Source organism: Labrus bergylta, chromosome 1 (genome assembly GCF_963930695.1).
Source record: "Labrus bergylta chromosome 1, fLabBer1.1, whole genome shotgun sequence".
Lineage (NCBI taxonomy): Eukaryota > Metazoa > Chordata > Actinopteri > Labriformes > Labridae > Labrus > Labrus bergylta.
Window position 1 is genome coordinate 35,364,640 of NC_089195.1, and position 65,879 is coordinate 35,430,518.

At 39.6% G+C, this 65,879-nt stretch overlaps 3 protein-coding genes across 4 annotated transcripts; all 3 read left to right on the top strand.

Moving 5' to 3' along the window:
- Positions 1-8,119: 8,119 nt before the first annotated feature.
- Positions 8,120-21,987, top strand: LOC114918275 (B-cell receptor CD22-like). 2 transcript variants are annotated; one of them, XM_065959995.1, is made up of 10 exons: positions 8,120-9,746; positions 9,827-9,906; positions 13,142-13,489; positions 13,601-13,813; positions 14,085-14,348; positions 18,179-18,448; positions 19,315-19,399; positions 19,486-19,546; positions 20,489-20,658; positions 20,815-21,987. In XM_065959995.1, the coding sequence occupies exons 2-10, from the start codon at positions 9,837-9,839 to the stop codon at positions 20,879-20,881; spliced, it is 1,548 nt and encodes a 515-aa protein (XP_065816067.1). In that variant the 5' UTR covers positions 8,120-9,746; positions 9,827-9,836; the 3' UTR covers positions 20,882-21,987. The 2 variants fall into 2 exon arrangements, with proteins under 2 accessions (XP_065816067.1, XP_065816071.1); XM_065959999.1 differs by lacking the exon at positions 8,120-9,746 and having other exon boundaries at positions 9,760-9,906.
- Positions 21,988-25,738: 3,751 nt separating this feature from the next.
- Positions 25,739-32,518, top strand: LOC109979158 (B-cell receptor CD22-like). The gene is made up of 10 exons (XM_065955158.1): positions 25,739-25,821; positions 27,364-27,650; positions 27,782-28,000; positions 28,123-28,437; positions 29,297-29,524; positions 30,512-30,772; positions 31,379-31,466; positions 31,597-31,654; positions 32,162-32,253; positions 32,346-32,518. The coding sequence occupies exons 1-9, from the start codon at positions 25,739-25,741 to the stop codon at positions 32,240-32,242; spliced, it is 1,620 nt and encodes a 539-aa protein (XP_065811230.1). The 3' UTR covers positions 32,243-32,253; positions 32,346-32,518.
- A 6,478-nt stretch (positions 32,519-38,996) lies between these two features.
- Positions 38,997-51,958, top strand: LOC109976239 (B-cell receptor CD22-like). The gene is made up of 10 exons (XM_065960032.1): positions 38,997-39,242; positions 39,323-39,402; positions 42,649-42,996; positions 43,108-43,320; positions 44,057-44,320; positions 48,151-48,420; positions 49,287-49,371; positions 49,458-49,518; positions 50,461-50,630; positions 50,787-51,958. The coding sequence occupies exons 2-10, from the start codon at positions 39,333-39,335 to the stop codon at positions 50,884-50,886; spliced, it is 1,581 nt and encodes a 526-aa protein (XP_065816104.1). The 5' UTR covers positions 38,997-39,242; positions 39,323-39,332; the 3' UTR covers positions 50,887-51,958.
- Positions 51,959-65,879: the final 13,921 nt, after the last annotated feature.

The window sequence follows — 65,879 nt, forward strand, 5'->3', positions numbered from 1 at the left end:
CACAGGAAAGGCCAAAATCAGGTGTGGCAGACCACTATCCTCTCCAGAAGAGACTCCAACACCACCCCGTAAAAGACTAAGCTGCAGTGTGCCTCTTGATGTGAGAAGGGATGGCATTGATCATTTTCCAATATGGGAAACCAGACAGAGATGCAAGCACTGCACTGGCAATCACTTCTCACATGTCTACTGTGAGAAGTGTAAGGGGCATCTTTGCCTGAACAAGGACAGAAACTGTTTTTGTGCCTACCACAAAATGAAATAAAAAGGCTGTAAAAAGTGTTATGTTAAAAAAAACAACGAGAAAAGCTTCCTGAAATGTGTGCAAAAAATTGCCAAAAACGCCTGATGTATCAAATGTGCTACAAAAAAAATATCATAAACAACATGATATGACAAAAAATTTTGGGTTTAAAAGGGTTTAATAAACATCTCAATTCCAAAAGAATAGAATTTTCTGGTTATTTTTTCATGTGTCAGGCTTTACAGGGTTAAGCACCTTATTGAGGATAAAACCAATAGCAGCCAGGATAGGCTCTATTTTCTTGAGCAATACACCGCAGGCCAGCCTAAAAGTCTTGTCCGAAGCTGTCTACATATGGATGCAAAAAGAGGTTTTATAAAAGCCAAACAACTATTAAAGGAGCACTATGGGGATGAAATCAAAATATCCTGTGCTTATTTGGAAAAGGCATTGAAATGGACGCTTATTAAAGCTGATGATGGAGGAGCGCTGAATGCATATCCAATGTACTTGAGAGGATGCTGTAATGCTATGCAGGATTTGCAGCACATGGAGGAGCTTGATATTCCCTCAACTTTAAGGTCAATCGCATCCAAACTTCCTTATAAACTGGAGCTAGAGCTAGATTCCAACACCTTGTGGAATTCATGGAATAACAAGCAAATATACTTCTGGATCCATTGTTTGGAGATATTCAAGACCACCACCTGTCAAACAAAAGGATGGTACCAAGAAACCAAACAGTGAACCTAAAAGCACATAAGAGCCAAGGTAGCAGCTTTGCTACTATATTAACAACAGACTTTCAAGGCAGTGCTTCACACCCAGGTATGGGACAGCACTGCACAATCAAACATCTGCCAACAGGTGGCAGTCCTGCTTCTCAATGCACTTTCTGTAAAGACAAGCAAAATTTAAAGTCCTTCCACACAAGAAAAAGGTTGATTTCCTAAAAACAAATGGTCACTGCTTTGGATGTTTAATAAAAGGACATATAAGCAAAAAACTGCAAACGAAGGCTGACATGTCAAAAGTGTAACAGGAATCACCCAACAATTTTACACAGAAGGCATAGGAACGACATATCAAGAACTCAAACCCAATGCTAGCCCTACCAAAACAAAAGAAACATCCGTCAGCAGTGCTCTTGTTTCAGCGGAAGTAACTGGGGCCGGTAGGGACTGCGCATTAGCCATTGTGCCAGTCAGAGTAAAAGTTGATAAAGGGAATAAATTCATCTCAACTTATGCATTCCTCGATCCTGGCAGCTCTGCATCATTTTGCACAGAGCATCTGATGAAGCAGCTGAACCCTAAAGCAAGGAGAACTACGGTTGTCTTAAAAACCATGGGGCAGGAAAGGCCTATAAAGAGTTATGAACTCACTGGATTGGAGATAGGTAACTTGGAGGGCAGCACCTACCTTAACCTACCCAAAGTGTTTACACAAAGTAAGATACCTGTCTCAAAGGAGAATATACCTACCTCTAAGGATCTCGAAAGATGGCCATATCTAAACAGAATACAACTGAATGAAATTGATGCTGATATTGATCTTCTAATAGGAGTTGATGTGCCTAAAGCAATGGAACCATGGGACATAATAAATAGTCAAGGAAATGGACCATATGCAGTCAAGACAGTGTTTGGATGGGTGGTAAATGGGCCACTTTATTCTTGTTCTGCTGTGGAATCTGGACCCGTGGTAGCAATGGCCAATCGAATATCAGTTGGTCAACTAAAGGATCTCCTGATAAGACAATATAATCAGGACTTCCCTGAAAAGGCCTATGAAGAGAAAAATGAAATGTCAGATGAGGACAGAAGATTCATGAAGATCGCATCAACCTCAGTTGTACAAAAGGATGGACACTATCACTTACCTTTGCCTTTTCGCAACAAAGAGACTGTAATGCCTGACAACTATGAAATGGCAGAACAGTGCACCTTAAATCTTCTCAGGAGATTCAAAAGGGATGAAGGTTATGCAATGGAGTACAAAAGTTTCATGGATGATGTGTTCAAAGGATTTGCAGAGAAAGTGCCAACTGAACAGCTAGATCGGCGAGACGGACAGATATAGTACATACCTCATTACGGTGTTTGCCATCGTCAGAAAGGAAAACTAAGAGTTGTGTTTGACTGTGCTTCATCCTACAAAGGCACATCTTGGAACAAAGAACTCCTCCAAGGTCCTGACCTGGCAAATACTCTCATTGGAGTTCTACTCAGGTTTCAGGTAGAGTGAAGGTTCACCTCTTTGGCACTGTTTCTTCGCCTAGCATTGTCAATTTTGCTCTAAAACAAACAGCAGAAGACAACAACTACAAGTACGAAAAAGAGGTAACTGAATCAATCCAACACAATTTCTATGTTGACGACTGCTTCAAATCAGTGGCCACAGTAGATCAAGCCATCAGGCTTATCAGAGACCTCAAAGAAGCTTGCTCTCAGGGAGGCTTCTCATTGACCAAATGGGTCTGTAATAGCCGCCAAGTTCTGATCAGTATTCCTGAAAATCAGAGAGCAAAGAATCTCAAGGAACTAAATCTGGACAGAGAGAAACTGCCAGTTGAAAGGGCTCTCGGGATCCAATGGAATACTGAAAGTGATTCCTTTACCTTCAAAATCGCCATCAAGAACAAAGCCCTCACAAGAAGGGGTATTCTTTCCATGGTTAGCTCAATCTATGATCCGTTGGGATTCCTTGCCCCTTTCATTCTCAAGGCCAGGCAAATACTCCAAGAACTCTGCAAATTAAAATGTGGATGGGATGAAATCATCCCAGGAAAACTGACTAAGCAATGGCAGATCTGGGTTACAGGTTTGGATCAGCTCAGCAGATTTCAAGTGGACAGGTGTATAAAACCTGAGAATTTTGGCCCAATCAGGACTACAGAACTCCATCACTTCTGTGATGCGAGCGAAATGGGTTATGGCACTGTGAGTTACCTCAGGTTTACAAATGTTGCTGGACAAGTCCATGTCGTATTCATTATGAGGAAATCCAGGGTCACTCCTCTCAAACAGATTACGATCCCCAGGTTGGAGCTGACAGCGGCAACGCTTGCTGTAAAGGTGGACAGGATGTTGAAAAGAGAACTCCAAGTAGAAATCAAAGACTCTATATTCTGGACAGACAGCACCTCTGTGCTAGGATATATTCATAATCATACAAAGAGATTCCACACTTTTGTTGCCAACAGACTTTCAGTAATCCATGACCTATCTCAAGAAAAGCAATGGAGACATGTGAGCTCTAAAGACAACCCAGCAGACGTGGCATCACGTGGGCTGCATGTTGAACCCTTCCTAGAGTCAAGATGGCTCAAGGGTCCCAAGTATCTGGAACTGCAAGAAACAGCTTGGCCAGAGACCCCTAAGAAATTGAGACAAATTCCTCCCGATGATCCAAAGATAAAAAAAAAAAAAAAAACGAGGCATCTGTTAATAGTCCATGGTGGAGAAAAATCCAACCAGCAAGCTGATTGAGTATTACTCATCACGGAACAGACTACAAAAAGGTGTTGCTTGGATCTTAAAGTTCAGAGAACTTCTTCTTTTATTAAATCAAAGAACAAAATCTGCAAAAACTGACCTAAACTCGAGCTGGACATCTGCAAAAACCCTGAAAGACAAAATTAACCTTCTAAAGATAATCTGTGAAGTACAACATCTGTCTGTAGGAGACATGAAAAATGTTGAAAGGTCAATCATTCTCTATGAGCAAAGACGCTTTTTCTCACAGGAACTCACACGCTTGGAAAACGGAAGGAAAGTGAAAATGAGCAACGCAATCTGTAAACTGGATCCAATGGTGGATGAAGGCATGCTGAGAGTTGGAGGGAGAATAGGCAAGTTAGCAATGCCTATAGACTTAAAGAATCCAATTATACTACCCAAAAACTCTCACATATCCAAACTACTAATGCAAAATATCCATCTGCAGACTGGGCACTCAGGGAGAAGCCACATGCTCTCCAGACTACAGCAAAGATTCTGGTTGCCTCATGCAAACTCATCTGCAAGACGAATCATTAAGAACTGTGTCCTCTGCCGCTGCATGCAAGCGAAGGTTGGCGAGCAGAAAATGGCTGATCTTCCGGAGGACAGAGTGTCTCCAGATCTACCACCCTTTACACATGTGGGTATTGATTATTTTGGACCAATAGAGGTGAAGCGGGCCGGTCAAATGTTAAATGCTGGGGTGTTATCTTTACTTGCCTGGTGAGTCGAGCTGTACACTTAGAAGTGGCAAACTCATTGGACACTGATTCCTGCATTGATGCTCTGCGCAGATTCATGTGTCGCAGAGGAACAGTGACAAGCATCCGCACAGACAATGGGACAAATTTCGTGGGGGCACAGAAGGAGCTTAAAGACACTCTCAAAAAATTTGATCATCACAAAGTGGAAAATGCATTACTGAAGGATGACGTAAAATGGATATTCAACCCACCATTTGGAGCCCATCACGGTGGAGTATGGGAAAGGCTAATCAGACCTGTGAAAAAGATTCTTTACTCTGTCTTAAAGGAGCAAATATTGGATGATGAAATTTTACAAACAGCACTATTTGAGGTCGAAGCAATAATGAACGATAGGCCGATAACAACAGTGTCAAGTGATCCTAACGACCTTGAACCCCTTACACCAAACCACCTCCTTCAACTCAAAACGAAACCAATCATGCTGCCTGGACTCTTTCAGAAGGAAGACCTGTACTCCCAGAGAAGATGGAGACAGGTACAATACCTAGCAGATCTCTTCTGGCGGAGATGGATTAGAGAATATCTTCCACTCTTACAACAGCGAAACAAGTGGCACCACCCCAAAAGGAACCTTTGCCTGAACGACCTTGTCATCATAGTGGACAACACAGCACCGAGGAGCTCTTGGCTCCTGGGCCGTGTTGTAAAGACATTCCAGGGGTCCAAAGGGCTCGTCCGGAGCGTCTTGGTGAAAACCAAGAGCAGCATCTGACAGAGACCTATTGATAAACTCTGCCTGCTCTTGGAGGCAGTTAATTAATTAAAAGGGGGCTATGTGCTGGTAACCTCTGGCCCCCCGAGAAATGTATACAAACACAGTGAAAAAATCGTAAAGAGCCAAACATTAATGACTTTAGAATTATTTGTTTATATTATTGTTTATTCTGGCTTAATTTGGTTTTACATTTTGTTAATTGATTTGGGGATATCTGTGCATTATTTCTCCCCCTATGGGGCGGAGCCGCGGCATATCGGCAGTGGAATTTAAGTTGATTAAGGACACCTGGGGGGAGGTGGATATACATTATATAGCGATCTGTTTGTTTATTTTAGTTAAGTTTTCTATTAATAAATATAGTTTATAAGTTGACTTTGGATCCGCGGCTGCCTTTTGTTTTTATTTGATAGCGTGTTAAACCCGCTCAGCAACGGCTTACCTAATTGATTTTGTTTGAAGCCATCACAACAGGCCTATTTCAAATCTGTCTCCTTTAGCCAAGATTTTAGAAAGCCTGGTTAGTGATCAGTTGAAGGATTTCTTGAGTCTTAATGAAATTTTATCTTGTTATCAAACTGGTTTTAGAAAATCACACAGTACAGTCACAGCAGCTACTAAAATAGTAAATGATATTTTTATGGCCCTGGATAGCAAACAACACTGTGCTTGTCTTTTTTAGTGATTTTTCCAAGGCCTTCGATACGGTGGACCATGATGTATTATTGCATAGACTGGCTAATATAGGATTGTCTAATTCTGCTGTTGGTTGGTTTTCTAACTATCTTTCAGACAGGACTCAATGTGTTAAAATTGATGGCTGCTCCTCTGATACTTTGGCTGTCCACAAGGGGGTGCAACAAGGCTCTATATTAGGTCCCTTGTTGTTTACTATTTATATTAATGATTTGGGGAAATATGTCCAAAATGCAAATGCCCATTTTTATGCTGACGATACTATTACTTATTGTTTTGGAGAGACTGTGTTAAAGGCTGTTGATTGCTTGCAAGCTGCTTTTAAAGAAATAGAAGCCCAACTCGTACTTAATGCAGATAAAACTAAAATGATGATCTTCACTAAATCCAGGGACAAAAGTAACTGTCAGCCCACTCTATTTACATTTCAAGGTACTCTTATTGAGACCGTTTCCACTTTTAAATACCTTGGTATCATCCTTGATGACAATTTGTCTTTTAAACCCCATATCGAGAACCTGGCAAAGAAACTAAAGGTGAGATTGGGCTTTTATTTCAGGCATAAATCTTGTTTTTCTTTTGTTTCTAAAAAGAGGCTTATTGCTGCTACTTTCATTCCATTATTAGATTATGGTGATGTACTGTACAGGAATGCCTGCTCTACCTCACTGCACATGCTGGATGCTACTTATCATTGTGCGTTAAGATTCATTACCGGCTGTAAATCACTCACCCATCATTGCACCCTGTACTCTAAAGTAGGCTGGCTGTCCCTGTCAGCTCGTAGGCTTCTTCACTGGTACACCTTCATTTATAAAGCTATTACTGGACTACTCCCTTCATACCTCTGCACCTACCTCACTTTTAAATCAAATCCATCATACAGTTTGCGCTCTCTGGACTTTCTATCTACGTCAGTCCCCAGAACTCGTACTGAGTTTGGGAAGAGGGCCTTGATGTACTCTGCTCCCTCTGCATGGAACAGTCTTCAAAAAACACTCAAATTGCAGGAACTCATCACTATTAATGATTTTAAAACTCGGCTCACAAGTTTTTTAATGGCTAATTTTGGAGTGTGTAAATGTTTCACTGCATAGTATTTTATCATCATCACATAATTGTTCTTTTAGTGTGTATTGTGGTGCACTGTTGTGTTTTGTTTTTGTTTAACATAATCTTATCCCCCTCCTCCTCCTCCTTCTTCTTCTTCACCTTCTGGACTGTATTTGTTTCTTTTTCCTCATGTCTGTGCTTTCTTTTTAAGTTTGTCTTATATTCTGTTTTTTACTGCTGCCATTTTGGCCAGGCCTTGCTCGAAAAAGAGATCATTTGATCTCAAGCAATTCTTTCCTGGTAAAATAAATAAATAAATACAATTAATAACTATAATAATAACAGTGACAATAATATTAATAATAATAATAATAATAATAATAATAATAATACAGCTCACTGCAGCAGGTGCATGAGGAAGACAAATTATATAGGCAGCAAATCAAGACGATCAAAACAGCATGGTCTGTACAAGTATTTAAAAAACAATCTTTTTGAGCCACTGTGCATCACGTCAAGTCATTAAGTTACATTTTTAATTTCTGCTAGACTAGCTAGTGGCAACTTAACCACGGCCTCCTTCTGAGATCCTGAGATGTCAGAGTGGTGGTTCTTTGCTCACACTTGGCCTGTTTGCACCCATAGACACACCAAGTAACTTATTAGTGCCATAAATTCTTTAAAAATAATAACGTCAGTATTGGACGCCAGTCTGTAACTTCCTGCACATTAATCATGCGAAGAGGAAGTAAGACAAACTTTAACAGCTTGACTTCTGCTGCCTGATGACCACAGAGGAACATTTGCTGTAGAGACGACATCTCCTCCCTGTTGTAAGTAGAACTATTCAATGATATGACTGATATTTATTGAATTTATTGGTGATTGAACTTTGTTGTCTATTTTGACATTAAGATGTATAAATCATATAAATCATATAAAAAATAAAAAAGAGTACACTTTCAATCAGTGATTGTTAAACTCTGTTTAAGGTGCACTGGCTGACTTCAGAGTTCCTAAATTTACTCAGCAGAAAGAGTCTCTGTTGTGTTTTTGTTTGTAAAAACGACCAGTTCTGTGGTCCATGTTTGACCTGATTGTGTTTCCTGATGTGCTCTGTGTTTCAGTAGTGAAGGGAGAGGATACCTGGAGAGTGACTCACTCTTCTGCTCAGATCTGTGCCGTCAAAGGATCAACAGTGGAGATACCCTGCACCTACACATACCCATCAACAATAAGACAACAAACTACTGTAGTTCAGAGCAGATTCTGGTTTACTAAAGACAAGTATGAACCTGTAGATGTGAGAACAGACCCAGACTACTCAGGTCGTGTTGAGTATCTTTTTCATGAGAACGTCTGCACTCTGAGAATCAAAAACCTGACAGAGAGAGACTCAGCTGTTTACAAGTTCATGTTCACAACAAACCAAACAGGAGGAAGTTTAACTGGTGATGAAGGAGTCACTTTGTCCATCACAGGTAACATTCTCATTTTAAGTATTTTTCACACATTTTCAGCATTAAGTGTATGGAGAACTTTGCAGCTTATTTTTCTGCACATTGCCTTAAACGTCAATTTAATACTGCTCTCTATACTGGTGTCTTTAAGAGAAACTTTGGGGAGATTTATGCAGAAGTTTTGCTGAACTCCCTGATAAATAACTCATCAAAGACAAATCGTCAACACCTTTTCCAGCCAGAGAATGGGACACAGACTGACAACCTGATTTTGATGCTCTTTTGACCACACTGCAGCTGTCCTCCACTCATTGCTAGCCTTCACTCCTGTGTGAAGGGACCATCTACAAAGTGCAATACTGACTACAAGAGACAAAACTATTCCCAAAACTGCAGGTGCATCAAAAAAATAAAAATAAAAATCAGAAGGAAAAGTTAATTTTTTCAGTAATTTCATTAAGAAAACTTTCAAATATTCTTTATGTATGACAAATAGACTGAAATATATCAACCATTTGTTTTATTCTTGATGAAAAAAAAATCCAACACCTCAAAATATGAGACTATTACATACGACCAATCAAAACAAAGGATTTATAAAACAGGAATGATGATTTTCTGAGAAGTATGTTCATTCAATACTTGTTTGGTGCTCCTTTTGCATGAACTACTGTATCAAACAGCATGACATGAAGACAATCGGTCTGTAGCATTGCTGAGGTGTTATGGAAGCCCAGGTTGCTTTGATAGCGGCCTTCACGATGGGTCTGGTGTCTCTCATCTTCCTCTTGACGATTCCAATGATTCTGAGATCCTACCAGAGTAAATGCACATTCAACACACAACTTTTTGTCAGAGTGGTGGTTCTTCTCTCAAGCTCCGCCTGTTTGCACACACACACACACACACACACACACACACACACACACACACACACACACACACACACACACACACACACACACACACACACACACACACACACACCAAGTAACTTCTCCTCTGCTGCAGCGGCTGATCGAACACGTTTCATTGGCTGCATTCTCACACATTTTATCTGAACTGCTGTCTGATGGTGTCTTTACATGGAGTTACATTAAAGATTCTTGATATTCTTATCCTTAGAAAGCCAACCTCGTTAGTGCCTTAGATTCTTTTTTAAAATAACATCAGTACTGGACGCCAGTCTGTAACTTCATGCATATTCATAATGTGAAGAGGAAGTAAGACAAACTTCAACAGCTTGACTTCTGCCGCCTGATGACCACAGAGGAACATTTGCTGTAGAGACGACATCTCCTCCCTGTTGTAAGTAGAACTATTCAATGATATGCCATTTATTGAAACATGTACAGACCTTCTGTTAATGTGTTTTATTTACTCTGAAGTCACACAGGGATGAGAGGAGCAGCTATGAGTTTGAAAGCAGCAGTGAGTGGATTGGTTATCTTCCTTCTCTCTGTGTCAGGTACTGTATATCCTCACTAAAACTTTCATCACTGAACGTATTTGGATAAGGCTTAAATTGCTTTTAAAATGATAAAAGAGTAGACTCTTTAATGTTCAGGTTTTTTAGATTGAGTGTTAGATATGATGCAAACTGTTAAAGACATGTTTGCTTCTGTTTCTTTCTATAATTAGATTGTTTTGTCTCACTAAGTTTTTAAGTCTTACGATGTGTTTTTTAACGTTTTCACACATTCAACATCCGTCTGCATAATTTTTCACAAACAGTGAAGATTTTTGGAGTATTTTACAGTAAGAGAAGTTCTGAATAACTAAAGCTGCAGAATTCAGTAACTTCCAGCTGTAAGAGTCTTTATTTCCTTCATGAGAGAACAAGATAACATCTCCAGAAAAAGGGAACCAGAGTTTGCAGATGCATTAAGTTTTGTATGATGTATGTGTGATGTTTCCGTTCTCTTTCTGCTTAACAGTTAAGTGTCCTGATAAAACAGACTCACACGTGATCTTCAGTTTTCTTCTTTTCACAATAACCTGACCACAGATTGAACAGAGAGGAAACAAAGACAAGAACACTTCAGACACAGCCACTAAACTGCATTTACATTCAGGTCCAACGATTTCCTTGTCTGTAAGCCAACAGTTTGTCTTTGAAAAGAACATTTTTACAACAACCAAGTTTGTTAAATGTATTTAAGTTATCTTGTAAGATGCACAGAGTTACATTTCTTCTAAAATCAGAAATCATTTTTTTAGTTTCTCGTGTGTTTAAAATCAACGAGTTATCAGAACAGCAGTTGTAAAAGTGATCTCCCTCAGCTCTGTAATTGGTCTCATTGTCATTTAAAAAACCTTTCCAAGTGACATCATCTGCAAAAAGTTGCTCTAGAACACACTGCAAAGACTTCAGCCATCGGCCAACCACCCCGTACGTTCTGCACATGCGTGAGGGGCGGCGGTAGCTCGTTGTTATGATACTAGAAGACCATTTTCACACTGCTGTCACTCAACACTCGTATTATAGGTCTCTCTCTCTCTCTCTCTCTCTCTCTCTCTCACTCTCTCTCTTTAGTTATAGTGTTTCTCAGAAACACTATAAACACAGTTTTAATGTATATCATTGTATATCTGTTTTAATGTCTAACAGGAAGATCTTTAGTTGGATCGCCTCTTTTTCATATTATTTCTTAAGCAGTTTGTTTTCAGAATCTTTCATACAGTTTCTATCGACATGTATTTTTTATCCTTTTTAACATTTTTTGGATGGAAACTTGTTTCCATGATGCGTTGACAGATTTTAAGATCGTATTTTTAAGTATGAGTGTCTGCTCTGTTTCTCACACCTCATAGTTCTGCTTTTTTTTAAAGTCTTCACACTTACTTCAACAGCAAACTTACCACAGACCATCCAAGTATGGCAAAAAGTCTTTAATAATCAATTCATAGTTTTCACATGACATCACACGCTTATGGAACCGCCCACCTGGCGGGCGATAAAGACTCTGTAGCTGAACGCTACTGAGAAGTTATTGGTCTCAGTGTTTTTTTATCAGTTTAATTTTTCCATGTTCCAAATGAGAGACAGTTGTTGTTGAATGTGATGCACTAACCGACGAGGAGACGAGCCCGGGTTGTTCTTCTACAGAATGTTTGAAAGAAAACCCAGAGAGGAGGAGATTGTGGATTAATGCTGTTAGACGCTCTGCTGTCCCTGTGAGGGAACAAAAGAACAGACTTCTCCTCATCATGACATTAAAGATTGTGTTAACTTGATCTAAATATTCCTGCCTTTAACGAACATTACTGCCCCAGAACACTGACTGACAGAGACCCAGATACTATCGTCAGCTAACCTTAACTTATGTTAGCTTGTTAGCACTCACCGATGTTTGGATGATGAAGAATTTCTTGCCCTTCACTTCCTAAACGAGCATTATTGACCCAGCCACATCAAAAATACATAAAACTGTCTTTTCATCCTACAATGGTGAAGGAGAGGGATTACCCTCTAAATATAACATCTCTAAAGTGACGTTCTTCTCTCTGATAATCAATACTTCCTCTTACAACCGTAAAGTTCACAGGTCTAAATAACACATTTAACGTTCTCTACACCTTCAGACTGGATGATGTCTGGTCTCAACGACTTGCAGATTAACTGTAGAAACAAGTGAACATCTTCTACTCTTCCTTTAACTGTATATACAAATGGACAACATCCCTCAGGCTCCTTCTGTTGAACAAGATGAAGCCAAATTATCCTCATGATGGGCGCTTACATATTGCATATTTGCAACCAGAGTCTGCGTAGTAGGGATCCACTGGAAGACGTCACGCTACTTCCTCTAACGAAAACATTTAACGTACAGAGAAACATAAAAATCCCTCAGGTGTGTTCAGTCAACAGAAGAACAGATGCATGCATTTAGATTTCATTGTTGACCCCCATGGCCTTTCTGTTATCATGGAGGAGGTTGGAGTTTGACCTATACTGCAGCCAGTCAGCAGGGGGCGCTCTAAATCTTTCGGCTTTGACTGCAGCCATTGCACCGTCAATTTTAACATACAGTCTATTTTTACACTAGAGCAGGGGTCTCCAACCTTTCTTCATCTGAGAGCTTCTTTGAAAAAAATGAAAGTGGCCAATCAAATCTCTTGCATTCATTTACATCAGCTGAATGAAGCTACTGTTTGTACACGTGTAAAATTGCAAAAAGCCAATGCTCATCAAGAATCTTAAATTCACATCAAGGTCCAAGAAAAAAACATGAATATTTTACACTTCTTATTGTAAGCTATGTTGCTGAGAATTCACATCAATGTCCAAGAAAACATTACTTCTTTACACTTGTTTTAATGGGCCAAATATATGAATAGTGGGAAGAGGTACATTCACTGATTTATTTTTATCTTTATTCTTTTAACACAGTCGGTCAACCTATAGGTGAGCTACTTTAAACCTGCCTGCTCCGAGCTACCTGTTGGAGACCCCTGCACTAGGGCTTTCAAACAATTACACATTTATGATTAAACATATCTTTAATCACATGTTTGAAGTTCCATTATTTTACATTTTAAATATGTTATGCTTTTATTGTAGATATTATACTGTTTTATGTTAAGGGTGCTTTACTTCCTGTTTGGATACAAACGTTTTTTTTTATATGTTGAGACTTTTCCTTTTTCTTTTTAAAGTTATGGATGTTGATGGTTGTTTCCTGATGTGCTCTGTGTTACAGTGGTTCAGGGTCAGGACAGCTGGAGAGTGACTTACTCTTCTCTTCAGATCTGTGCTTATAAAGGATCAACTGTGGAGATGAACTGCACCTTCACATACCCAGAGAGGACAAAAGGAGAAGTTAACTCACTTCAGAAAACATTCTGGTTGAGAAAAGATGGTTTTTATTACAAAGATGTAGAAACAGTTTCAGAGTATTCAGGTCGTGTGAAGAATATCTGTGATGAGAACAAATGCACTCTGAGAATCACAAACCTGAGAGAGACAGACTCGACTGTGTACAGGTTTGGATTCATAACAAACAAAGACAGTTATCATGGTCGACCTGGGGTCACTCTGTCAGTCACAGGTAATCTTTCACCTCAATATTTCTGAGCTCACTGTTTCTAATACATTATAAATACATGTTTTAATATGTGCATGTTTTGTGAAAACAGTTGACGTTTCTTCACATGTTCAGATCTCCAGGTGAAGGTGAGCAGACCACATGAGGCTCTGCTCTTTCAGTGTCTCAGTGGACTTTCCAGTCAAACCTCCTACATCTGGTTCAGGAACGGACATCAAATCGAACATCAAACATTATATTATTATTATCCACCAGAGCAGCTTCTTCAGACAGACAGTTACTCCTGTGCTCTATCAGGACATGAGAAGTGCCCGTCTCCTCCAGTGTGTGAGTTTATTTACAGTCTTCACTGATTCACACCATCAGATGGAATCTTTAAACTATTAAATGGTGCCTCATAGCAGCATGTACCTCAGTGTTATTTGTTATCTATTTAGATTTTTCATAGTGTCCTGTTTATCTGTTTCAATGTAAAAAAAAAAACCTTTATTCAGCTGTCATGAGCCTCAATTTCAAAACCAAAAGCTAAGTTAGAATGTAATATGTTCATCATCATCATCTGATGTGGATGACAAAGGTCTCTCTGATTCTCCTCCAGATGCTCCAAAGCTTCCCTCTGTGTCAGTGAGTCCCTCTGCTGAGATAGTGGAGGGCAGTTCAGTGACTCTGACCTGTAGCAGTGATGCTAACCCAGCAGCTACTTTTAAATGGTACAAGAGAAATCAGACCTCTAAATACCTTGGTGAAGGAGCTCAGCTCGTCTTCAGCTCCATCAAGTCCTCTGACTCTGGAGAGTTTTCATGTAAAGCTGAGAACGATCTGGGAAAGCCGACCTATAAATGGATCTCTATTGATGTGAAATGTGAGTGAAACACTTCAAACAGCAACATTCAACATTTGGAGACTTTCCTTACTGACCTGATTTCTCTGTAGTTTCATAGTTTCATTTTAATTTAATTTAATCGTTTATTTGAATCAGGGACAGCGTACAAAAAAAACATTAGTCTCAGAAGAGAAGAGACGCTTTGTACCAGATTTATCTTGCTAGCTAATTTCTGTCTGTTGTCCCTGGGCAGATGATGGCAACAGCAAAATACAAATCAACCAGGCAGTCACACACACACACACACACACACACACACACACACACACACACACACACACACACACACACACACACACACACACACACACACACACACACACACACACACACACACATTTCATAAGAGAGAAGAAAGACATAGATCAATTTACAGATATTAAAACATTATGTCCAAGTTTCCCTGAGAGCTCTAAAAGGTTGTCGAGATGACACATTAATGCTGACAAGACTGGTTCCTTAAAATAAATTTTTTGACTTTCCGGTTGAAAGTGCAGAAGTTTGTGCAAAGTTCAAGAGTAGTTGGGAGACTATTCCATTCTTTAATGGCTTTAAAAGAAAAAACAGATTGTGCTAAAGCAGAGCCACGTTTAGTAATACTGCGATCTCCGTTAGAGGCAGACCTTGAAGATCTGCGTATGAACTCAGAGCGAAGTTTCACAAAGCTTTTCAAAGGTGGGGGAGCAGCATCATGGATTATTTCATACACTAAGCGGACATCGGTATAAAAAAATAAATTGTCAAAGCTAAGAATTTTATGTTCATCAAGAATATCACAATGATGATACTGTTGTGGTTTCCTGTCCAGAGTTTTAAGGGCTGGGTTTTAAGGGTTTGCTCACACCTTGATTATCCTGTCTGTTAATGACTTTCAAATCTTCAGAAACCTTTTCACTAAATGCTGTTTTCATTTAAAGGTCAGTTATTAAACTACGTCTCTTTTTGAAGCATGAAAGCTTCCCTCTGTGTCAGTGAGTCTCTCTGCTGACACCGTGGATGGTTAGAGATCAGGGGTCTCATTTCTAACCGTTGCGTACGCCCAAAACGGGGTCTGAAACTGGCGTACGCCTTTTCCCACGCAGTTTGTGATCTATAAAAACAAACCTGACGGTAAAATGTGCGCACTGGTAAGCAAACTCTGACCCAGGCGTATGTTCATTTTGGAGGCATGGGAATTTGGTGACACAGACGGCGAAGTGGTAAACTGAAACCTGCAGATACAAATTGTTGTTTCTTCCACATTTTATTTCACTAAATATCAAACTTTACTGACAGATCCACGTCATCAGAATCATTCAAACTGACGATTTTATTTATGCTATAATCGCGACAATATATAAACATAAAATAAAAATAAAAAATATAAGTCTGCCTCATACATATTGCATCAGCGCCGTCTCGCCTTCATTATCCCGGACTGACCTCAGAGGACCGGACTTGTACACTAATGTAATCACTGATGTAGAGTTAAAAATTAGACTAATACAAAAACCACAGAGCCTCCAGTTTTCATTAATATCTTTCAATATCGAGCATTTATCATCAAGTGTTGTTTTTAGTTTTAATAAAGATGACTGCGTTAAGACGCACAGAGACACAGCGGTGGCTTCACACATTTCGCCTTCTCGTTACTCAGCATGTCTTCATCAGCTGCATGTATTTATTCTGTAAATAATTCAAGTGTGGACATTAAGTCGGGTCATCTCTGACACGATCATTAGGTCTATATATCCTCATAATTAGTCACAGAGCAGACCGAGTTTCCCATGAAAATATGTGGCCAACAATCAAACGTTTTTGTTCGTTGATCAAACTTTTGATTACTAATATGACAGAGTGAGGCAGACTGCTGACTGACGTGACCTCTCTGACAATATGAAGAAATCAGTGTGGGTCCTGTAAACATGTAAACATTGCAGATATACTTGTGCGTAATGATGAAAGGTGGATGTTTTGGCACATAGGACAGCGTGAATGCAGCAGCGACGTGGTGTCACTCTCTGATTTTTCTTCAGTTTGTGATCCTCCTGCTGCAGTAAACTATCCATATGTCCATTTTATCCTTCACTTCATTCACAAACTCCTCCGTTTCTGGGTCAGAAAGTTTCTTTTCTTTGTCTAAACTTCCGGGTTTCGCCGCGATCCAGCGCTGGAAACCTTTACTCCGCCCCCTCGTTTGTATGCATTTTCATTCACCGTTTATGGTTGATTGTGGGCGTGTAGAGGGCGGAACATGGGACTAATCTATGTGCGCACATTTCCAGGTGAATCGTGATTTATAAAGGGAACATTGCGTGTAAGTGTGCGTACGAACGGTTTTATGAATCTGAATAATTTCGTGCGCACGCCATTTCCGGGTTTTTGGCGCACGTACATTTTTAGTATGGATTCTACGCATTCTTTTATAAATGAGACCCCAGGGCTGTAGCAGGAGGATCATCAGTATTTATCACTTTCAAAGATATGTTGTTTCAAAAGGATTTTAACTCATAGAGTTCACATCTGATTCTAACAGGACATGAGGACTAATGCTTCACAGCTGGAATAATAAACTTAAAAATGCTATATTTCTAGTATTTTAAGTTTTAGACCACTGAAATAAACTCTGAAAGATTGAAATGTTCACGAGGCCGGTTCTAGACATGGCAATGCCCCCCCCCCCAAATGGTTAGCCTGCCCCACTAAAAAAAAGCCAAATATCCTCCTTTCACCACAAGTTTCAGATATAAAAGTTTTATTTTTTTTCCTTGTCGATTCAACAAATCTGAAAATGCCACTCCCAAATAATATGTTTTACTAATACTTGATTGGTTGGTTTGGCCAAATAAAATATGAAGACCAGCGAGAGAGGTTGTCAATTTCCGGATCGATTGAGACTGTCACTTAACTGTACACAGCCTCCTTGTAGCCGTGTAATCATATCTTGTTGAGCTGAAGACCCAGTCGGTCTGGGAGATTGGAATTTTATATAGGCTACTGTTGATTGATATTTTATATCATAGTTGCGTTCAGTTTGGTTGTTTGATAGCTACTATAACCACGTGGTCTAGCTGGATGTGTTGGTGTTAGCGTCAGTAGCTAGCGTTAGCGTTAGTTGCTTAGTTGATGAAATTTGTTTTTATTTCTATTTTATTTATTTTTTTAGCACTTTGAGATTTTTTTGCAAAAATGTAAAGTGTGTTACAAATTAAATGTATTATTAGCTAATGAGCTACTCAGCAATAGCTAAGGTTAGCGTTAAGGTTAGCGTTAATGTTAGCGTCAGCTCCACTTTTTCCCATGTCCTATTTCCCTTCCGGCGCACAATGTTACATGAGAGAAAGAGAAACTTGGTGATTCTGGCTCATGAAAAGGCTATCACACTGGACTGGATATGGATGGATTGATTAGCATTGTTGCACAAAGAAACATAAGCCTGATCATGTAAAGAACATATTTTGAGTCACAGAAATATATTTAAAAAAAAGGCACAAAACACAAAAACCGACAGATAAAAACACAAAAACACAAAAAATGAATTAAAAAAACCTATTAAAAATATATTGTGAAGACTGTAATATAAGATAGGTGTGGTGACAAGTAAAGGTGTCAGGGAATATAAAATCATAAACATGTCATTCGACATTGAGCAAAACAAATTGTACGATTCCATGAAAGATAAGTTAATAATGAAATATTATTGGGCATTTGTAATGAGCAAATTACCGTATAGTTTTACATGAAAATGTAAAACTATACCATTCAAAGTAGTCTAGAACTTGGCCTGAATGTTCATACTGTTTTTTAAAGAGACTTTTATTTTCCTCCAGATGCTCCACAGTTTCCCTCTGTGTCAGTGAGTCCCTCTGCTGAGATAGTGGAGGGCAGTTCAGTGACTCTGAACTGCAGCAGTGATGCTAACCCAGCAGCTAATTACACCTGGTTCAAGAAGAATGGACCTCTAAACCTTAATCCCTCAAATGCAGGAGCACAGCTTGTCCTTAGTTCAGTCAACTCCTCGGCCTCTGGAAAGTATTACTGCGAAGCTGAGAACACGCTGGGGAGAAGGACATCCAAACACATCTCTATAAATGTCAAATGTGAGTAAAACACCTATTATTTAAAAAGTGTATCTACCTACCTAAAAACCCAACATTCCCACTTTTTCCATTTTTTAGCCACTCAAATGTTTCGCTGAACTTTCCACATTCCTACTCTGCATTTATGTGGTGTCGGACACATCGGAAGAATTAGCTTCCAATTGGAAAATACAGATGAACGTCTGCTCAAGTCGGAACAACAATTCAGAAACCCAACTTGCTGACTTAACGTCACATTTGTCATCATTCAGACTCAACCTACCTAAACTGACCGTTTCAACCTGTTAATCACGCACTTGGTTTGATCAACCCACCAAAACTACTTGGATAGGTTCAGGACACATTCAGTATGTTCACATGCTGTTAGAGATAGTCGATAAATTGTGTTAGTACGACTAAAACTGTAATAAGTCAGTTCCTGTGGGGGCGCTGGAGTCCTATCGATGGCGGTCTCCATGCTGGAAATGCTGTCTCACCCTAACTTTCAGTCAACATAACAGGCTGAGAGCTGGAGCTGAGGTTTTAAACCTCTTGAGAAACCCTTATATGGCGCCTGCTTGTCAATCAGGTCAGCTATGCCTTCACCCCCCGTACAGTGTGTGCTGATTGAGACATGAGCTAAAAAGACATATTTGTTTTTTTGAACCAGGCTGTAAACATGTTCATCTCTGCTGTAAAAATGTCTTCTTTGAATGGGTGTGTATGTGACTTCCTGTGCTTCTGCAGCCAGCCTCTAGTGGACACTCGAAGAACTTCAGGATTTTACCCTTCAACATCTGCTTCATTTTTCAAGAGTGGAGGTTTCTGCTTAGGACAGACTGATAATAAATATATCTGAACGCTTTGTTTTGGTCACCATTTCCCAGGGGGAGGGAAATCAGTGGCTGTTGCTGGAACAATCACGGTTGTTCTCCTGGTTATCGTGTTCCTCTCTGTCCTCGTGTGGATCAGGTGAGCTGCTTCGTTTCACTGAATCATTAAAAGTCAGTCATATCTAAAAAACATAATTCATCATACTTTTAAATTCTTCTCACAAGACAAAAGAGGGCTTCCAATGAACCGTCTGAGGCTGAAGAGAGACAAGAACACACGGAGCAGGTGAGAATAGTTCTGATTAATATCTTAGTACTAAATAAACGCTGATTCATTCAGACTGCTGTGTTACTCAGAGGTCGTTCATCCAGAAGAGTAAATGTGCTCGATATGGTCCGTCCAATAATCTGACCAAGCAAATATTTCACTCAGCCGACTGCTCAGAGCTGATCATCCTACAAGTACACAATCATTGCGTTAGTTTCTGCAGACATCATGAACAGTAGCTGCTGGTCATTAGAGAGCGCTAACACAGCCCACCCACTGCCTGGAAGGGGAATTTGTTAAAAATAAATACAATGCATACCATACATGAATTATTTAAAAGGGCAAAGTAAATATTATGTAGTTATTTAGATTTAAAATGTTGTACATGTCCAAAGTTACTGATTGGTGACATGTCTTTTATCTTGCTGTCTTTGAGTAAATTTATTATTTATACTTGCTGACGAGAAAGAACATTTCATATTTGTCCGATAGAAACAAATTCCTGAGGCTGTCTTTGAATTTTCTTCCTGTACTAAAACATGGACGTCGTCTCAGTGATGTCACCCATTGGTTTCTGAAGTGAAATGTTGAAGCTCACTGATGGTGGTTGCCATATTGGAAATGCTGTCTTTGAGTAAACCTAGTAACAAGCAAAAATCTGGAGCTGAGGCGGGTCTTATGCCTCCTGACAAACGGCTACAACACGCCCACCTGGGAGTCAACTCAGCCACGCCCCTAATTATGTTTAACTGTTAGCGTTCATAAAATAAAAATGGTTAAATCCCCCCCTTCTACACTGTGTGCCAACACTCAAAGTATTTTAATAACATCATCACCATAAGTGCTGTTGCTGTGGCCTTTCCTATCTTGGTTGCGGTCCTCTGCTAGAATTCACTTTTTAAATGAAAAACCTCCACATGGTAAATATGCAGCTCAAAGTGATTTTGTTCACCTAATCAGGGACAACCAGAGGAGCAGGAAGACCTTCAGTATGCCAGCATACACTTCTCTAAAACCCAGGAGCCTCTGTACAGCAATACCAGACCAGCTCGGCCCCCCAGAAGAACGGAGCAGCAGGACGTCACTGAGTACGCTGCCGTCAAATTTACCAGGAACAGCACCGCCATGAGGTGAGCAGCTGAGAAAACATTAAACTCTCACTATAAGATAAAAGCTGTTTTCGCTCTTATCTTCCTCTGATGTGTTTGTACTTTAATCCTCTAATGGACGTGTTGGTAACTCAATTCTTTTAGTTAAACTTCATGTTGATCAATTTTCCCCTTCAGAACCAGAAGTAAAGAACCTGAAGAGGATCCAGCTGCTCTGTACAGCACCGTCAACAAAAGCCGATGACCTCGACAGGCACTGTGTTCACACTCTGTTTTAGATTTCATATATTTGAATGTATGCAGGTCGCTTCTGATTTTACAACACATGTCTTATGAACTGCTACTTAAAGATTATACCTTTGTAATGATTTTAACGGCCTGATAAATGTAACATAAAGCAGCCTCGTTTTTTTTACCTCCAATCTGTCAAATCTACCACACATGGGAAGTATTTCATGACTTAGGCTGGGTGGTATGTAGGGATGTGCGCCATTAGCATGCTAATGCTAGGTACCAGATCTGCTCGGGTGGTCACATCTGCTCGGGGTCTTGCGTCTGCTTGTTTACATTACACAATATGATCGACTGTACGCCTGTATGATGATGTAGCACATGCTCAGAGGGGGTTCACTTGGTCCCCCCATTATGTCTCTGCCTCATTCAGGTTGAAGACAAAACGTCACAGGGACGTAAATATCGCAGCTTGAAACGGCAGTCTGAACAGGGCTACAGAGAAGCAGACCAGACCTCTGGTTTCAGAGAAACTACGTCTTTTTGTTCTGTTGAAGGTCAGAGCAGGAACGTGGAAAAACATTGACCTCCGTTTTCTATAGAATACCATCAGTGGCGAATCTAGAGTCTGTTGGGGCCCTAGGAAAAAGTTAATTGGGGGCCCCTCCAACCCGTTTCAATCATCATGTCCCGACGCTTCCTGTCTTTTTTTTAACTCACATTTTTCCTGTTCTGACAAATGTTGGTTTGCAAAGGAGAGGGAGTGCTGTCAGATGGGGCCCCCTTTAGGGAGGTATCCTACTGTCGTTGCAAAATTTGTACATTTTGAGCCACTGCTGTGGTTTAAAGTTTGTCAGCCCTTGGAGGCCCCCTACTGGCCTGGGGGCCCAATCAGCTGCCTGCCTTACCTGTTGACAAACAGCTCCTCTGAATACCATCGACAGAGACGCTCTTAGACTGATGAATAAAAGTCTTTGAATGTATTCTTGTAGCTTTTTATGTTATTTTTGTATACGGCTGCTCTTTGTTTGTCTGAAACTTTGTTGACTCTGCTGCTGCCTGATTGGCCAGGATGCTCCTCCTGGTTAAATACAATAAAATAAAATAATGAAAGATGGATCAGAGACTTGTGAGTGAAATCTTCTGAGAAATGTGACTATTTATTTATGTTATGTCTTTCTTAAAACCCTGATAGGAAGATGTTAATCATGACCTTCATCTGATACATACGTCTGAACTTTTGAACTTTAATCGGAGGGAAACTCGTCTCACTGTGAAGTACAAAGACCCTTCACTTTTATCATCAAACATCTGAGGTAAACCCTTCTTCTTCCTGTGAGAGATATCTTCATGCTGAGTGGGCAGATTTTTAAGTTCTTATCTCATCTTTAAGTAAGCGTTTCCTTTAAACTGTGTTTCCACTCATGTAGACTCCTTCTCATCAGAAAGTATCTAAAACAAGAGGCCAAGTTGGAAGAAGACTTTAATAAAAACGGGTCGTCGCTCTCTGCACCTCCCTCTAATCTACCTAACAAGAAATAAAACTAACCTACAGACAACAAGAGAGCTGAAAATAAGACTGCTGGATTTCATTCAGGAGAGATAAGTACAAGACTCAAAGCCTTATTGTACTTCATTATGTGTTTTATTCTGATTTTAGGTTTGGCATTGTAAACATATGTTTCCCACTTTACAAAACTCCTTAATTTCTTAGTATGATGATGTATGTCTCACTAAAACAAACTAATGTGCTGGTGGCGCAGTGGTTGGTGCGCATGCCCCATGTATGGAGGCTATGGTCCTCCAAACGGGCGGCCCAGGTTCAAATCCCACCAATCAATTCCCGCATGTCATATCCCACTCTCTCTCTTCCTGATTTCCAACTCTTTCCACTGTCCTATCTCTCCAATTAAAGGCACAAAAACTCATTATTTTAGTTTCCTTTTATGATCTCTTTTAACTGATGAACATTGAAGACCCTTAAGTCCGGTTCTTCCCTCAGCTGTAGCCTTCACATCAGGTCCAATCTTTTCAACTTGTTTCCTTCCCAGTTCGTCCCAACAGGTTGGTCCATGCAGGCTGAATGTCTGGTTGTGGGTTAAAAAGCTCTGTTTCACAATAAGGAGTAAGTTGATTAATGTAACTTTAAAACTGATATATCACTCTATTACTGACAAGGATTACACAGGCCCATAACTGTCCAATGTTTCAAAACAATCACATTGATAACCAGGAATCTACCCTCAAGATAAGACGACTTTGTGCACGTCAAAATACCTGTCATGTAGGGTCACATGGTGCATTCATGTGGTGTCGGACACATCGGAAAAACAAGTTTTCGAGTTGTAAAATGCACATGAACGCCTGCTCAAGTCGCAACAACAACTCGGAAACTCAGAAAAGAATTAGGTGCCCGACTTTCCGACTTCCACGTCAGAATCTCTATGACATGGGGGGCAAAATATATCATATATACCAGCTCAAATATAACTCATAACAGTAAATGCCCAGGGACAACAGATGGAAATAAGCTAGCTAAATCTGATACAAAGCATCTCTTCTCTTCTGAGACTAATGTTGTTGTTTTTTTTACGCTGTCCCTGTTTCTAAACTAAACTAAACTAACTAGCATTTCTCTGATCTTCTTCTTTGTAGCATCAACGCTGTTTTGTGCTGTTGTCACAACATTCAGACTTTCTGAACTGAAATCACACGAACACACTGAAGTCGGAAGAACGACTTCCCAACTCATAAACTTGGATCACCGAGCAGCACCTGAATGCAGCAACAGAGGTATTGTCCCCAAATCAGACATCACACACCTGTTCTATTTTTACTTATAAAACACAGCACAGTCTACTTGATGAAACATTTGTAAACAGCACACATTTTAAAATCATTATACGTACATATCATTGAAATACCAGGTCCTGAAAATATTTTTAGCTGTCAGGGCTTGCTCTTATTCTGACTTATGCATAAAAAGAGGAAGGGCGAGTGTGGTCTTTTTTCTGTTTAACACAAGTTAACTATAACATTTTTTTTAAGTGTCTTAAAAGACCACATCCTCATTTTAAGAAGAAGAAAGTTTAATGTGACGACCTCACACCAGTGTGTCTCATGGATGTGATGAACCTGTTGATTTAACAGAGAGGAGCAGCTATGAGTTTAACAGCAGCAGCGAGTGGATTTGTCGTCTTCCTTCTCTCTGTGCCAGGTAACTTACTTCCACATTTATACTTCAAGGCAAAGAGCAGACTTTAGAAAGTCAGAGGAGATGTCATTTTAAATTCAATACAAAATATTGAAGTTTCTGTCACGACTGTTACTGTTTATAGGAAGTCCAGCAGACTCCTTTAACCTAAAATTATAAACTTTAAGGATCATGCACCATTTGAGCTGGAAGAGTTGTGTTGAGATGTTTTCTTTAAAATAATTGATCTGCATTCCTCCAAACTGACCGTTAGCATGTTTTTGGTCCCTGGTGGAGGGTGGTGCCCCATAGTTATTCATTCTGGTTGATGATTTATGTTTTTCAGTAGATATTAGAATGAAAGGTGTTGTTGGTGTGCATGTGTGGAGGCCAGAGCAGGCCCTAACCATTTTGGTGCCCTAGGAAAGATTTCAGCGGTTGCCCCTTAAATTGTAGACAGTTTGACCACTAATATATTATATTCATCCACTTAAAGAAAACTGGCATACAGTTTTATATTTAACATTAATTATTTATTTAAAAATAAAAAATACTTTAAATAAACATGAATAAAATGGTAATAACTCTAATAATTTTTATAATTAAATACAAATAACTAGTGTAATAGAACAAACAATATCAAACAGTGCAGGGAGCAGAAGTGGACACAGACGGCCCAGGGATGGATTTAAATATTTTGATTGCATCTGGAGAGAGAAGATGAGCATTTGTGAAACGGTGGGCATTTTATAATATAGTGTGAACACAAAATATTATTTCCTCTTCAGAGCAGAACAGAAACCTCAGCATAGTTTTTCATGTGAGCCTAAATATTTTCCTAACCAGACCTACAGCATGCACACAGATCTATTCAGAGAGAGGCTTCATGCACAAAATGCATTTATGCTCTTAGACATCAATACTCTAAAGGCAAGAGCTTAAAACTATTAATGACAACAAGAGGTGGAAAATAAACATTTTAATCGACTAGGGTGAAAGTTAACGAAGTACACAAAGATGTCAATAAATATAAAAGTAGGTTTTGTGTCCCAAACAACATTAGAACAAAAGAAGAAGTGTATTTCTTAAAGTGGTTATTTTCTTAACATGAATAATCTTAACCTAATAAAGTGGAAATAACTGATGTTAACTGGAGCTAGGAAACACAGACGTTACTATCATCCATCCATAACAAGCTAGCTTAAATACAACAGATAATTGATCCGTGCAGCACGTTACCTCTGTGTCTTTTTCACATTTTTTCTCCTCTTCTTCTTTTTCGTCCCTGGGCTCCTGAGGGCTTTGTTGTTGTTTACATTACGGTCATTTATAAACGTGATATTAATTGTTAATTGTTAATTCATTGATATTAAGTATGGTCAGTGTCACTCAATTCTAATAAGTCACCTGCCCTCCTCCTCCACAACGAGCAGGTAACGAGCAGCTTTGTTGTGATGAGCCGCGTCAAGCAGGAGACAAGAAAATAGAGCCTTTTTAAAAATGTGATAGTTGTGTTTTCATGGCTTCTTTTCTATCATTATTAAAGGATAGCATGGAAATTATATTAGATAAATAATATTTAATGATATGTAAACACATTTTTCCTTCTATTTCTTTTTCTTATCTTCAAGTTTTCTGCCGCACTCATATGGGCGCCAGCGGCGCCCCCTATGGATGATGGCGCCCCTAGCATTTGCCTATACTGCCTATGCCATGGGCCGGCCCTGGTGGAGGCTGTGGTTCTCCGGGCGGGCGGGCGGGTGGGTTTGAGTCTGTGGCCTGTGGTTCCTCTCCTGCATGTCGTTTCCTGCTCTCTCTCCCTCCAGATTCTGACTCTGTCCACTGTCCTGTCTCTGGATAGGGGCGTAAAATACCCTAAAATAAGCCTTAATATATATTAATATCAATACTTATAAATATTATTATTAGTAGTAGTATCTTGTTAATAACTGAATTGCTAAACATCTAATCCCAAAAGTTTGAAAATGCTGTCTCTCTTTATTATCTACCCATCACAGTTTTTGCTCACACCTCATTTCTCAGCAGATTCCATTCACACTCTGCTGTCGCCGCATCACGGACAGGAAACAACTCAACAGAGCAGAGTTTAGTTCTCATGTACTCCACTCTTCTAATATTTATTTATTTTACCTCCTGGTCACACAAAACAGTTTTAAACACAAATGTTCTCGACACTGAGACCCCTGGCTGCACCCTCTATATCATGTCTTTATCATCTTTAATAGAGATCAGGTGTACGTCTTCAACTGTTGCTCCGCCTCTTTTCCCTTTTGCAGTAACCTCTATTAATAACAGATATCTGTATATTAATGCAGAGTCTGTACATGCATGACCATTTGGGTATATGAAGTGTTCTGCTGTCTGGTTGGTGGTTGAGTAGTATTGACAAATGATGTTTGAACAGTCTAAGATTGTGTTCACACCTTGCATTGTCATCCCTGGGTGATCTTATAACAAGTGGACAATACCTTAGTCCAGGCGTTCAAACTTTGCATGGACAGAATCTGTTGATCTCCCAGGTTTTAAGTTGAGTGGGCGGTCCTAAATGCTGCAGTGGACGCATGAGTGTTTACACTATCAATCCAATGTGAACAAATGCATGCCACACCACGTCTGTATGTGGTCCGAGCTGTCAGAACTCAGCCCATCCTCAGGAGGCATTGGGGCGCGTTCACACCGAGCATTAAGGCTATCCACTTGTCATCAGATCAACAAAGACGGATGTTAATGAAATGTGTGAAGAGCCTCTTTGGGCGTTTTCACATCTAGCCTGTTTGGTTCAGTTAAAAATATCTTGAGTCTGTAGCAAGTTTGTGCTGGTGTGAAAGCTGTCAATCAAACCCTGGTGCAGACCAAACAATCATATCTGGATCACTTGAAAAGGGGGGTCTGGGTTCACTTGTTTTTTGTGCAGCTTATAGAAAAACAGGAAGCAGTCTTATTTGTAATTAAACCAGCTAAATTAGCCAGTATCTCAGAGAATTATGGGTAGGTTTGTTCACCTTTCACGACCACCACAGCAGCATGAAGAATCATGTTAGGCAGACTGTAAATAGTAACTTCTGCACAAAGAGACTTGACCTTTTCTACTTTATTAGGATAGCTGCTAGCTTTGTCTCACTCTGACATCAGGTGTAGTCGTACTAGTTGAAGCACCTCCACTATGAATGAAGGTTTGACTCATGGTGCTGCTCTTACTGTAACTGTGGTTCTTGATGTGCTCTATTTTACAGTGATTCAGGGTCAGGCTGGCTGGAGAGTGACTTACTCCTCTACTGAAGTCTGTGCCTTAAGAGGATCAACTGTAGGTGCACCTACAGCTACCCATCTACTACTACAGTTCAGAAGTCCTTCTGGTTTACTAAAGTCCAGGATGGAGAACCTGTAGATCTGCAAACAGACTCACAGTACACAGGTCGTGTGACCTACAGCTCTACCTGGAAGGACTCCACTCTGACAATCACAAATGTGGGAAATAGTGACTCAGCTGTTTACAAGTTCAGGTTCATAACAAACCATCAAGGTGGAAGTTATACTGGTGATCCCGGAGTCACTTTGTCCCTCACAGGTAATGTTTTCATTCATTTGTTGATTATTTTAAAAACAATAAAACAACAATATCAATGTCTTCTTTTATATTTGTGCATATGAATATAGACAATGTGAAATTTCCTCTCTGTTCTCTCTCCACACATCCAGATCTTCAGGTGAAGGTGGGCACATCTAGATATTCTTTTTGGGCAGATCTGACGTGTGTCAGCATTTGTACTCTCCCTCCTCATTCCTCCTACATTTGGTTCAAGAATGGAGAGAAAATCCCCAGAAAAACATCCTCGACTTACTCAGCCTACTTTAATAATGCAGACAGCTATTCCTGTGCTTTACAGGAACACCAGGATTTCCCCTCTCCTCCAGTGTGTGAGTTAACTTCACAATCTGCTTCGAACAAAACAACATCTGGTGGTGGAGACGTGTAACTACTTGTTTTTTTTCTCTTGTGAGTTTTTACTCTGTTTTAAATGATTTGTTTAATTTTCCAGGTGTTCGTGGTGAAACCTGTAACAGAGTGAAGTACGATGTCAGAACCATCTGTGCACCCAAAGGCTCATCAGTGGACATTTATTGTACTTACAACGGTCATGAAGCGGTCACTTCAAAGTTCTGGTTCAGTCCTGAACATAGTCAGCATTGGTATCAGTCAAATCGTGTTCAGGTCTCTGAAAGAGAGAGAGGACGCTCCACTCTGAGAATCTCTGACCTGAGAGAGAGCGATTCAGCCCAGCATCGTTTCAAATTTACAACAAGAAGCTTTGAATGGAGGAGCAGTTTACCTGGAACAACTCTGACTGTCACAGGTACTAATGAACGCAGAGCCATGGAGACACACAAACACAGAACCTGAACTCATCACTATCAGTTTGTACTCACTGTTTTATATGAACAAACAGGTCATGCTTGTGTGTTAATGACAAGAGAGCCTTTGTGATGAATGTCACCACTCAGCGTCTTTTACTTTAGAGCAGTGGTTCTCAACTGGTGGGTCGGGACCACAAAGTGGGTCGCAGAGCCGTTTTCAGTGGGTTGTGAATTTGTGTTTGGAAACATAAAGTGTGCTTTAAACATGTTTTGTACCATCTGAGGTCCAAACTGCACAACATTTAAATACATCTCATTGGTTGACAATTATCAGATCATTTGGTTTACACTTCCTCATAGTTGATAGTCGGTCCTGAGGTGAGACCAGTTGAGAACCAACGATTTAGAGCAATCCAACTTTTTAGCAGCTTCTGAGTTTTTTAGTTTTAAATCTTTGAACTCTTCAGGTAGAAGCTTTTGTCCTTTACTTTTCTTTGGAAACCAATTTTTATTTGAAGAGCCCTAATTCTTAACAAACGTTACCTAAAGACAATCTGAAGAGGGGAAGCTTGTTTAGGCTCGGTTTTACACCAAGCTGTAAAGTATGTCAGACAGAAATGATCATAATAGAAAAGACGCCTAATTTGTGTGCGCTGACTGAGTCAGACCAAAAAAAGGCATTTTAATCCAAGTTCTCTGTTGGAGCTTTTCTGTCAGAATAAAGGCTGTGTGGTCACAGACTCTTAGTTTTCTTGCTTTGACTTCTAGATATTGTGGAAGTTCAAATGATGTGCATCTAAATCTAATCTCTCTCTTTTTAGAACAGAGACAATTCATTTTTTTTTCCTCCATATCCAGCGTTACAGGTTCAGGTTAAAAGGATAAGAGCCGGTCAGCATTCCATTGAGGTGGAGATGACGTGTCACAGCAGCTGCAGTGAAGTCGGTCGTCTCTCATACGTCTGGTTCAGGAACAAACAGAAAATAACCAGAGCTGTGACTTCTACCTATAAAGGCTGGTTTTATCTTGAGGATGAAATCTCCTGTGCCTTAAACGGACATGATCGATTCCCCTCTCCTTCAGTGTGTGAGTAAACTTGACTAAATCACAAAACACACTTAAAGACTAACGCCACAGCACACTTACACTTTAAGTTCCCTTAAAACCCTGCTGGAATCTTATAGATTTAAAAGTCCAATGTGTAAAATATTTCCTGAATTCAATTATAAACTGACCTTAGTATATCATCAGACATTGAGGAAACAAGCGATGTTGAAGTGGTGTGGAACGGCAAACCAACAGGTGTTGCAGCGATGGAAGCGGGTCAAGAGAGGTGGTTCAGATAGAAGTGATTGTACCCGACCTAAAAAGCCTCTGCATGTTTCTAATAAGCTCCACGAGCAGAAACGTGCTCAAACTAGGATCAATATTGGAGATGCTTTTGAAAAATGGAGAGAGGTTAGAACACAGAAAGGTTTACAGACCCATGCAGAGCTGGATAAACACTGAAGCTTCAGAGTCCACCACATGGTGACCTGAGTGAGCATCCACTCTAGAGAGGAGGGGGGGGACAGCTCTCTACAATGTTTAGAATTTGGACTGCAGTACCCATTTTAAACACTAGGGGTCAGAGTTACATACTGCTCCTTTAACTCTGTTTACAAATGAGTAATATTAAACTGCTTGGTAACAATTTTCAAATGATCACAACAGAGTTAAAACAGAATCTGAGTACAAAAGCAACCAAAGATTAAGCTTCAGTCTCGTGAAGATATCAGTGATGAAGCAAAAGCTAAAACGATTAACACATATTCAATGTTTTAGAAAAAGACTCCTCAAGATAAAGTGGAATTGCATGGCCTTTGTTTAACAGTTTGTTACATAGACTGCACAGAATTGATGTCAAGACAAAATAAAAAAGAAGTAAAATCAGGCTCCATGGTCAGCACTTTACAGTCACTGTGACAGAAAGATGAATCAAAAAGGAACATAAAGACATCTAGATAAAAATGAACATGTATCTATGATCAAATGTTCTTATCTTTGAGTAATGTCTCCTGACGTCTTCCTCAGATGCTCCAAAGCTTCCCTCTGTGTCAGTGAGTCCCTCTGCTGAGATAGTGGAGGGCAGTTCAGTGACTCTGACCTGTAGCAGTGATGCTAACCCAGCAGCTAATTACACCTGGTTCAAGGAGGATGAAGACTCACCAACAGCTTCAGGACAGATCTTTACCATAAACAACACAAGTCCTGAACACAGTGGGATTTATCTTTGTATCGTCCAAAGCACAAGAGGACGTCATAACTCCACTGTACATCTGACTGTTTTGTCAGGTAAGCTTCACACACAGCTTCGGTCTGATTAAACAATTCTTGTTAGACTCTGTTGTTGTTGAGTTGAAAGCTGCTCAGTAGGTAAAAGAGAAGGCCAAGAGTCGTCCCATTACAAGACTCAAGATTCATTGTTACATGTCATCATCTTCCATCTTCTTGTCTTCAGATGTATAAGTTTGTTATTAACATGAACTCCAGTTTAAGTTACAGCAGGTTCTTTTTGTGGTTAAAATAAGGTCATTGTTGGTTGTATTTTCTTACCTTCAAGTACCAAACAGCACTTCAATAAATCTCTGAAGTTTAGAGCCCAACTCTAACCCTGTAATGATTTAGAGAGGGTGATACATGCATTCATCACGACTCGACTCGACCACTGTAATTCTCTTAATGTGGGTTTGAACCAGTCGACCATTCAATGCCTGCAGCTGGTGCAGAAAACAGATTCACATTTTAATAAACAGAAAATCATAACGATGTTCAGAGAGGAACCTCCATCCTGTTAGAGTGTGACTGAATGATGAACAGAGGGTATCACAAAGTAGAAATGAAATGTTTCAATCTAATCCTACCAGTAAAGAGTCTCACATATCTATCTTTAATTCTCAGGGAACTCAACATTCATAATACATATCATCAAGTGGACTCTGCTGCTCTTGATGTTGATTTCTCTGTTTCTCCTGACTCTGTGGACGAGGTAACAATCATTAATATTAATCTGTCATCTCACATCTCTTTTGTTTTATCCCTCAAACTAATTTTAAATTGATTTTTTATGACCTTCATCATGTTCATTTTTGGATTTGTTGTTTTCTGATTTAATCCAGAAAGAAGAAAACTCTGAACTCCACCACTGAACCAAATGAACCTGCAGAGATGATCGAGGTGAGAGAGAGAGAGAGAGAGAGAGAGAGAGGGAGAGAGAGAGAGAGGGGGAGTGAGAGAGAGAGACAGAGAGGGAGAGGGAGAGAGGGAGAGAGAGAGAGAGAGAGAGAGAGAGAGAGAGGGAGAGACAGAGAGACAGAGAGACAGAGAGAGAGAGAGAGAGAGAGAGAGAGAGAGAGAGAGAGAGAGAGGGAGAGACAGAGAGAGAGAGAGAGAGAGAGACAGAGAGGGAGAGAGAGAGAGAGACAGAGAGAGAGAGAGAGAGAGAGAGAGAGAGACAGAGAGACAGAGAGAGAGAGAGAGAGAGAGAAAGAGAGAGAGAGATACAGAGAGAGAGAGAGAGAGAGAGAGAGAAAGAGAGAGAGAGATACAGAGAGAGAGTGAGAGAGAGAGAGAGAGAGAGAGAGAGACAGAGAGAGAGAGAGACCTTACTAATCAATCTTTTCCTACATCTCTGTAAAACCTGATGAAACATATTTCTGATCAAATCTTATCGTCTGTCATCAGGTGGATGTTGTGTATGAGAACGTGTCAGCCGTCACTGCAGCACAGACAGAAGACACAGAGGAGCAGGAACACATGCTGTGAAGTCCAGTCAGGTTAGAGCCTCCTGCTCTGAATCAAACAGGCCCACTTCACATTCAGAGTCACAGTTACAACTATAACTTTAGTTTGATGTGATTTTCTCCAGATGCAGTTGAACCAGATGCAGGACTCACTGTGGAGAGCGAGGCTGTGGAGGATGTGGGGGAAGTGGAAACATTGACCTTCAGCAGCAGGAAGTTAACAACAGCATGGAGCAGAGAGTTTAGGAGATGGTTTTCTTTTATTTAGCAGCTTATACATATGTATTTATTCATCATTTCTTTAAGTAAACAAGCGTCTTTATTCCTGAAAATGTTCTTTTGTTCTGAAAGGAGCTCTCCAGTCACCTTTCAGTCTGCTCTGTGACATTTTAACTCATAAAGTTTAGTTTTTGTAAATATAACTTGTGTGAATAATATTGGACTATGATGACGTTTGATTATGAGTCACTCATCGTTTTAACTTTTATGCACCTCTTTGTAACTGTCTGAACGTTGCACCGTCAGAGTTTGAGCATTTCTCTGTTTGGTTGTATATTTTATAATGACAATAAAGGCTTTCTATTTCTTAACGAGCAGCTCAATGGTGTAAAATCTGTCCTTCTGCTGTCTCTGTTATTGACATTATAATCACAGTAATCTCTTTTGCAGAAGGCTGCTGGTAGTTTTCAAATCAATGGAGCATATTTTCTTTTGTTTGTACTTTAAATGTTGAATAAATAATTTGACAACTATTTGATAAGAAAGGAGCATGGGAAAGTAATGATCTCTGTCTTATTGCAATCAACTAACTGGCAATATGTTGGGACCAAAACATTGTAAGTTAGACTTTAAAGGAGCTTGAATTACTTTTTTAAGTACTTTTAACTGTGACTTTCTTTTTGTGTCATTAAAACATTAAGCTCACATCAACAAGTACTGGGAGATTTTTCACACAGCCAGCGTCGCTTGTCTCCACAGCGGGCGTCGTTCCAGTTGGCCAGCACCGGGTTGTTATGATACATCTCCACACAATCCTCTCTGTTGTTGGGACCACCCCGATCCGGCTGACCAGACTGCCAGAATCTGAATGAAGAACAGTGATGGAAGCAGTTTAGTGTGAAGACGTTAAAACTGGACTGACAGCAGTTAGTACAAGAAAGCTGATGGCAGAAGCTGCCATGTAGAGTGGCCATAAATATTAGCTGATACCATACATTAATACTTCGACACTGAAGCAGAGGGAGCAATTCAGGGTTAAGTGTCTTGCTGAAGTACACATCTGACATATGACTGCAGGAGCTGAGGATTGAGACGACCGACTCTACCACTCAGCCACAGACACCCTCACCACAGTTGTGTCTCTTACAGTGTTTTAAAGTTGTTTTTATTTTATTAGCAGGACAAGTGTCGTAAGAATGACGACAAAGAAGTGAATCAATCAGAAATGAACATGAATTAAATAAAAAACCTGAAGCATGGTAGCATCATGGGTCAACTTGGTTCTTTATGAAGAAGGAGCCGACCCAGGACTTTAGTTTGGCTTCAGTGTACATGAGCTAAAACACAATGTCTCTTATTGGATCTATGAGGATTAATCACATCATGAATTGTCTTTGATTATATTTAAATCTACTCACATTGACACTAACTGTCAGGGGTTCTCCATGAAGTAAGATTTCAAATGCTTCGATTGAGCCAAATCACTGATGTAAAAGGGGAAATTACTCTGTTAGAATTAAAGACAGAGTTGTACTGCTTTTGTCCAGAAGAGGGCAGCAGAGAGCTGCATAAGCGCTGCCTTCAGTTTGGGTTAGGGAATGCAAAAAGGCTTTTGCCCTCCTTTTTAATAAACTGCAAAGAAAACAGCGCTGTGTGTGAATGTGCATGCCCCTTATAAAAGGTATAGAGTTAAGAGCAGGGAAAATCCCTGGTTCTCTGAAGAATTGTCTAATTTAATCCGAGAAAGAAATTATTATTGGGCAAAAGCAAGAAAGTTGAACACTGATGCTCTCTGGGCTACTTTTAGATGCTTAAGGAATAAATGTACTGTCTTAGTCAAGAAGGCCAAATCTAGCTATTATCTTGCCCTTACAACTGAAAATTTAAATAACCCACGGAAATTCTGGCAGACAATCAAATCTCTATCTCCAAATAACTCCTCTAGTCTTCCAACTTGCATTGTGTCAGAGTCTGCCACTATCCATGACAGAGCTGAGATGCTCAATTGTTTTAAGAAGTATTTTGTTTCTTCTGGTTTTCTTTTTGATAAAGTAAATACGCCCTCTACTGCACTGGCTCCACTTGCTATTGCTGAGCCCCCTTTGGATAATGAATTTAACTTTAGACCCTTCACTGTTGCTGAAGTACATAAAGCTCGTAAGAAATTCCATTTAAAAAAACCACCAGGGCCACATAATATAGGTGTTTATTTTTTAAAACTCGCCACAGATTTTATTGCAGAGCCACTGACCTACATTTTTAATTTAACTCTAACTAGTAAGAAAATCCCCAAAATATGGAAAACAGCTCACGTTCTTCCCCTCTTAAAAGGTGACGAACCGTCGAGCCTCAATAACTACAGGTGTTGTGGCCAAATGACCATATGAATTATTTACAGTGAAAAAATCGTGAAGAGCCAAACATTAATGACTTCATAATTATTTGTTTATATTATTGTTTATTCTGGCTTAATTTGGTTTTACATTTTGTTAATTGATTTGTGGATATCTGTGCATTATTTCTCCCTCTATGGGGCGGAGCCGCGGCGTATCAGCAGTGGAATTTAAGTTGATTAAGGATACCTGAGGGGAGAGTGAGAGGGGGGAAGCGGAACAGTTTTTTGACTGCGAAGGGCCGCTTAGGATATACATTATATAGCGATCTGTTTGTTTATTTTAGTTAGGTTTTCTATTAATAAATATAGTTTATAAGTTGATTTTGGATCCGCGGCTGTTTTTATTTGATAGCGTGTTAAACCTGCTCAGCAACGGCTTACCTAATTGATTTTGTTTGAAGCCATCACAACAGGCCTATTTCAAATCTGTCTCCTTTAGCCAAGATTTTAGAAAGCCTGGTTAGTGATCAGTTGAAGGATTTCTTGAGTCTTAATGAAATGTTACCTTGTTATCAATCTGGTTTTAGAAAATCACACAGTACAGTCACAGCAGCTACTAAAATAGTAAATGATATTTTTATGGCCCTGGATAGCAAACAACACTGTGCTTGTCTTTTTTAGTGATTTTTCCAAGGCCTTCGATACGGTGGACCATGATGCATTATTGCATAGACTGGCTAATATAGGATTGTCTAATTCTGCTGTTGGTTGGTTTTCTAACTATCTTTCAGACAGGACTCAATGTGTTAAAATTGATGGCTGCTCCTCTGATACTTTGGCTGTCCACAAGGGGGTGCAACAAGGCTCTATATTAGGTCCCTTGTTGTTTACTATTTATATTAATGATTTGTGGAAATATGCCAAAAATGCAAATGCCCATTTTTATGCTGACGATACTGTTATTTATTGTTTTGGAGAGACTGTGTTAAAGGCTGTTGATCGCTTGCAAGCTGCTTTTAAAGAAATAGAAGCTCCTGTCTTTAAAACTGGTACTTAATGCAGATAAAACTAAAATGATGATCTTCACTAAATCCAGGGACAAAAGTAACTGTCAGCCCACTCTATTTACATTTCAAGGTACTCTTATTGAGACCGTTTCCACTTTTAAATACCTTGGTATCATCCTTGATGACAATTTCTCTTTTAAACCCCATATCGAGAACCTGGCAAAGAAACTAAAGGTGAGATTGGGCTTTTATTTCAGGCATAAATCTTGTTTTTCTTTTGTTTCTAAAAAGAGGCTTATTGCTGCTACTTTCATTCCATTATTAGATTATGGTGATGTACTGTACAGGAATGCCTGCTCTACCTCACTGCACATGCTGGATGCTACTTTTCATTGTGCGTTAAGATTCATTACCGGCTGTAAATCACTCACCCATCATTGCACCCTGTACTCTAAAGTAGGCTGGCTGTCCCTGTCAGCTCGTAGGCTTCTTCACTGGTACACCTTCATTTATAAAGCTATTACTGGACTACTCCCTTCATACCTCTGCACCTACCTCACTTTTAAATCAAATCCATCATACAGTTTGCGCTCTCTGGACTTTCTATCTACGTCAGTCCCCAGAACTCGTACTGAGTTTGGGAAGAGGGCCTTGATGTACTCTGCTCCCTCTGCATAGAACAGTCTTCAAAAAACACTCAAATTGCAGGAACTCATCACTATTAATGATTTTAAAACTCGGCTCACAAGTTTTTTAATGGCTAATTTTGGAGTGTGTAAATGTTTCACTGCATAGTATTTTATCATCATCACATAATTGTTCTTTTAGTCTGTATTGTGGTGCACTGTTGTGTTTTGTTTTTGTTTAACATAATCTTATCCCCCTCCTCCTCCTCCTTCTTCTTCTTCACCTTCTGGACTGTATTTGTTTCTTTTTCCTCATGTCTGTGCTTTCTTTTTAAGTTTGTCTTATATTCTGTTTTTTACTGCTGCCATTTTGGCCAGGCCTTGCTCGAAAAAGAGATCATTTGATCTCAAGCAATTCTTTCCTGGTAAAATAAATAAATAAATACAATTAATAACTATAATAATAACAGTGACAATAATATTATTAATAATAATAATAATAATAATAATAATACAGCTCACTGCAGCAGGTGCGTGAGGAAGACAAATTATATAGGCAGCAAATCAAGACGATCAAAACAGCATGGTCTGTACAAGTATTTAAAAAACAATCTTTTTGAGCCACTGTGCATCACGTCAAGTCATTAAGTTACATTTTTAATTTCTGCTAGACTAGCTAGTGGCAACTTAACCACGGCCTCCTTCTGAGATCCTGAGATGTCAGAGTGGTGGTTCTTTGCTCACACTTGGCCTGTTTGCACCCATAGACACACCAAGTAACTTATTAGTGCCATAAATTCTTTAAAAATAATAACGTCAGTACTGGACGCCAGTCTGTAAGTTCCTGCACATTAATCATGCGAAGAGGAAGTAAGACAAACTTTAACAGCTTGACTTCTGCTGCCTGATGACCACAGAGGAACATTTGCTGTAGAGACGACATCTCCTCCCTGTTGTAAGTAGAACTATTCAATGATATGACTGATATTTATTGAATTTATTGGTGATTGAACTTTGTTGTCTATTTTGACATTAAGATGTATAAATCATATAAATCATATAAAAAATAAAAAAGAGTACACTTTCAATCAGTGATTGTTAAACTCTGTTTAAGGTGCACTGGCTGACTTCAGAGTTCCTAAATTGACTCAGCAGAAAGAGTCTCTGTTGTGTTTTTGTTTGTAAAAACGATCAGTTCTGTGGTCCATGTTTGACCTGATTGTGTTTCCTGATGTGCTCTGTGTTTCAGTGGTGAAGGGAGAGGATACCTGGAGAGTGACTCACTCTTCTGCTCAGATCTGTGCCGTCAAAGGATCAACAGTGGAGATACCCTGCACCTACACATACCCATCAACAATAAGACAACAAACTACTGTAGTTCAGAGCAGATTCTGGTTTACTAAAGACAGGTATGAACCTGTAGATGTGAGAACAGACCCAGACTACTCAGGTCGTGTTGAGTATCTTTTTCATGAGAACGTCTGCACTCTGAGAATCAAAAACCTGACAGAGAGAGACTCAGCTGTTTACAAGTTCATGTTCACAACAAACCAATCAGGAGGAAGTTTAACTGGTGATGAAGGAGTCACTTTGTCCATCACAGGTAACATTCTCATTTTAAGTATTTTTCACACATTTTCAGCATTAAGTGTATGGAGAACTTTGCAGCTTATTTTTCTGCACATTGCCTTAAACGTCAATTTAATACTGCTCTCTATACTGGTGTCTTTAAGAGAAACTTTGGGGAGATTTATGCAGAAGTTTTGCTGAACTCCCTGATAAATAACTCATCAAAGACAAATCGTCAACACCTTTTCCAGCCAGAGAATGGGACACAGACTGACAACCTGATTTTGATGCTCTTTTGACCACACTGCAGCTGTCCTCCACTCATTGCTAGCCTTCACTCCTGTGTGAAGGGACCATCTACAAAGTGCAATACTGACTCCAAGAGACAAAACTATTCCCAAAACTGCAGGTGCATCAAAAAAATAAAAATAAAAATCAGAAGGAAAAGTTAATTTTTTCAGTAATTTCATTAAGAAAACTTTCAAATATTCTTTATGTATGACAAATAGACTGAAATATATCAACCATTTGTTTTATTCTTGATGAAAAAAAAATCCAACACCTCAAAATATGAGACTATTACATACGACCAATCAAAACAAAGGATTTATAAAACAGGAATGATGATTTTCTGAGAAGTATGTTCATTCAATACTTGTTTGGTGCTCCTTTTGCATGAACTACTGTATCAAACAGCATGACATGAAGACAATCGGTCTGTAGCATTGCTGAGGTGTTATGGAAGCCCAGGTTGCTTTGATAGCGGCCTTCACGATGGGTCTGGTGTCTCTCATCTTCCTCTTGACGATTCCAATGATTCTGAGATCCTACCAGAGTAAATGCACATTCAACACACAACTTTTTGTCAGAGTGGTGGTTCTTCTCTCAAGCTCCGCCTGTTTGCACACACACACACACACACACACACACACACACACCCACACACCAAGTAACTTCTCCTCTGCTGCAGCGGCTGATCGAACACGTTTCATTGGCTGCATTCTCACACATTTTATCTGATTTGCTGTCTGATGGTGTCTTTACATGGAGTTACATTAAAGATTCTTGATATTCTTATCCTTAGAAAGCCAACCTCGTTAGTGCCTTAGATTCTTTTTAAAATAACGTCAGTACTGGACGCCAGTCTGTAACTTCATGCATATTCATAATGTGAAGAGGAAGTAAGACAAACTTCAACAGCTTGACTTCTGCCGCCTGATGACCACAGAGGAACATTTGCTGTAGAGACGACATCTCCTCCCTGTTGTAAGTAGAACTATTCAATGATATGCCATTTATTGAAACATGTACAGACCTTCTGTTAATGTGTTTTATTTTCTCTGAAGTCACACAGGGATGAGAGGAGCAGCTATGAGTTTGAAAGCAGCAGTGAGTGGATTGGTTATCTTCCTTCTCTCTGTGTCAGGTACTGTATATCCTCACTAAAACTTTCATCACTGAACGTATTTGGATAAGGCTTAAATTGCTTTTAAAATGATAAAAGAGTAGACTCTTTAATGTTCAGGTTTTTTAGATTGAGTGTTAGATATGATGCAAACTGTTAAAGACATGTTTGCTTCTGTTTCTTTCTATAATTAGATTGTTTTGTCTCACTAAGTTTCTAAGTCTTACGATGTGTTTTTAACGTTTTCATACATTCAACATCCGTCTGCATCATTTTTCACAAACAGTGAAGATTTTTGGAGTATTTTACAGTAAGAGAAGTTCAGAATAACTAAAGCTGCAGAATTCAGTAACTTCCAGCTGTAAGAGTCTTTATTTCCTTCATGAGAGAACAAGATAACATCTCCAGAAAAAGGGAACCAGAGTTTGCAGATGCATTAAGTTTTGTATGATGTATGTGTGATGTTTCCGTTCTCTTTCTGCTTAACAGTTAAGTGTCCTGATAAAACAGACTCACACGTGATCTTCAGTTTTCTTCTTTTCACACTAACCTGACCACAGATTGAACAGAGAGGAAACAAAGACAAGAACACTTCAGACACAGCCACTAAACTGCATTTACATTCAGGTCCAACGATTTCCTCGTCTGTAAGCAAACAGTTTGTCTTTGAAAAGAACATTTTTAATACAACCAAGTTTGTTAAATGTATTTAAGTTATCTTGTAAGATGCACAGAGTTACATTTCTTCTAAAATCAGAAATCATTTTTTTAGTTTCTCGTGTGTTTAAAATCAACGAGTTATCAGAACAGCAGTTGTAAAAGTGATCTCCCTCAGCTCTGTAATTGGTCTCATTGTCATTTAAAAAACCTTTCCAAGTGACATCATCTGCAAAAAGTTGCTCTAGAACACACTGCAAAGACTTCAGCCATCGGCCAACCACCCCGTACGTTCTGCACATGCGTGAGGGGCGGCGGTAGCTCGTTGTTATGATACTAGAAGACCATTTTCACACTGCTGTCACTCAACACTCGTATTATAGGTCTCTCTCTCTCTCTCTCTCTCTCTCTCTCTCTCTCTCTCTCTCACTCTCTCTCTTTAGTTATAGTGTTTCTCAGAAACACTATAAACACAGTTTTAATGTATATCATTGTATATCTGTTTTAATGTCTAACAGGAAGATCTTTAGTTGGATCGCCTCTTTTTCATATTATTTCTTAAGCAGTTTGTTTGCAGAATCTTTCATACAGTTTCTATCGACATGTATTTTTTATCCTTTTTAACATTTTTTGGATGGAAACTTGTTTCCATGATGCGTTGACAGATTTTAAGATCGTATTTTTAAGTATGAGTGTCTGCTCTGTTTCTCACACCTCATAGTTCTGCTTTTTTTTAAAGTCTTCACACTTACTTCAACAGCAAACTTACCACAGACCATCCAAGTATGGCAAAAAGTCTTTAATAATCAATTCATAGTTTTCACATGACATCACACGCTTATGGAACCGCCCACCTGGCGGGCGATAAAGACTCTGTAGCTGAACGCTACTGAGAAGTTATTGGTCTCAGTGTTTTTTTATCAGTTTAATTTTTCCATGTTCCAAATGAGAGACAGTTGTTGTTGAATGTGATGCACTAACCGACGAGGAGACGAGCCCGGGTTGTTCTTCTACAGAATGTTTGAAAGAAAACCCAGAGAGGAGGAGATTGTGGATTAATGCTGTTAGACGCTCTGCTGTCCCTGTGAGGGAACAAAAGAACAGACTTCTCCTCATCATGACATTAAAGATTGTGTTAACTTGATCTAAATATTCCTGCCTTTAACGAACATTACTGCCCCAGAACACTGACTGACAGAGACCCAGATACTATCGTCAGCTAACCTTAACTTATGTTAGCTTGTTAGCACTCACCGATGTTTGGATGATGAAGAATTTCTTGCCCTTCACTTCCTAAACGAGCATTATTGACCCAGCCACATCAAAAATACATAAAACTGTCTTTTCATCCTACAATGGTGAAGGAGAGGGATTACCCTCTAAATATAACATCTCTAAAGTGACGTTCTTCTCTCTGATAATCAATACGTCCTCTTACAACCGTAAAGTTCACAGGTCTAAATAACACATTTAACGTTCTCTACACCTTCAGACTGGATGATGTCTGGTCTCAACGACTTGCAGATTAACTGTAGAAACAAGTGAACATCTTCTACTCTTCCTTTAACTGTATATACAAATGGACAACATCCCTCAGGCTCCTTCTGTTGAACAAGATGAAGCCAAATGATCCCCATGATGGGCGCTTACATATTGCATATTTGCAACCAGAGTCTGCGTAGTAGGGATCCACTGGAAGACGTCACGCTACTTCCTCTAACGAAAACATTTAACGTACAGAGAAACATAAAAATCCCTCAGGTGTGTTCAGTCAACAGAAGAACAGATGCATGCATTTAGATTTCATTGTTGACCCCCATGGCCTTTCTGTTATCATGGAGGAGGTTGGAGTTTGACCTATACTGCAGCCAGTCAGCAGGGGGCGCTCTAAATCTTTCGGCTTTGACTGCAGCCATTGCACCGTCAATTTTAACATACAGTCTATTTTTACACTAGAGCAGGGGTCTCCAACCTTTCTTCATCTGAGAGCTTCTTTGAAAAAAATGAAAGTGGCCAATCAAATCTCTTGCATTCATTAACATCAGCTGAATGAAGCTACTGTTTGTACACGTGTGAAATTGCAAAAAGCCAATGCTCATCAAGAATCTTAAATTCACATCAAGGTCCAAGAAAAAAACATGAATATTTTACACTTCTTATTGTAAGCTATGTTGCTGAGAATTCACATCAAGGTCCAAGAAAACATTACTTCTTTACACTTGTTTTAATGGGCCAAATATATGAATAGTGGGAAGAGGTACATTCACTGATTTATTTTTATTTTTATTTTTTTAACACAGTCGGTCAACCTATAGGTGAGCTACTTTAAACCTGCCTGCTCCGAGCTACCTGTTGGAGACCCCTGCACTAGGGCTTTCAAACAATTACACATTTATGATTAATCATATCTTTAATCACATGTTTGAAGTTCCATTATTTTACATTTTAAATATGTTATGCTTTTATTGTAGATATTATACTGTTTTATGTTAAGGGTGCTTTACTTCCTGTTTGGATACAAACGTTTTTTTTCATATGTTGAGACTTTTCATTTTTCTTTTTAAAGTTATGGATGTTGATGGTTGTTTCCTGATGTGCTCTGTGTTACAGTGGTTCAGGGTCAGGACAGCTGGAGAGTGACTTACTCTTCTCTTCAGATCTGTGCTTATAAAGGATCAACTGTGGAGATGAACTGCACCTTCACATACCCAGAGAGGATAAATAGACAAGTTAACTCACTTCAGAAAACATTCTGGTTGAGAAAAGATGGTTTTTATTACAAAGATGTAGAAACAGTTTCAGAGTATTCAGGTCGTGTGAAGAATATCTGTGATGAGAATAAATGCACTCTGAGAATCACAAACCTGAGAGAGACAGACTCGACTGTGTACAGGTTTGGATTCATAACAAACAAAAGCAGTTATTCTGGTCGACCTGGGGTCACTCTGTCAGTCACAGGTAATCTTTCACCTCAATATTTCTGAGCTCACTGTTTCTAATACATTATAAATACATGTTTTAATATGTGCATGTTTTGTGAAAACAGTTGACGTTTCTTCACATGTTCAGATCTCCAGGTGAAGGTGAGCAGACCATATAAGGCTCTGCTCTTTCAGTGTCTCAGTGGACTTTCCAGTCAAACCTCCTACATCTGGTTCAGGAACGGACATCAAATCGAACATCAAACATTATATTATTATTATCCACCAGAGCAGCTTCTTCAGACAGACAGTTACTCCTGTGCTCTATCAGGACATGAGAAGTGCCCGTCTCCTCCAGTGTGTGAGTTTATTTACAGTCTTCACTGATTCACACCATCAGATGGAATCTTTAAACTATTAAATGGTGCCTCATAGCAGCATGTACCTCAGTGGTATTTGTTATTTATTTAGATTTTTCATAGAGTGTCCTGTTTATCTGTTTCAATGTAAAAAAAAAAAACCTTTATTCAGCTGTCATGAGCCTCAATTTCAAAACCAAAAGTTAAGTTAGAATGTAATATGTTCATCATCATCATCTGATGTGGATGACAAAGGTCTCTCTGATTCTCCTCCAGATGCTCCAAAGCTTCCCTCTGTGTCAGTGAGTCCCTCTGCTGAGATAGTGGAGGGCAGTTCAGTGACTGTGACCTGTAGCTGTGATGCTAACCCAGCACCTGAATACACCTGGTACAACATGAACGGTCATGAACTCAGTAAAGAATCAGAGCTCGTCTTCAGCTCAGTTCAGTCCTCTGACTCTGGAAGGTATTACTGTAAAGCTAAGAATGATCTGGGAGAGAGGACATCTGGATACGTCAAAGTTGAAGTGAAATGTGAGTGAAAAACATTTTCTTTGAAAAGCAACATTGAGCTGATTTCTCATTTGAAGGTTTAATTTTCTGATCATATCTGCTTCCTCTAGCTCTACTTCACACTCACAGTCTGCAGCTAAAGCCCACTGAGCACTGTTTTTTCATCTTGACAATTCAAACATTTTAATGTTGAGGAGAAATTAAAACAGATGTTTTCTCCTCCAGATGCTCCAAAGCTTCCCTCTGTGTCAGTGAGTCCCTCTGCTGAGATAGTGGAGGGCAGTTCAGTGACTCTGACCTGTAGCAGTGATGCTAACCCAGCAGCTACTTTTAAATGGTACAAGAGAAATCAGACCTCTAAATACCTTGGTGAAGGAGCTCAGCTCGTCTTCAGCTCCATCAAGTCCTCTGACTCTGGAGAGTTTTCATGTAAAGTTGAGAACGATCTGGGAAAGCCGACCTATAAATGGATCTCTATTGATGTGAAATGTGAGTGAAACACTTTAAACAGCAACATTCAACATTTGGAGACTTTCCTTACTGACCTGATTTCTCTGTAGTTTCATAGTTTCATTTTAATTTAATTTAATCGTTTATTTGAATCAGGGACAGCGTACAAAAAAAACATTAGTCTCAGAAGAGAAGAGACGCTTTGTACCAGATTTAGCTAGCTAGCTAATTTCTGTCTGTTGTCCCTGGGCAGATGATGGCAACAGCAAAATACAAATCAACCAGTCAGTCACACACACACACACACACACACACACACACACACACATTTCATAAGAGAGAAGAAAGACATAGATCAATTTACAGATATTAAAACATTATGTCCAAGTTTCCCTGAGAGCTCTAAAAGGTTGTCGAGATGACACATTAATGCTGAAAAGACTGGTTCCTTAAAATAAATTTTTTGACTTTCCGGTTGAAAGTGCAGAAGTTTGTGCAAAGTTCAAGACTAGTTGGAAGACTATTCCATTCTTTAATGGCTTTAAAAGAAAAAACAGATTGTGCTAAAGCAGAGCCACGTTTAGTAATACTGCGATCTCCGTTAGAGGCAGACCTTGAAGATCTGCGTATCAACTCAGAGCGAAGTTTCACAAAGCTTTTCAATGGTGGGGGAGCAGCATCATGGATTATTTCATACACTAAGCGGACATCGGTATAAAAAAATAAATTGTCAAAGCTAAGAATTTTATATTCATCAAGAATATCACAATGATGATACTGTTGTGGTTTCCTGTCCAGAGTTTTAAGGGCTGGGTTTTAAGGGTTTGCTCACACCTTCATTATCCTGTCTGTTAATGACTTTCAAATCTTCAGAAACCTTTTCACTAAATGCTGTTTTCATTTAAAGGTCAGTTATTAAACTACGTCTCTTTTTGAAGCATGAAAGCTTCCCTCTGTGTCAGTGAGTCTCTCTGCTGACACCGTGGATGGTTAGAGATCAGGGGTCTCATTTCTAACCGTTGCGTACGCCCAAAACGGGGTCTGAAACTGGCGTACGCCTTTTCCCACGCAGTTTGTGATCTATAAAAACAAACCTGACGGTAAAATGTGCGCACTGGTAAGCAAACTCTGACCCAGGCGTATGTTCATTTTGGAGGCATGGGAATTTGGTGACACAGACGGCGAAGTGGTAAACTGAAACCTGCAGATACAAATTGTTGTTTCTTCCACATTTTATTTCACTAAATATCAAACTTTACTGACAGATCCACGTCATCAGAATCATTCAAACTGACGATTTTATTTATGCTATAATCGCGACAATATATAAACATAAAATAAAAATAAAAAATATAAGTCCGCCTCATACATATTGCATCAGCGCCGTCTCGCCTTCATTATCCCGGACTGACCTCAGAGGACCGGACTTGTACACTAATGTAATCACTGATGTAGAGTTAAACATTAGACTAATACAAAAACAACAGAGCCTCCAGTTTTCATTAATATCTTTCAATATCGAGCATTTATCTTCAAGTGTTGTTTTTAGTTTTAATAAAGATGACTGCGTTAAGACGCACAGAGACACAGCGGTGGCTTCACACATTTCGCCTTCTCGTTACTCAGCATGTCTTCATCAGCTGCATGTATTTATTCTGTAAATAATTCAAGTGTGGACATTAAGTCGGGTCATCTCTGACACGATCATTAGGTCTATATATCCTCATAATTAGTCACAGAGCAGACCGAGTTTCCCATGAAAATATGTGGCCAACAATCAAACGTTTTTGTTCGTTGATCAAACTTTTGATTACTAATGTGACAGAGTGAGGCAGACTGCTGACTGACGTGACCTCTCTGACAATATGAAGAAATCATTGTGGGTCCTGTAAACATGTAAACATTGCAGATATACTTGTGCGTAATGATGAAAGGTGGATGTTTTGGCACATAGGACAGCGTGAATGCAGCAGCGACGTGGTGTCATTCTCTGATTGGGTGAATGCAGCAGCGACGTGGTGTCACTCTCTGATTTTTCTTCAGTTTGTGATCCTCCTGCTGCAGTAAACTATCCATATGTCCATTTTATCCTTCACTTCATTCACAAACTCCTCCGTTTCTGGGTCAGAAAGTTTCTTTTCTTTGTCTAAACTTCCGGGTTTCGCCGCGATCCAGCGCTGGAAACCTTTACTCCGCCCCCTCGTTTGTATGCATTTTCATTGACCGTTTATGGTTGATTGTGGGCGTGTAGAGGGCGGAACATGGGACTAATCTATGTGCGCACATTTCCAGTTGGATCGTTATATATAAAGGGAACATTGCGTGTAAGTGTGCGTACGAACGGTTTTATGAATCTGAATCATTTCGTGCGCACGCCATTTCCGGGTTTTTGGCGCACGTACATTTTTAGTATGGATTCTACGCATTCTTTTATAAATGAGACCCCAGGGCTGTAGCAGGAGGATCATCAGTATTTATCACTTTCAAAGATATGTTGTTTCAAAAGGATTTTAACTCATAGAGAAGTTCACATCTCTACAGCTTTAGACTGAGAGAATGTCAAATAAAAGATACTGATTCTAACAGGACATGAGGACTAATGCTTCACAGCTGGAATAATAAACTTAAAAATGCTATATTTCTAATATTTTAAGTTTTAGACCACTGAAATAAACTCTGAAAGATTGAAATGTTCACGAGGCCGGTTCTAGACATGGCAATGCCCCCCCCCCCAAATGGTTAGCCTGCCCCACTAAAAAAAAGCCAAATATCCTCCTTTCACCACAAGTTTCAGATATAAAAGTTTTTTTTTTTTTCCTTGTCGATTCAACAAATCAGAAAATGCCACTCCCAAATAATATGTTTTACTAATACTTGATTGGTTGGTTTGGCCAAATAAAATATGGAGACCAGCGAGAGAGGTTGTCAATTTCCGGATCGATTGAGACTGTCACTTAACTGTACACAGCCTCCTTGTAGCCGTGTAATCATATCTTGTTGAGCTGAAGACCCAGTCGGTCTGGGAGATTGGAATTTTATATAGGCTACTGTTGATTGACATTTTATATCATAGTTGCATTCAGTTTGGTTGTTTGATAGCTACTATAACCACGTGGTCTAGCTGGATGTGTTGGTGTTAGCGTCAGTAGCTAGCGTTAGCGTTAGTTGCTTAGTTGATGAAATTTGTTTTTATTTCTATTTTATTTATTTTTTTAGCACTTTGAGATTTTTTTGCAAAAATGTAAAGTGTGTTACAAATTAAATGTATTATTAGCTAATGAGCTACTCAGCAATAGCTAAGGTTAGCGTTAATGTTAGCGTCAGCTCCACTTTTTCCCATGTCCTATTTCCCTTCCGGCGCACAATGTTACATGAGAGAAAGAGAAACTTGGTGATTCTGGCTCATGAAAAGGCTATCACAACTGGACTGGATATGGATGGATTGATTAGCATTGTTGCACAAAGAAACATAAGCCTGATCATGTAAAGAACATATTTTGAGTCACAGAAATATATTTAAAAAAAAGGCACAAAACACAAAAACCGACAGATAAAAACACAAAAACACAAAAAATGAATTAAAAAAACCTATTAAAAATATATTGTGAAGACTGTAATATAAGATAGGTGTGGTGACAAGTAAAGGTGTCAGGGAATATAAAATCATAAACATGTCATTCGACATTGAGCAAAACAAATTGTACGATTCCATGAAAGATAAGTTAATAATGAAATATTATTGGGCATTTGTAATGAGCAAATTACCGTATAGTTTTATATGAAAATGTAAAACTATACCATTCAAAGTAGTCTAGAACTTGGCCTGAATGTTCATACTGTTTTTTAAAGAGACTTTTATCCTCCTCCAGATGCTCCAAAGCTTCCCTCTGTGTCAGTGAGTCCCTCTGCTGAGATAGTGGAGGGCAGTTCAGTGACTCTGAACTGTAGCAGTGATGCTAACCCAGCAGCTAATTATACCTGGTACAAGGAGAATGGACCTCTAAACCTTAATCCCTCAAATGCAGGAGCACAGCTCGTCTTCAGTTCAGTCAACTCCTCGGCCTCTGGAGAGTATTACTGTGAAGCTGAGAACACGCTGGGGAGAAGGACATCCAAACACATCTCTATAAATGTCAAATGTGAGTAAAACACCTATTATTTAAAAAGTGTATCTACCTACCTAAAAACCCAACATCCCCACTTTTTCCATTTTTTAGCCACTCAAATGTTTCGCTGAACTTTCCACATTCCTACTCTGCATTTATGTGGTGTCGGACACATCGGAAGAATTAGCTTCCAATTGGAAAATACAGATGAACATCTGCTCAAGTCGGAACAACAATTCAGAAACCCAACTTGCCGACTTAACGTCACATTTGTCATCATTCAGACTCAACCTACCTAAACTGACCGTTTCAACCTGTTAATCACGCACTTGGTTTGATCAACCCATCAAAACTACTTGGATAGGTTCAGGACACATTCAGTATGTTCACATGCTGTTAGAGATAGTCGATAAATTGTGTTAGTACGACTAAAACTGTAATAAATCAGTTCCTGTGGGGGCGCTGGAGTCCTATCGATGGCGGTCTCCATGCTGGAAATGCTGTCTCACCCTAACTTTCAGTCAACATAACAGGCTGAGAGCTGGAGCTGAGGTTTTAAACCTCTTGAGAAACCCTTATATGGCGCCTGCTTGTCAATCAGATCAGCTATGCCTTCACCCCCCGTACAGTGTGTGCTGATTGAGACATGAGCTAAAAAGACATATTTGTTTTTTTGAACCAGGCTGTAAACATGTTCATCTCTGCTGTAAAAATGTCTTCTTTGAATGGGTGTGTATGTGACTTCCTGTGCTTCTGCAGCCAGCCTCTAGTGGACACTCGAAGAACTTCAGGATTTTACCCTTCAACATCTGCTTCATTTTTCAACAGCGGAGGTTTCTGCTTAGGACAGACTGATGATAAATATATCTGAACGCTTTGTTTTGGTCACCATTTCCCAGGGGGAGGGAAATCAGTGGCTGTTGCTGGAACAATCACAGTTGTTCTCCTGGTTATCGTGTTCCTCTCTGTCCTCGTGTGGATCAGGTGAGCTGCTTCGTTTCACTGAATCATTAAAAGTCAGTCATATCTAAAAAACATAATTCATCATACTTTTAAATTCTTCTCACAAGACAAAAGAGGGCTTCCAATGAACCGTCTGAGGCTGAAGAGAGACAAGAACACACGGAGCAGGTGAGAATAGTTCTGATTAATATCTTAGTACTAAATAAACGCTGATTCATTCAGACTGCTGTGTTACTCAGAGGTCGTTCATCCAGAAGAGTAAATGTGCTCGATATGGTCCGTCCAATAATCTGACCAAGCAAATATTTCACTCAGCCGACTGCTCAGAGCTGATCATCCTACAAGTACACAATCATTGCGTTAGTTTCTGCAGACATCATGAACAGTAGCTGCTGGTCATTAGAGAGCGCTAACACAGCCCACCCACTGCCTGGAAGGGGAATTTGTTAAAAATAAATACAATGCATACCATACATGAATTATTTAAAAGGGCAAAGTAAATATTATGTAGTTATTTAGATTTAAAATGTTGTACATGTCCAAAGTTACTGATTGGTGACATGTCTTTTATCTTGCTGTCTTTGAGTAAATTTATTATTTATACTTGCTGACGAGAAAGAACATTTCATATTTGTCCGATAGAAACAAATTCCTGAGGCTGTCTTTGAATTTTCTTCCTGTACTAAAACATGGACGTCGTCTCAGTGATGTCACCCACTGGTTTCTGAAGTGAAATGTTGAAGCTCACTGATGGTGGTTGCCATATTGGAAATGCTGTCTTTGAGTAAACCTAGTAACAAGCAAAAATCTGGAGCTGAGGCGGGTCTTATGCCTCCTGACAAACGGCTACAACACGCCCACCTGGGAGTCAACTCAGCCACGCCCCTAATTATGTTTAACTGTTAGCGTTCATAAAATAAAAATGGTTAAATCCCCCCCTTCTACACTGTGTGCCAACACTCAAAGTATTTTAATAACATCATCACCATAACTGCTGTTGCTGTGGCCTTTCCTATCTTGGTTGCGGTCCTCTGCTAGAATTCACTTTTTAAATGAAAAACCTCCACATGGTAAATATGCAGCTCAAAGTGAATTTGTTCACCTAATCAGGGACAACCAGAGGAGCAGGAAGACCTTCAGTATGCCAGCATACACTTCTCTAAAACCCAGGAGCCTCTGTACAGCAATACCAGACCAGCTCGGCCCCCCAGAAGAACGGAGCAGCAGGACGTCACTGAGTACGCTGCCGTCAAATTTACCAGGAACAGCACCGCCATGAGGTGAGCAGCTGAGAAAACATTAAACTCTCACTATAAGATGAAAGCTGTTTTCGCTCTTATCTTCCTCTGATGTGTTTGTACTTTAATCCTGTAATGGACGTGTTGGTAACTCAATTCTTTTAGTTAAACTTCATGTTGATCAATTTTCCCCTTCAGAACCAGAAGTAAAGAACCTGAAGAGGATCCAGCTGCTCTGTACAGCACCGTCAACAAAGACGATGACCTCGACAGGCACTGTGTTCACACTCTGTTTTAGATTTCATATATTTGAATGTATGCAGGTTGCTTCTGATTTTACAACACATGTCTTATGAACTGCTACTTAAAGATTATACCTTTGTAATGATTTTAACGGCCTGATAAATGTAACATAAAGCAGCCTCGTTTTTTTTACCTCCAATCTGTCAAATCTACCACACATGGGAAGTATTTCATGACTTAGACTGGGTGGTATGTAGGGATGTGCGCCATTAGCATGCTAATGCTAGGTACCAGATCTGCTCGGGTGGTCACATCTGCTCGGGGTCTTGCGTCTGCTTGTTTACATTACACAATATGATCGACTGTACGCCTGTATGATGATGTAGCACATGCTCAGAGGGGGTTCACTTGGTCCCCCCATTATGTCTCTGCCTCATTCAGGTTGAAGACAAAACGTCACAGGGACGTAAATATCGCAGCTTTAACGGCAGTCTGAACAGGGCTACAGAGAAGCAGACCAGACCTCTGGTTTCAGAGAAACTACGTCTTTTTGTTCTGTTGAAGGTCAGAGCAGGAACGTGGAAAAACATTGACCTCTGTTTTCTATAGAATACCATCAGTGGCAAATCTAGAGTCTGTTGGGGCCCTAGGAAAAAGTTAATTGGGGGCCCCTCCAACCCGTTTCAATCATCATGTCCCGACGCTTCCTGTCTTTTTTTTGAACTCACATTTTTCCTGTTCTGACAAATGTTGGTTTGCAAAGGAGAGGGAGTGCTGTCAGATGGGGCCCCCTTTAGGGAGGTATCCTACTGTCGTTGCAAAATTTGTACATTTTGAGCCACTGCTGTGGTTTAAAGTTTGTCAGCCCTTGGAGGCCCCCTACTGGCCTGGGGGCCCAATCAGCTGCCTGCCTTACCTGTTGACAAACAGCTTCTCTGAATACCATCGACAGAGACGCTCTTAGACTGATGAATAAAAGTCTTTGAATGTATTCTTGTAGCTTTTTGTGTTATTTTTGTATACGGCTGCTCTTTGTTTGTCTGAAACTTTGTTGACTCTGCTGCTGCCTGATTGGCCAGGATGCTCCTCCTGGTTAAATACAATAAAATAAAATAATGAAAGATGGATCAGAGACTTGTGAGTGAAATCTTCTGAGAAATGTGACTATTTATTTATGTTATGTCTTTCTTAAAACCCTGATAGGAAGATGTTAATCATGACCTTCATCTGATACATACGTCTGCACTTTTGAACTTTAATCGGAGGGAAACTCGTCTCACTGTGAAGTACAAAGACCCTTCACTTTTATCATCAAACATCTGAGGTAAACCCTTCTTCTTCCTGTGAGAGATATCTTCATGCTGAGTGGGCAGATTTTTAAGTTCTTATCTCATCTTTAAGTAAGCGTTTCCTTTAAACTGTGTTTCCACTCATGTAGACTCCTTCTCATCAGAAAGTATCTAAAACAAGAGGCCAAGTTGGAAGAAGACTTTAATAAAAACGGGTCGTCGCTCTCTGCACCTCCCTCTAATCTACCTAACAAGAAATAAAACTAACCTACAGACAACAAGAGAGCTGAAAATAAGACTGCTGGATTTCATTCAGGAGAGATAAGTACGTGACTCAAAGCCTTATTGTACTTCATTATGTGTTTTATTCTGATTTTAGGTTTGGCATTGTAAACATATGTTTCCCACTTTACAAAACTCCTTAATTTCTTAGTATGATGATGTATGTCTTACTAAAACAAACTAACGCGGGCGCTGGTGGCGCAGTGGTTGGTGCGCATGCCCCATGTATGGAGGCTATGGTCCTCCAAACGGGCGGCCCAGGTTCAAATCCCACCTGTGGCTCCATTCCCGCATGTCATATCCCACTCTCTCTCTTCCTGATTTCCAACACTGTCCTATCTCTCCAATTAAAGGCACAAAAACTCATTATTTTAGTTTCCTTTTGTGATCTCTTTTAACTGATGAACATTGAAGACCCTTAAGTCCGGTTCTTCCCTCAGCTGTAGCCTTCACATCAGGTCCAATCTTTTCAACTTGTTTCCTTCCCAGTTCGTCCCAACAGGTTGTTCCATGCAGGCTGAATGTCTGGTTGTAGGTTAAAAAGCTCTGTTTCACAATAAGGAGTAAGTTGATTAATGTAACTTTAAAACTGATATATCACTCTATTACTGACAAGGATTACACAGGCCCATAACTGTCCAATGTTTCAAAACAATCACATTGATAACCAGGAATCTACCCTCAAGATAAGACGACTTTGTGCACGTCAAAATACCTGTCATGTAGGGTCACATGGTGCATTCATGTGGTGTCGGACACATCGGAAAAACAAGTTTTCGAGTTGTAAAATGCACATGAACGCCTGCTCAAGTCGCAACAACAACTCGGAAACTCAGAAAAGAATTAGGTGCCCGACTTTCCGACTTCCACGTCAGAATCGTTATGACATGGGGGGCAAAATATATCATATATACCAGCTCAAATATAACTCATAACAGTAAATGCCCAGGGACAACAAAAGGAGCTAAGCTAGCTAAATCTGATACAAAGCATCTCTTCTCTTCTTAGACTAATGTTGTTGTTTTTTTTACGCTGTCCCTGATTCTAAACTAAACTAAACTAACTAGCATTTCTCTGATCTTCTTCTTTGTAGCATCAACGCTGTTTTGCGCTGTTGTCACAACATTCAGACTTTCTGAACTGAAATCACACGAACACACTGAAGTCGGAAGAACGACTTCCCAACTCGTAAACTTGGATCACCGAGTAGCACCTGAATGCAGCAACAGAGGTATTGTCCCCAAATCAGACATCACACACCTGTTCTATTTTTAGTTATAAAACACAGCACAGTCTACTTGATGAAACATTTGTAAACAGCACACATTTTAAAATCATTATACCAACATATCATTGAAATACCAGGTCCTGAAAATATTTTTAGCTGTCAGGGCTTGCTCTTATTCTGACTCATGCATAAAAAGAGGAAGGGAGAGTGTGGCCCTTTTTCTGTTTAACACAAGTTAACTATAACATTTTTTTTAAGTGTCTTAAAAGACCACATCCTCATTTTAAGAAGAAGAAAGTTTAATGTGACGACCTCACACCAGTGTGTCTCATGGATGTGATGAACCTGTTGATTTAACAGAGAGGAGCAGCTATGAGTTTAACAGCAGCAGCGAGTGGATTTGTCGTCTTCCTTCTCTCTGTGCCAGGTAACTTACTTCCACATTTATACTTCAAGGCAAAGAGCAGACTTTAAAAAGTCAGAGGAGATGTCATTTTAAATTCAATACAAAATATTGAAGTTTCTGTCACGACTGTTACTGTTTATAGGAAGTCCAGCAGACTCCTTTAACCTAAAATTATAAACTTTAAGGATCATGCACCATTTGAGCTGGAAGAGTTGTGTTGAGATGTTTTCTTTAAAATAATTGATCTGCATTCCTCCAAACTGACCGTTAGCATGTTTTTGGTCCCTGGTGGAGGGTGGTGCCCCATAGTTATTCATTCTGGTTGATGATTTATGTTTTTCAGTAGATATTAGAATGAAAGGTGTTGTTGGTGTGCATGTGTGGAGGCCAGAGCAGGCCCTAACCATTTTGGTGCCCTAGGAAAGATTTCAGCGGTTGCCCCTTAAATTGTAGACAGTTTGACCACTAATATATTATATTCATCCACTTAAAGAAAACTGGCATACAGTTTTATATTTAACATTAATTATTTATTTAAAAATAAAAAATACTTTAAATAAACATGAATAAAATGGTAATAACTCTAATAATTTTTATAATTAAATACAAATAACTAGTGTAATAGAACAAACAATATCAAACAGTGCAGGGAGCAGAAGTGGACACAGACGGCCCAGGGATGGATTTAAATATTTTGATTGCATCTGGAGAGAGAAGATGAGCATTTGTGAAACGGTGGGCATTTTATAATATAGTGTGGACACAAAATATTATTTCCTCTTCAGAGCAGAACAGAAACCTCAGCATAGTTTTTCATGTGAGCCTAAATATTTTCCTAACCAGACCTACAGCATGCACACAGATCTATTCAGAGAGGACTTCATGCACAAAATGCATTTATGCTCTTAGACATCAATACTCTAAAGGCAAGAGCTTAAAACTATTAATGACAACAGGAGGAGGAAAATAAACATTTTTAATCGACTAGGGTGAAAGTTAACGACGTACACAAAGATGTCAATAAATATAAAAGTAGGAGACAAGAAAATAGAGCCTTTTTAAATATGTGATAGTTGTGTTTTCATGGCTTCTTTTCTATCATTATTAAAGGGTAGCATGGAAATTATATTAGATAAATAATATTTAATGATATGTAAACACATTTTTCCTTCTATTTCTTTTTCTTATCTTCAAGTTTTCTGCCGCATTCATATGGGTGCCAGCGGCGCCCCCTATGGATGATGGCGCCCCTAGCATTTGCCTATACTGCCTATGCCATGGGCCGGCCCTGGTGGAGGCTGTGGTTCTCCGGGCGGGCGGGCGGGTGGGTTTGTGTCTGTGGCCTGTGGTTCCTCTCCTGCATGTCGTTTCCTGCTCTCTCTCCCTCCAGATTCTGACTCTGTCCACTGTCCTGTCTCTGGATAGGGGCGTAAAATACCCTAAAATAAGCCTTAATATATATTAATATCAATACTTATAAATATTATTATTAGTAGTAGTATCTTGTTAATAACTGAATTGCTAAACATCTAATCCCACAAGTTTGAAAATGCTGTCTCGCTCTTTATTATCTACCCATCACAGTTTTTGCTCACACCTCATTTCTCAGCAGATTCCATTCACACTCTGCTGTCGCCTCATCACGGACAGGAAACAACTCAATTCTGCTGTCTGGTTGGTGGTTGAGTAGTATTGACAAATGATGTTTGAACAGTCTAAGATTGTGTTCACACCTTGCATTGTCATCCCTGGGTGATCTTATAACAAGTGGACAATACCTTAGTACAGGTGTTCAAACTTTGCATGGACAGAATCTGTTGTTCTCCCAGGTTTTAAGTTGAGTGGGCGGTCCTAAATGCTGCAGTGAACGCATGAGTGTTTACACTATCAATCCAATGTGAACAAATGCATGCCACACCACGTCTGTATGTGGTCCGAGCTGTCAGAACTCATCCTCAGGAGGCATTGGGGCGCGTTCACACCGAGCATTAAGGCTATCCACTTGTCATCAGATCAACAAAGACGGATGTTAATGAAATGTGTGAAGAGCTTCTTTGGGCGTTTTCACATCTAGCCTGTTTGGTTCAGTTTTAAAGATATCTTGAGTCTGTAGCAAGTTTGTGCTGGTGTGAAAGCTGTCAATCAAACCCTGGTGCTGACCAAACAATCATATCCGGATCACTTGAAAAGGGGGGTCTGGGTTCACTTGTTTTTTGTGCAACTTATAGAAAAACAGGAAACAGTCTTATTTGTAATTAAACCAGCTAAATTAGCCAGTATCTCAGAGAATTATGGGTAGGTTTGTTCACCTTTCACGACCACCACAGCAGCATGAAGAATCATGTTAGGCAGACTGTAAATAGTAACTTCTGCACAAAGAGACTTGACCTTTTCTACTTTATTAGGATAGCTGCTAGCTTTGTCTCACTCTGACATCAGGTGTAGTCGTACTAGTTGAAGCACCTCCACTATGAATGAAGGTTTGACTCATGATGCTGCTCTTACTGTAACTGTGGTTCTTGATGTGCTCTATTTTACAGTGATTCAGGGTCAGGCTGGCTGGAGAGTGACTTACTCCTCTACTAAAGTCTGTGCCTTAAGAGGATCAACAGTCGTACTAAGGTGCACCTACAGCTACCCATCTACTACTACAGTTCAGAAGTCCTCCTGGTTTACTAAAGTCCAGGATGGAGAACCTGTAGATCTGCTAACAGACTCACAGTACACAGGTCGTGTGACCTACAGCTCTAAATCGAAGGACTCCACTCTGACAGTCACAAATGTGGGAAATAGTGACTCAGCTGTTTACAAGTTCAGGTTCATAACAAACCATCAAGATGAAAGTTATACTGGTGATCCCGGAGTCACTTTGTCCCTCACAGGTAATGTTTTCATTCATTTGTTGATTATTTTAAAAACAATAAAACAACAATATCAATGTCTTCTTTTATATTTGTGCATATGAATATAGACAGTGTTGTCTTAAATTTCCTCTCTGTTCTCTCTCCACAGATCCAGATCTTCAGGTGAAGGTGGGCACATCTAGATATTCTTTTTGGGCAGATCTGACGTGTGTCAGCATTTGTACTCTCCCTCCTCATTCCTCCTACATTTGGTTCAAGAATGCAGAGAAAATCCCCAGAAAAACATCCTCGACTTACTCAGCCTACTTTAAGAATGTAGACAGCTATTCCTGTGCTTTACAGGAACACCAGGATTTCCCCTCTCCTCCAGTGTGTGAGTTAACTTCACAATCTGCTTCGAATCTGTGCACCCAAAGGCTCATCAGTGGACATTTATTGTACTTACAACGGTCATGAAGCGGTCACTTCAAAGTTCTGGTTCAGTCCTGAACATAGTCAGCATTGGTATCAGTCAAATCGTGTTCAGGTCTCTGAAAGAGAGAGAGGACGCTCCACTCTGAGAATCTCTGACCTGAGAGAGAGCGATTCAGCCCAGCATCGTTTCAAATTTACAACAAGAAGCTTTGAATGGAGGAGCAGTTTACCTGGAACAACTCTGACTGTCACAGGTACTAATGAACGCAGAGCCATGGAGACACACAAACACAGAACCTGAACTCATCACTATCAGTTTGTACTCACTGTTTTATATGAACAAACAGGTCATGCTTGTGTGTTAATGACAAGAGAGCCTTTGTGATGAATGTCACCACTCAGCGTCTTATACTTTAGAGCAGAGGTTCTCAACTGGTGGGTCGGGACCACAAAGTGGGTCGCAGAGCCGTTTTCAGTGGGTTGTGAATTTGTGTTTGGAAACATAAAGTGTGCCAAAAAGTCTATGAGTGCTTTAAACCTGTTTTGTACCATCTGAGGTCCAAACTGCACAACATTTAAATACATCTCATTGGTTGACAAATATCAGATCATTTGGTTTACACTTCCTCATAGTTGATAGTCGGTCCTGAGGCGAGACCAGTTGAGAACCAATAATTTAGAGCAATCCAACTTTTTAGCAGCTTCTCTGAGTTTTTTAGTTTCAAATCTCTGAACTCTTCAGGTAGAAGCTTTTGTCCTTTACTTTTCTTGGGAAACCAATTTTTATTTGAAGAGCCCTAATTCTTAACAAACGTTACCTAAAGACAATCTGAAGAGGGGAAGCTTGTTTAGGCTCGGTTTTACACCAAGCTGTAAAGTATGTCAGACAAAAATGATCATAATAGAAAAGACGCCTAATTTGTGTGCGCTGACTGAGTCAGACCAAAAAAAGGCATTTTAATCCAAGTTCTCTGTTGGAGCTTTTCTGTCAGAATAAAGGCTGTGTGGTCACAGACTCTTAGTTTTCTTGCTTTGACTTCTAGATATTGTGGAAGTTGAAATGATGTGCATCTAAATCTAATCTCTCTCTTTTTAGAACAGAGACAATTCACTTTTTTTTCCTCCATATCCAGCGTTACAGGTTCAGGTTAAAAGGATAAGAGCCGATCAGCATTCCATTGAGGTGGAGATGACGTGTCACAGCAGCTGCAGTGAAGTCGGTCGTCTCTCATACGTCTGGTTCAGTAACAAACAGAAAATAACCAGAGCTGTGACTTCTACCTATAAAGGCTGGTTTTATCTTGAGGATGAAATCTCCTGTGCCTTAAACGGACATGATCGATTCCCCTCTCCTTCAGTGTGTGAGTAAACTTGACTAAATCACAAAACACACTTAAAGACTAACGCCACAGCACACTTACACTTTAAGTTCCCTTAAAACCCTGCTGGAATCTTATAGATTTAAAAGTCCAATGTGTAAAATATTTCCTGAATTAAATTATAAACTGACCTTAGTATATCATCAGACATTGAGGAAACAAGCGATGTTGAAGTGGTGTGGAACGGCAAACCAACAGGTGTTGCAGCGATGGAAGCGGGCAAGAGAAGTGGTTCAGATAGAAGTGATTGTACCCGACCTAAAAAGCCTCTGCATGTTTCTAATAAGCTCCACGAGCAGAAACGTGCTCAAACTAGGATCAATATTGGAGATGCTTTTGAAAAATGGAGAGAGGTTAGAACACAGAAAGGTTTACAGACCCATGCAGAGCTGGATAAACACTGAAGCTTCAGAGTCCACCACATGGTGACCTGAGTGAGCATCCACTCTAGAGAGGAGGGGGGGGAGACAGCTCTCTACAATGTTTAGAATTTGGACTGCAGTACCCATTTTAAACACTAGGGGTCAGAGTTACATACTGCTCCTTTAACTCTGTTTACAAATGAGTAATATTAAACTGCTCGGTAACAATTTTCAAATGATCACAACAGAGTTAAAACAGAATCTGAGTACAAAAGCAACCAAAGATTAAGCTTCAGTCTCGTGAAGATATCAGTGATGAAGCAAAAGCTAAAACGATTAACACATATTCAATGTTTTAGAAAGAGACTCCTCAAGATAAAGTGGAATTGCATGGCCTTTGTTTAACAGTTTGTTATACAGACTGCACAGAATTGATGACAAGATAAAATAAAAAAGAAGTAAAATCAGGCTCCATGGTCAGCACTTTACAGTCACTGTGACAGAAAGATGAATCAAAAAGGAACATAAAGACATCTAGATAAAAATGAACATGTATCTATGATCAAATGTTCTTATCTTTGAGTAATGTCTCCTGATGTCTTCCTCAGATGCTCCAAAGCTTCCCTCTGTGTCAGTGAGTCCCTCTGCTGAGATAGTGGAGGGCAGTTCAGTGACTCTGACCTGTAGCAGTGATGCTAACCCAGCAGCTAATTACACCTGGTTCAAGGAGGATGAAGACTCACCAACAGCTTCAGGACAGATCTTTACCATAAACAACACAAGTCCTGAACACAGTGGGATTTATCTTTGTATCGTCCAAAGCACAAGAGGACGTCATAACTCCACTGTACATCTGACTGTTTTGTCAGGTAAGCTTCACACACAGCTTCGGTCTGATTAAACAATTCTTGTTAGACTCTGTTGTTGTTGAGTTGAAAGCTGCTCAGTAGGTAAAAGAGAAGGCCAAGAGTCGTCCCATTACAAGACTCAAGATTCATTGTTACATGTCATCATCTTCCATCTTCTTGTCTTCAGATGTATAAGTTTGTTATTAACATGAACTCCAGTTTAAGTTACAGCAGGTTCTTTTTGTGGTTAAAATAAGGTCATTGTTGGTTGTATTTTCTTACCTTCAAGTACCAAACAGCACTTCAATAAATCTCTGAAGTTTAGAGCCCAACTCTAACCCTGTAATGATTTAGAGAGGGAGATACATGCATTCATCACGACTCGACTCGACCACTGTAATTCTCTTAATGTGGGTTTGAACCAGTCGACCATTCAATGCCTGCAGCTGGTGCAGAAAACAGATTCACATTTTAATAAACAGAAAATCATAACGATGTTCAGAGAGGAACCTCCATCCTGTCAGAGTGTGACTGAATGATGAACAGAGGGTATCACAAAGTAGAAATGAAATGTTTCAATCTAATCCTACCAGTAAAGAGTCTCACATATCTATCTTTAATTCTCAGGGAACTCAACATTCATAATACATATCATCAAGTGGACTCTGCTGCTCTTGATGTTGATTTCTCTGTTTCTCCTGACTCTGTGGACGAGGTAAACACCGTACAAATTCATCCGTCAGCACACATCTCTTTTATTTTCTTCTTGAACTTATTTTAGTTTTAGGTTTTATTTGACCTTCATCATGTTAACCTTTGGATTTGTTGTTTTCTGATTTAATCCAGAAAGAAGAAAACTGCAGAGATGATCGAGGTGAGAGAGAGAGAGAGAGAGAGAGAGAGAGGGAGTGAGAGAGAGAGAGAGAGAGAGAGAGAGAGAGAGAGAGAGAGACAGAGAGAGAGACAGAGAGAGAGAGAGAGAGGGGGAGTGAGAGAGAGAGAGAGAGAGAGAGACAGAGAGAGAGAGAGAGAGAGAGAGAGAGAGAGAGAGAGAGAGAGAGAGAGAGAGAGAGAGAGAGTCCTTACTAATCAATCTTTTCCTACATCTCTGTAAAACCTGATGAAACATATTTCTGATCAAATCTTATCGTCTGTCATCAGGTGGATGTTGTGTATGAGAATGTGTCAGCCGTCACTGCAGCACAGACAGAAGACACAGAGGAGCAGGAACACATGCTGTGAAGTCCAGTCAGGTTAGAGCCTCCTGCTCTGAATCAAACAGGCCCACTTCACATTCAGAGTCACAGTTACAACTATAACTTTAGTTTGATGTGATTTTCTCCAGATGCAGTTGAACCAGATGCAGGACTCACTGTGGAGAGCGAGGCTGTGGAGGATGTGGGGGAAGTGGAAACATTGACCTTCAGCAGCAGGAAGTTAACAACAGCATGGAGCAGAGAGTTTAGGAGATGGTTTTCTTTTATTTAGCAGCTTATACATATGTATTTATTCATCATTTCTTTAACTAAACAAGCGTCTTTATTCCTGAAAATGTTCTTTTGTTCTGAAAGGAGCTCTCCAGTCACCTTTCAGTCTGCTCTGTGACATTTTAACTCATAAAGTTTAGTTTTTGTAAATATAACTTGTGTGAATAATATTGGACTATGATGATGTTTGATTATGAGTCACTCATCGTTTTAACTTTTATGCACCTCTTTGTAACTGTCTGAACGTTGCACCGTCAGAGTTTGAGCATTTCTCTGTTTGGTTGTATATTTTATAATGACAATAAAGGCTTTCTATTTCTTAACGAGCAGCTCAATGGTGTAAAATCTGTCCTTCTGCTGTCTCTGTTATTGACATTATAATCACAGTAATCTCTTTTGCAGAAGGCTGCTGGTAGTTTTCAAATCAATGGAGCATATTTTCTTTTGTTTGTACTTTAAATGTTGAATAAATAATTTGACAACTATTTGATAAGAAAGGAGCATGGGAAAGTAATGATCTCTGTCTTATTGCAATCAACTAACTGGCAATATGTCGGGACCAAAACATTGTAAGTTAGACTTTAAAGGAGCTTGAATGACTTTTTTAAGTACTTTTAACTGTGACTTTCTTTTTGTGTCATTAAAACATTAAGCTCACATCAACAAGTACTGGGAGATTTTTCACACAGCCAGCGTCGCTTGTCTCCACAGCGGGCGTCGTTCCAGTTGGCCAGCATCGGGTTGTTATGATACATCTCCACACAATCCTCTCTGTTGTTGGGACCACCCCGATCCGGCTGACCAGACTGCCAGAATCTGAATGAAGAACAGTGATGGAAGCAGTTTAGTGTGAAGACGTTAAAACTGGACTGACAGCAGTTAGTACAAGAAAGCTGATGGCAGAAGCTGCCATGTAGAGTGGCCATAAATATTAGCTGATACCATACATTAATACTTCGACACTGAAGCAGAGGGAGCAATTCAGGGTTAAGTGTCTTGCTGAAGGACACATCTGACATATGACTGCAGGAGCTGAGGATTGAGACGACCGACTCTACCACTCAGCCACAGACACCCTCACCACAGTTGTGTCTCTTACAGTGTTTTAAAGTTGTTTTTATTTTATTGGCAGGACAAGTGTCGTAAGAATGACGACAAAGAAGTGAATCAATCAGAAATGAACATGAATTAAATAAAAAACCTGAAGCCTGGTAGCATCATGGGTCAACTTGGTTCTTTATGAAGAAGGAGCCGACCCAGGACTTTAGTTTGGCTTCAGTGTACATGAGCTAAAACACAATGTCTCTTATTGGATCTATGAGGATTAATCACATCATGAATTGTCTTTGATTATATTTAAATCTACTCACATTGACACTAACTGTCAGGGGTTCTCCATGAAGTAAGATTTCAAATGCTTCGATTGAGCCAAATCACTGATGTAAAAGGGGAAATTACTAATTAAAGACAGAGTTGTACTGCTTTTGTCCAGAAGAGGGCAGCAGAGAGCTGCATAAGCGCTGCCTTCAGTTTGGGTTAGGGAATGCAAAAAGGCTTTTGCTCTCCTTTTTAATAAACTGCAAAGAAAACAGCGCTGTGTGTGAATGTGCATGCCCCTTATAAAAGGTATAGAGTTAAGAGCAGGGAAAATCCCTGGTTCTCTGAAGAATTGTCTAATTTAATCCGAGAAAGAAATTATTATTGGGCAAAAGCAAGAAAGTTGAACACTGATGCTCTCTGGGCTACTTTTAGATGCTTAAGGAATAAATGTACTGTCTTAGTCAAGAAGGCCAAATCTAGCTATTATCTTGCCCTTACAACTGAAAATTTAAATAACCCACGGAAATTCTGGCAGACAATCAAATCTCTATCTCCAAATAACTCCTCTAGTCTTCCAACTTGCATTGTGTCAGAGTCTGCCACTATCCATGACAGAGCTGAGATGCTCAATTGTTTTAATAAGTATTTTGTTTCTTCTGGTTTTCTTTTTGATAAAGTAAATACGCCCTCTACTGCACTGGCTCCACTTGCTATTGCTGAGCCCCCTTTGGATAATGAATTTAACTTTAGACCCTTCACTGTTGCTGAAGTACATAAAGCTCGTAAGAAATTCCATTTAAAAAAACCACCAGGGCCACATAATATAGGTGTTTATTTTTTAAAACTCGCCACAGATTTTATTGCAGAGCCACTGACCTACATTTTTAATTTAACTCTAACTAGTAAGAAAATCCCCAAAATATGGAAAACAGCTCACGTTCTTCCCCTCTTAAAAGGTGACGAACCGTCGAGCCTCAATAACTACAGGTGTTGTGGCCAAATGACCATATGAATTATTTACAGTGAAAAAATCGTGAAGAGCCAAACATTAATGACTTCATAATTATTTGTTTATATTATTGTTTATTCTGGCTTAATTTGGTTTTACATTTTGTTAATTGATTTGTGGATATCTGTGCATTATTTCTCCCTCTATGGGGCGGAGCCGCGGCGTATCAGCAGTGGAATTTAAGTTGATTAAGGACACCTGAGGGGAGAGTGAGAGGGGGGAAGCGGAACAGTTTTTTGACTGCGAAGGGCCGCTTAGGATATACATTATATAGCGATCTGTTTGTTTATTTTAGGTAAGTTTTCTATTAATAAATATAGTTTATAAGTTGACTTTGGATCCGCAGCTGCCTTTTGTTTTTATTTGATAGCGTGTTAAACCTGCTCAGCAACGACTTACCTAATTGATTTTGTTTGAAGCCATCACAACCTATTTCAAATCTGTCTCCTTTAGCCAAGATTTTAGAAAGCCTGGTTAGTGATCAGTTGAAGGATTTCTTGAGTCTTAATGAAATGTTACCTTGTTATCAATCTGGTTTTAGAAAATCATACAGTACAGTCACAGCAGCTACTAAAATAGTAAATGATATTTTTATGGCACTGGATAGCAAACAACACTGTGCTTGTCTTTTTTAGTGATTTTTCCAAGGCCTTCGATACGGTGGACCATGATGTATTATTGCATAGACTGGCTAATATAGGATTGTCTAATTCTGCTGTTGGTTGGTTTTCTAACTATCTTTCAGACAGGACTCAATGTGTTAAAATTGATGGCTGCTCCTCTGATACTTTGGCTGTCCACAAGGGGGTGCCACAAGGCTCTATATTAGGTCCCTTGTTGTTTACTATTTATATTAATGATTTGTGGAAATATGCCAAAAATGCAAATGCCCATTTTTATGCTGACGATACTATTATTTATTGTTTTGGAGAGACTGTGTTAAAGGCTGTTGATCGCTTGCAAGCTGCTTTTAAAGAAATAGAAGCTCCTGTCTTTAAGACTGGTACTTAATGCAGATAAAACTAAAATGATGATCTTCACTAAATCCAGGGACAAAAGTAACTGTCAGCCCACTCTATTTACATTTCAAGGTACTCTTATTGAGACCGTTTCCACTTTTAAATACCTTGGTATCATCCTTGATGACAATTTCTCTTTTAAACCCCATATCGAGAACCTGGCAAAGAAACTAAAGGTGAGATTGGGCTTTTATTTCAGGCATAAATCTTGTTTTTCTTTTGTTTCTAAAAAGAGGCTTATTGCTGCTACTTTCATTCCATTATTAGATTATGGTGATGTACTGTACAGGAATGCCTGCTCTACCTCACTGCACATGCTGGATGCTACTTATCATTGTGCGTTAAGATTCATTACCGGCTGTAAATCACTCACCCATCATTGCACCCTGTACTCTAAAGTAGGCTGGCTGTCCCTGTCAGCTCGTAGGCTTCTTCACTGGTACACCTTCATTTATAAAGCTATTACTGGACTACTCCCTTCATACCTCTGCACCTACCTCACTTTTAAATCAAATCCATCATACAGTTTGCGCTCTCTGGACTTTCTATCTACGTCAGTCCCCAGAACTCGTACTGAGTTTGGGAAGAGGGCCTTGATGTACTCTGCTCCCTCTGCATAGAACAGTCTTCAAAAAACACTCAAATTGCAGGAACTCATCACTATTAATGATTTTAAAACTCGGCTCACAAGTTTTTTAATGGCTAATTTTGGAGTGTGTAAATGTTTCACTGCATAGTATTTTATCATCATCACATAATTGTTCTTTTAGTGTGTATTGTGGTGCACTGTTGTGTTTTGTTTTTGTTTAACATAATCTTATCCCCCTCCTCCTCCTCCTTCTTCTTCTTCACCTTCTGGACTGTATTTGTTTCTTTTTCCTCATGTCTGTGCTTTCTTTTTAAGTTTGTCTTATATTCTGTTTTTTACTGCTGCCATTTTGGCCAGGCCTTGCTCGAAAAAGAGATCATTTGATCTCAAGCAATTCTTTCCTGGTAAAATAAATAAATAAATACAATTAATAACTATAATAATAACAGTGACAATAATATTATTAATAATAATAATAATAATAATAATACAGCTCACTGCAGCAGGTGCATGAGGAAGACAAATTATATAGGCAGCAAATCAAAACGATCA

Bases quoted from the DNA above. Each gene is read 5' to 3' on its own strand.
- LOC114918275 (XM_065959995.1), top strand. From the start codon at position 9,837: ATGAGAGGAGCAGCTATGAGTTTGAAAGCAGCAGTGAGTGGATTGGTT. The intron at 13,490-13,600 runs GTAATCTTTCAC...TCACATGTTCAG, and splicing joins GGTCACTCTGTCAGTCACAG to ATCTCCAGGTGAAGGTGAGC. The intron at 14,349-18,178 runs GTGAGTGAAACA...ATTTTCCTCCAG, and splicing joins GATCTCTATTGATGTGAAAT to ATGCTCCACAGTTTCCCTCT.
- LOC109976239 (XM_065960032.1), top strand. From the start codon at position 39,333: ATGAGAGGAGCAGCTATGAGTTTGAAAGCAGCAGTGAGTGGATTGGTT. The intron at 44,321-48,150 runs GTGAGTGAAACA...ATCCTCCTCCAG, and splicing joins GATCTCTATTGATGTGAAAT to ATGCTCCAAAGCTTCCCTCT. The intron at 49,519-50,460 runs GTGAGAATAGTT...TCACCTAATCAG, and splicing joins GACAAGAACACACGGAGCAG to GGACAACCAGAGGAGCAGGA.
- LOC109979158 (XM_065955158.1), top strand. From the start codon at position 25,739: ATGGCGCCCCTAGCATTTGCCTATACTGCCTATGCCATGGGCCGGCCC. The intron at 25,822-27,363 runs GTGGGTTTGAGT...CCTCTACTGAAG, and splicing joins TTCTCCGGGCGGGCGGGCGG to TCTGTGCCTTAAGAGGATCA. The intron at 28,001-28,122 runs GTGAGTTAACTT...TTAATTTTCCAG, and splicing joins TTTCCCCTCTCCTCCAGTGT to GTGTTCGTGGTGAAACCTGT.